Source organism: Beta vulgaris, chromosome 2 (assembly GCF_026745355.1).
Source record: "Beta vulgaris subsp. vulgaris cultivar EL10 chromosome 2, EL10.2, whole genome shotgun sequence".
Classification (NCBI taxonomy): Eukaryota; Viridiplantae; Streptophyta; class Magnoliopsida; order Caryophyllales; family Amaranthaceae; genus Beta; species Beta vulgaris.
In genome coordinates, this window is record NC_079203.1 from 29,138,580 (window position 1) to 29,190,779 (window position 52,200).

The following is a 52,200-nucleotide window of genomic DNA, read 5'->3' on the forward strand; positions in this document are numbered from 1 at the left end:
GGTGGATCGGAAAAACTGATTCAAGAAAGAGTTGATCATCCCGATTCTGCCGGGGACATGTTTGAGAGACTAGACAAGGTTATTCCATCGTTCTTTAAGGGACAAGTTGATCCTACCCTCTTAGAGAATTTAATTAGGGAGTTTAAAAAGTTCTTTGGGGCTATGAACTGTCATGAGGGTATGACACTAGTAGAATAAATGCTATTTGCTGCGGTGGTATTGTTGCGGTTTTACCCATACGCAGCAATATATCACGTAAAAAAAAAGGTTAAATATAAATAAAGATATTGCTGCGGTTTCGCCCTGTACCGCAGCAATATGGAATTAATAAGAAAATTTTATAAAAAAATTGACTATTTGACCAGATATATTGCTGCGGTTTTTAGAAAAATCGCAGCAATATATTAAAATAAAATTAAAAAAATAATATTTTAATATATTGCTGCTGTTTTTTCAAAAATCGCAGCAATATTATTTTAAAAACTATTAAAAGCACAGGTATACATGCGTGTTAGGGTTTTATTTTTGCCTTCAAATCTTCAATTCTCACAAACTCAGCGTGCTCTCCTATCTCTCCTGACCCTTAGCCGTTTCCTCACATTTCTCCTCTCTCCTCTCTCCTCTCAAGCCCTCAACCATTTCTCTCACTCTCCTATCTCCTCTCAAACCCTCACTCTGCTCTCATCCGTCACTCTCCTCTCTCCTCTATCTCTCCAGTCTACTCGTCGCCACCCTCTCATCATCAACGCCGGCCATCAACGCCATCAACAACGTTCGTTCACTCTCCTCGTCGCTCGTCAAAATCCGGAGCGAAGCTGATGAATATATGTTCGTCACAACAATGGTTGATGCGAGCGCTGCGAAAAGAAGGATGAACACCGAAGATCTGTTTTCGTTTCTGTTTTTCCTTCTTTTTTTTTTAAGAATTTGGCTTTCCGCGTTAGGAAACGGTCGTTCGAAACTTTCGTTCGAAACCGTGGCTGGTGAATGTCGACGGTGAATGTCGACGGTGGTTTTGATATATTTAGATCTATTTTGTTTTTTTCGTTTCTTTTTTTTCGTTTTTTTAATATCTAGGTAAATTATTGGTAGTTTCCCGTTTTTTAGATTTGTGTTTTAGGTTTTTTTTTAAAAAAAATTATTGGTGTAGTTTCCCTTTTTTAGATTTGTGTTTTAGGTTTTTTTAAGGTCAGTTTCTTCATTTTTTGTAATTAGTCAGTGAGTTGTAACTTTGTATTATTTATATAATTAGTTTTTTTATTTTTATATATTAATGATATTCATATGTCATTTCATATTTGTAGTTTTTTTTAGTGTTATAATTTTTTGTATTGTATTTTTTATGTTTTTGAATTTTGTGTAATAATTTTTTGTCATTAGTATCAATCAATAGTGTTTTATTTTCTTTTAACTTTTTTGTCTTTCAAATTTGATGGCAAAATGCAAAAAACAAAAAATTTTTTTTACCTGTACAGTACCTATTGCTGCGGTTTTCTCAGAAAACGCAGCAATATGTCTATTTTTTATTATTGAATATAGCATATTGCTGCGGTTTTTGAGAAAACCGCAGCAATATGCTTTCTAAATCTGATATAAAATAAATATATTGCTGCGGTTTGACCTAAAAACCGCAGCAATATTTGTCGATATTGCTGCGGTTTAAAACCGCAACAATATAATTAATACCTATTGTTGCGCCCTTTATTGCTGCGCGCCCAAAACCGCAGCAATATGGCACTTTTTAACCGCAACAAATAGCATTTATTCTACTAGTGTGAGATGAGGCTGATTTATGGAGGAGAGAAAATGGGGATAGACTGAGCAGCGTTGAAGGTTTTAATTTGGGTTCTTTTATTATTGCCTTAAGGGGAAAGTTTTATCCTGCTTTTATGAGGAAACAGAAGGCCCAAGAGTTTATCAACCTTAGGATGGGGAGTATGACCATCTCCGAGTACTATAGCAAGTTCATAGCACTGTCGAGGTTTGCACCTGAGGTAGTAGCTACTGAGGAGTTAAAGGCTCAAAGGCTTGAGCAAGGTCTAACTGAGGAAATTCAGCTGGGGTTAGGTGGTGAGACTTCTTCATCTCTAGATATTGTGTATGGAAGAGCCGCGCACATTTATGGTCTTCAGTCGAGGTGAGATAAAAATAATGATGTCGTGGGTGAGAAAAGAAAGGATTTCAATACTAGGGGAAATCAAATGAATTTCAAGAAGAACAAGAATGGAAATGGGAATTTCCAAGGGAGAAATGGTTAGGGCTACAATAATAAGGACCAATCTGAAAGAGTATACCACTGTTAGAAGTGCAGTAATAACCACCCTAGTAGAGACTATAAGGGAGACCTAGTAACCTGTAATTACTACTAGAAGAAGGACCATAGGGAGTATGAGTGCTTTTCTAAGCTAAAGAAAGAGCAGAATGGTAATGGGAGTGGTAACCAGGTGAGGTGTGGTTTTAACTAGTCAGGAAATCAAGGTTCTAAGCCTGTGGGGTCACAGAAAAACCAAGAGAGCTAAAATAAGCCTGCTAGTGAGAACCACAACCAGAATAAGGCTCCAGGTAAATTGTTCGTGATGAGTTGCAATGAAGTTGAACGATCTGCCGATGTAGTTTTTGGTAACTATGTTCTTGTTAAACCATTGTTTGATTCAGGGCGAATTATTCGTTTTCTACGTCATCTATCATTAAGAGTCTAGGGTTAGTAGATTTTGAGGTGATTGATTTGCCCATTAGTATACCTAATGGAGAGATCATAAAGTGTACCAAGTTGTTTAAGGATTTGCCTCTAAAGATAGGAGGCTGTGTATTTCCTTCTAATTAAATAGAATTCAATTTGGGAGACCTAGATGTTATTTTTTGGGATGAATTGGTTAGGTTTCTACGAGGCCAAAATAGATTGTGCAGCTCAAAAGGTAGTGTTGAGAAGCCCTTTGGGGAAAATGACCTCATATAGATGTTTTAGGAAGCCTAAGAACTTTGGGGTTATTTATGCGATGTAAGTGAGGAAGTTAATGAAGAAGGGGTGTGAGATATTTTTTTGTAGTGTGCAAGATGTGAGTGAAGAGATTGGGGTGAACATTGAAGATGTTCTAATGGTGAATGATTTTATGGATGTATTTTCGAGTGAAATTTCGGGTATGCCGCCTTCTAGAGCTGTTGAGTTCACCATAGACTTATTTCCTGGAACTGCACCTATATCTTAGGCACCTTATAGAATGGCACCTCCTAAAATGAGTGAGTTGAAGATGCAATTGCAAGAGCTATTGGATAAGGGTTATATTAGGCCTGGTGCGTCACTTTGGGGACTTATGTACTATTTGTGAAAAAGAAGGATGGGAGTATGACATTGTGCATTGAATATTGGGAACTGAACAATATAACCATCAAGAATAAGTATCCTTTGCCTAGGATAGATGACCTATTTGATCAATTAAATGGGGCAAAAGTGTTCTCGAAGATCGATTTACGTTCGCGGTATCACCAGTTAAGGGTAGTTGATAAGGATGTACCTAAGACTACGTTTAGGACGCGTTAGGGTCATTATGACTTCACTGTAATGTCGTTTGGGTTAAGTAATGCTCCTGCCATATTTATGGATTTGATGAATAGGATATTCCATGAGTTATTGGATAAGTTCGTTGTGGTATTAATTGATGATATTTTGATTTATTCGAGGAATGAAGTAGAGCATGATGAGCACTTGAGCATTATATTGGAGACTCTTAGAAAAAATTAATTGTATGCCAAGTTCTTTGAGTGTGAGTTTCGTTTGGAGAAAGTAGCATTTGGGTCATTATATGTCTAAAGAGGGAGTCTATGTAGATCCTGCTAAGATTCAATCTGTCAGTGAATGGCCTACTCCAAAGAATGTGTCAGATATTAGAAGTTTTCTAGGTCTACCTGGCTATTATAGGAGATTTGTGAGACATTTCTCGAAGATAGCGACGCCTATGACCAATTCAATGAAGAAAGAGTCGAAATTTGAGTGGAGTGAGAAGTGCGAGGAAGCTTTCCATATTTTAAAGGAACATTTAACATCTGCACCTGTTTTGACCTTGCCTGGTGGAAATGAGGGATTTGAGGTGTATAATGATGCTTCAAAGAATGGTTTTGGATGTGTGTTGCATCAGAATGGAAGGTAATCGCATATATACATCGTGTCAATTGAAACTGTATGAGGCTAATTACCCTACCCATGATATAGAGTTGGCTGCTATTGTGTTTACCTTGAAAATTTGGAGACATTACATTTATGGGGCAATCTGTAAGATATTTACCGACCATAAAAGTTTGAAGTACAATTTCACTCAATAATACCTCAATATGAGACAAAGAAGATGGTAGAGTTGATTAAAGATTATGACCTAGACATCCCATATCATGAGGAGAAAGCGAATGTAGTTGCTGACACCTTAAGTAGAAAGTCGAGTCATAGCATGAATGCCTTGGTAGTTCCTGAGGAATTGTGTCGAGATATGCAAAGGCTTATCCTAGAAATCTCAAAACCAGGGGAGATCGAGGCAAGATTGAGTGATTTATCATTGGGATTGTCAGTTTTCAACGAGATCAAAGAGGTTCAAGTTGGAGATTAGCACCTAGATAAGGAAAAGGACAAATTAAGTGCCAAATATGTAGGCCCCATATGACATTTTGAAAGAATTGGGAAGGTAACTTATAAGTTGGCTTTGCCAATGGAATTTGAGAAAGTGCACGACGTGTTTCATATTTACCAACTCAAGCGCTATATCCCTGATGAACGTGACGTCTTGGAGCCTGAACAAATCTAACTCGATAGTAGCCTCACATATGAGGAAAGGTTTGTGAGAATTCTTGATAAGAAGGTGTGTAGTACACGTAATAAGGATGTAAATATCGTGAAAGTGATTTGGTCTAATCATGAGTCTGAAGAGGCAACGTGGGAAGTCGAAGATAAAATGAATAAGAAATATCTAGATCTGTTCCTTGAGGTGAGTTTACGAGGGCATAACTCGTTTCCTTGTTCCTTGAGGTGAGTTTACGAGGGCATAACTCGTTTCCTTTAAGGGGGGGGTAGAATGCAATTGAATTTCGCGTTTTTTATTTATTTTTATGGTATTTTTATGCTTATTATGGCAATTTGCACATGCTGATACAAAATAAATGGATTCTCTGCGTGGAAACTGTGTGCATAAGTAACACAGGTGATTTTTAAATTGGTAAAAGTGTGCACATGAGTGACACAAGTATTTCTAAAAAGGAAGTTGAGTTAAAACCTTTTGAAAATTTGTGAGTTTTCGTGTCAAGTTTCGGGACAAAACTTCTTTTAAGAGAGTATACGGTAGTCCTCCACAAATTTGTGGTTTTGTGGATTTTATAAATATATTCTAATATGTAGTTATTTATATTTAAATATATTTTAGTATTTAAATGACTCATTTCTTCAAAGGTTGACTATTTGAAAGTCAAAGGAATTACTTTAATGAATTAAAGAAGTTAAAATATTTTGTTTTGTCATGCTTTGAAAAATAATTGAAAAGCTTAAAACACTTTTTATATTTGGAAAAGGATTTCTAAGTGGGTATGAGGAACGTACCTGAAAACTATTTGGATTCGGAAAAAGACTCCAAATTGGGTATCGGGAAACCCAGACACTAATTTCATTCATTAATCATTAAACTCTATTTGAGCCTAATCACCTTTTCTTAAGCCCGCAAGTGGAACCTATATAAACCCCCATAAACTCCAACTTTTCCCACACAATTATTTTCTCTCTCCTCCTTTTCCCCACATATTTCGGCCTCCCTCCTCCTTTTTCCCCCCTCTCACGTTTTTCTTCCTCTCCATCTCTCTTCCTCGCCGACCAACCATCGGTCCCTCGTTGGCGACTCGCGAGCCTTCCTTCCTCTTCTTCTTGCTTTGGTTAATTTCCTCCTCCTCAAGTTATTTTCTATGCAAAGTTTATGTTTTAATTTTAAGATTTGTTTCAATATATTTATGTTTAAAAAGTTTTAGTTTGATTATTTAATTATGAATCTAAGATTATATACTTTGTGTATTAAAGAAATAAAAATTCAGATTTACTTATTATGTTGGAATTGGATAGGAAAGATTTGAAGTATTTTATTATTATTACTGTAAATTCATAAAGGATTGATTGTGGATTGATATTGGATTTATAAAGGATTGAATGTTTAGCCTGGACGTTCGGGCCATGGGTGGAACGTCTAGGCCGGATGTTCGCCCATGGCCCTAAAAAAATTTCGCCAGCTTTGCGCGCAACCACAGAAGAGGACGAAGCTAAAGGCCCGATCTTCCAGCTTTAGTTCTCTCTTTATTTATGAGAATTTGGGTGACGCTACGAAGGCAAGGCTTTCTTTCCTGTCTGGTCAGTGAGCCCCCTTCTTTTAGAGGATCGGAGTTGAAAACAACTTTACGTTAGGAAAGAGACCCTCGAGCCCGTAAGGCCATGGATTAGTTGTTAGGAGAACCGGCGCCCTTTACTTGAATGCCGATTTGGATTTGACTAGAGAGGGGCATCTTTTCACGTACAGAAAGACAGGCCTTTTTCATGGTTAGTTCTCGCTTTTTTTCTTTCATTTCCTTCTTTATTAAAGCGCTAGGTTACATCGATCTCGATCAGAAAGGGCCCATGAAGTTCCATCTATTCAATTTCCCAGCGCAAGTTGACGCTCTTCTTCATTTAATTTAAGATATTTCGAGTGTCTTTTTTGACCCGAGAAGAACGACGATTATACGGGAGTCGAGAGCACGTAGCACCTTGATTGCACTCATTCAGCTAACTCCCTTTTCTATCAATGGTTCGACTAGGCTGTGACAATTCCAATTATTTGTCCATTAAGCGCCAAAAACTCCTCGAGTTCATGTAAGAACTTCAGGTTCATGGACGACTCTTCTTCACACTATGCAATTATGGGATGCGATTTCATGCCAGTAAGTCGACTACTTCAGTAGGAACTCATAGCAGTAAGCGCTCTATATCCGCCGAGAAGCTCCTACTTCCCCCAAATGAAAGGCCCCCCCTCTATCTATGTCAGAGATCGCCAAACCCGTGATTCATAGAATTGACTGTGAAGGAGGAATAAAGTAGGTCAGTTCCCCGGCTCTTTTTCAACCAACCAAGTGATTGGGCCTCTGGACCGCCAAAAAACGATCAATCGTCGGCTGCTTTCTGTCCAATTTTGATCCTGCAAAGTCGACAGGAAGTGAAGAAAGAAGCTGAATGAATAAGTATAGAAATGCTCGTAGTTCAGCTCAAATCTTCTGGTTGCTGGCTTACCATAGATCCATGCCGGGCAGAATTCCTCCAATTCCCGCACCAAGATCATGTATAAGGCGTCTTGTGTGTCGGTACAATGAAGGAAAGGAGCTTCGTTGACCAAATAGCGAAACTCTTGATTCATAGAATTCATTTACTTCAGATTAGCAGAAAAGAGCGCTTGTCGCCCCCTTTCCCCCACATGAGGAGAGAGAACGGTCAGAAGAAAGAACTCGCTCGCAAGCAAATTACTAAAGATCGTGCCTCACAGGTTGAGATTCGTGAAGTCATTCTTTCTTTTTTTTCAATCCCAAATCCGAGAGATCAAAGTGCGCCTTTCACAGCCCTTGATCCTTGCTATAACAGCCCGGAGAACCCGTACTTGCTCGCACTAGACCTTCTCTTCGAAGGAAGATAAAGACGTAAAAAACATTCGGGCTAATCCCGTGTACACCAAGACATCATCTGCCGTAGGTATATACATAAGATAATGATTTAAAAACAAGAATAGGGCAGTTGGATAAAGGGTTCCCTCGGGCAAAGACAGCCCCTCTAAGAGGTATCTTCTCTTATGAAACTCGAAAAAGAACCATCCCTCTATTCCTTTGCGACCGACCTAACTTCTTAGAAATTCCCTTTCAAGTGGCCTTGAAACATCTTTCTCATTCAGGAAAATATCCTAACACATGGTGTAGCAAAGTCGACTTGCCCCCTTTTATAGTCCTAATATAGTCAAAAAAATGAGACAGCCAAGGACAGCTTTCTTTAGATGCCAGCCTTATAGAAGATGCGATTTACTCGGCTCTCATTAAGTCATTGAAAGGCAGGCTTTATCACATGCTTTCAAACAGGCACGAGTGTGAACCATTCAAAGGATGCGGAGCAAGAGGAATATTAAGGATTCTTAGCTGCGGCCCCTGCTCTTAGCAAGCCCGGCGATTGGGGGCGGAACCAGGTCATGGTTCAATCTTCCTTTATGAGAGACCTTCTGAGTGACCTGACTCTTGTGCATGAATTTCTCTGACAGAGGAACGTAGTAACTCGACTACGAAGGAGAGGAACGTTTTCCGTAGTACTTTCTAGGTGCAAAGCATGCCTTAACCTTCTCTCGAGCATTTTCAATCCTCGGGTCCCCTGAAGCTGGGTTTTCCACTCTTATAGCTGAGCCGAATCCAGCAGTTCTTCTTGCTTTCGAATCTTTTTCTTCTTCTTGAAATAGTAGCCTTATATATAGAATTGAAATTGGAAGAAAGAAGATGCTTCTACTTGAACAGAAGCTAGTTCCTTTTGGATAAGCCTTGAATTCTGCCCCTACGCGGAGACTGTCTATCCTTAGTGAGTGAAGAGCTTCCCCTGTTAGGGTTTGACTTGCTGAGATAGGATATAGACACAGCGCATAGTGCTACTATAGCTAAGGCCTTTAACTGGCAGACCGGGAATAAGGGCAAGCGTAAAGTGAGGCTGCAAAGGCTCCAGTTGTTCCGCAAGAGGGAGATTTTTTATGATACGAAGGAACAAAGCAACAGGTTTGTTAGGGATGAGATTATTAGAGTGCAAACTGCTCTACAACAAGACATATAGTGAAATTATATGCAATATAATGGAGAAATAAATTAAAATGTTTTAACATACAGGAAGATCTAAATCACGTAGTATATATCATGATAGGTGTTCTAACATAGAAAATGATTTAGTTTTTGTATGATATAGTGAGTGTCTGAATGATAAAGTGAAATAGTGTGTATCTGAATGATATAGTGAGTTTCTACATGATATACTATGTGTCTAAATGATATAGTGAATTTTTGGTTGATATAGTATGTGTCTAAATGATATAGTGGTTTCTGCATATTATAACAGGTTTCTGCGTGATATAGTGGATTGTTCGAAATGATACGTACTTTTGGTCTGGTACACACTAATGTTAACGTGAAACAGGTTCAGGCAAGTCAGATTGTGAATGTGATAAGCATAATATTTTTCCCCAAATATAAATATTTATATACAAATTTTTGTATGAAATGAGTATATAGTAATCTCTATTATATAAGGGAAGGGGGGAGCAATGGTGTCCTCTTTTGAAATGCCTATTTAGCCCCCTTTTCTATTCTAAATTACAAATTCACTTACAAATCAAAGGGGGCTTCAAAAAAAATACCAAAAATATAATTATAACAATCACTCACAAGTCAACTAAAATTATAAAATTGCATAATTTACGTTATGCAAATCACTAAAATGAGGAAACTTTATAAAAACTTAAAAATTCGATTACAAACTACAACCTATGAAAAAATTGACTTGAAATCAAAGTGCCCACTTTTTTTACAATTTATGAAAACTGTAATTAATTAAAAAATCAACTAAAAAATTATAATATTAGAAATCATAAATAAATTCAATAAAATTTCTATTTTGTTCATAGAATTTAACTTTGAAAAGTAAAAAAAAAAAAACAAAAAGAATGATGAGAGACTTAAGTGACAGAAACTAAACCAATCAAATTTTGCAACTAAAAACAACTATACTTTGTATGTCTAATGTTCAAATTTTGACTCTTATGTCGAAGAAAATCGAGTTCCTGTTTCGAAAGAAATTCAAGCACGCATCGCGTGCAAAAAAATCTAGTTTATTATATAATGGAGGTAATTTTTCGCCCTAAATAAATCGCATATATAAAGTGATTTCTTCAAAGTAAAAAATTATTTATTAGATGCGCGTAACTATTTATCTTAAATAAGTCGCTTTCATTTTAAGATGAAAAATTACCCTTGTTTTAAAGTAATCTCTGTCAACTTGAAAATTGACTTAAAATAAACTGATGATATTAACTTAACCGAAAACGTATATCCTCACGTCATAAAGTCGGCCACACAAATTTGGTTGCTTCTTAGAGGCGTCTTTCTTGTGCTCTAAGCTACGACCAAATCTCTATTGAATAAATTCAAGTTTTGCAGTTTGCTTCCCTCCCATCTTCAAATATCCTCTATTTGATCATCTCTTCATCGAAATTCGAAAACCAAGCTTTGAACTTTTAATAGCTTTCGAGTTCAAACATCAATTGTTACTGCGTAAAAAGGAAGAAAAAAGAACAACAAGGCTAAGAATGGGAGGAACAGCATTTTTTCCAGATTTAGGACAACATTGCCAACACCCAGATTGCTATCAGCTTGATTTTCTTCCCTTCAACTGCAATCGTTGCCAAAAGGTACGTAGAGTTACTTTCTTGTTTCTCTTTTTTTTTTTCTTCCCGTAAAATTGCAATTCATACAAAATATATTACTTAGTCAAATATATTATTTATTAGATGCACGTAACCATTTTGTAGGAATTTAAAATTACTAAAAAATTTTAAATCATTCATTTTGCTATTTTTTTGTTAATCAAATAACTTACCAAAATTTCAATTTCTAATTTTTTTATTTCCCATGTTATCTCATACTCCCTCCGGTTCCGAAAGATTTTCCTTGTTACTGTTACTATAAATACCAAGGAGGATCGATTTGTGTGGGGTTTGAGATGGGTAAAGTACGAGAGAGAAAGGGAGTAAAATTAAATTAATAGTATAATGATGGCCCATAAGATAGTGATATGAGAGGGTAAAAAGGGTAAAAAAATTGCCAAATAAAAAGAAAAAGAGTAAAAGGGGGGATTTTTTTGAAAACGCACTTAAACAGACGGAGAGAAAATCTTTAGAAATCGGAGAGAGTTTAACCAAACAACCACAAAATTTGTTAGAAATACGTTTAAATGCTAGTTTTTGTAAGAAACTATCTAAAAAGAATTAGTTTGAAATTAGCAAGACCTTTTATGAATTTATTTTTGTAAGATAAAACTTGTCCTTGGATTCTAGCCATTTGGATTCCAGCCATTAACTTCAATTTTCAAGCGTTGACTCACACATTTACCCTATGTTACCCATTTAATGTCTCAATTTCTTTCATTTTCCCTCACATTTTTTTACCATGAGGAGGTTTAGAGATACGAAAGACAAGAAAGAGAATGATATTAGGGAGAAATATGATAGGTGAAGGAATGAAACTGGGGGATTAAGGGTGCGTTCTGTTCAACTTAAAAAATTAAGTTTCAGGTCCAATAAGTTCAAATAAGTTCAGATAAGTTCAGATAAGTTGCAATAAGGTCTAATAAGGGCAATAAGTTCCAATAAGTTCTAATCAGGTCCAATAAGTTCCAATTAGGTGCAATAAGTTCCAATCAGGTGCAATAAGTTCCAATCAGTTCTGATAAGGTCCAATAAGTTCCAATCAGGTCTAATAAGGTCCAATAAGGTTCAAATAGTCAATATTTAATAAACATTTGTATTATTATCCATTATTTTGTTATTCATAATTTCATATCTATTAGCTGATTATGTTATTATTAGAATTTTAATTAAAGTACCACAATGATTATATAGTTTATACTTGTATTAGTGTCTATTATTTATTATTTATTTGTATTATGTCTATTATTTTATTATTTATTTATATTATGTCTATTTTATTATTCATATTACTATAGCTGATTATGTTATTATTAGAATTTTTTTATAAAGTACCACAATGTATATATTATACTTGTATTATAGTCTATTATTTGATTATTCATATTGCTATTAAATAATATTATACATGGTCAAATAATTAAGGTTAACAATAATAATAATAATTATAATTACAATATTTTGCAATTCGTCTTTAAATAACTAAAGATAACATGTTTTCGTTATTAATAACAATGAAAGATATAAATTAAATTTTTGATTTTCTACTAGTGTTTTATAAAATCAAAACAAGATTATTAGATATATTAGTGGTGAAAGTTATGTATAGGCAAATATATAAATAGTAAATTTTTTTGTTAAATTATTTATAAGAGATAATTAATAATCATTATTTTTTAAAGGACGAATTATAATAATTATTACTCCATAAAAAATTTTGAGGGGTAGTATGGCTCTGTTTGGCATTACTAGCTGAAAATAAACTGAAACTGATAAGTTTACTGAAATTGATAAGATAAAGCTGAAACTGATAAGGTAATTAATTAGTTTAACTGTTTGGCAATATTAGTTGATTAAGTTGATAAATTATTTTAGCAAAATTTAGTTGTTGTCAAAATTTTGGAAATATTTTCCAAAATTTCAGTCACCTGATTGTGAAAAGGTAAATTTTTTAACTTATCATTTAAGTCATTTTAGTCACCTGAAATTTTATTTTAGGTGCTCCCCAAACATTACTAATCATTTTAGCACCTAAAATATGTTAGCACCTTATCATTTAAGGTAGCTAAAATGCTTCCCCAAACAAAGCCTATTTACGTTAGTGGTAATATTTATGTCATTCATGGTCAATGTTTTTGTCTAATAAGGTCAAATAAGTTTCAATCAGGTCCAATAAGGTCTAATAAGTTTCAATCAGGGCCAATAAGGTCTAATAAATTTCAATCAGGTCAATAAGGTCCAATAAGTTCCAATCAGGTTCAATCAGGTCCAATCGGGTTTAATAAGTTCCAATAAGTTCAGTTCAGATTCAATAAGTTCAGTTCAGATAAGGTCCAATAAGTTCAGGGCCAATAAGTTGAATAGAACGCACCCTAAGTGGGTCAAATGATGTATGTCGTATGTGTGTGAGTCAATGCCTGAAAAATGGAAGCTAAGGGTAGAGTTGGCAAACAGTTCATACGGGTCGGGTACGAGTCGGGATACCTTTGTGTTCGGGTTACGTTCGGGTCGAGGTCGTTTGTGTATGAGTTCTATTGGGTCCATCAGGTTTCGGGTCATATCGGGTCGAGTTGAATTGGGTCTGGTTAGATCAGGTCGGGTTAGATCGAGTTTATAATCTCCCAAATAAATAAAACACATATAAGACTAATGAGAGTAGATTAAATAATTAATGGACAGTGGTTAAATCATATATTAGTATGTCATGATATATTTTCCATAAATTTATTTAAAAAGTAACTAAAATGACAACTTTTTGGGTCGGCTTCGGGTTGTGGCATCATTATTGGGTCAATTTCGGGTCGGGTAGATTCAGGTCATATTCGGGTCTATTTTGGATTGGATCGGGTTGTGTTATTTTGGGTTTCGGGTCGTTATTTTCGGGTGAAAAACTAGTTTCGGATCAGGTCAACGGGTATGAGTCTATTTTGCCGGCTATAGTTAAGGGTAGGTTTCTGGCAAAAGTTTCATCTTGCAAAAAAATGTTCATAAAGGTGGTTTTGTGTCAAGTTTTTTTTGTCATAAGGTCGTTTATGACAAACATCTATACTAATATATTAAAAGGTGTTCCTAAAGGAGGAATGGTGCCATGTGGCGCTCTCCCTCATGTAATTCGCGTACAATAAAAAAAAATTAGAAAATGCATTGTAAAAGATTTGATCTCGTGACTTCTAGTTTATACACTAAAATCTTGACCACTAAACCAACTCATACTTGGTCTTATCCTTTCAACATAAAATATTTGTAAATAAAAAATATAATTACCCGGAGCGTAACCCAACCTAAAAACTATTTGATATTTAAAAGGTGGTTTCTCCCAAAAATCTATACATATATATTAAAAGGCGTGTGTGACAATGTATATACGCGACATGGCACCTCTGTTACTCCACTAGAATTGTCAATTAACAAAAGTAAAATTAGCTTAATTACAACAAGATTTGAACTCGTGACATCTTGTTATTATACATGACACAATTACCATCTCAACCAACTTTTAATCATGCTTTAAATATCCACATTATTATATTTGTACCTTTTAAATGTTGAGTTTTTCGTAATATATTTTAGTGAGAATGGAAAAAAATGCATATCAGATTCGGAAACATAATACCAACCGGGGGCAACGCCCGGGCTGAAATACTAGTTGATATTTAGAAGTTGGTTATTAAAATATTTCTCTATAATATACTCCCTCTGTTTTTTTTTTTTTTATCTTTCTCACTTAGAATCTTGACACTATTCATACTTAAAGAAAATCTTCTCAATTTTTTTCAATTTATAAGAAAAAATATAATCGTGTGGGATCTTGTTTGATTCGTCTCAATTAGTACATTATTAATATTCAATCGTTATAATTTTTACTAATATATAATGAAAGATATTTAAGTTCAAAGAAATATATTGGAAAACACGCACAAGAAAATGAAATGATAAAAAAAAAAACAGAGGAAGTAGTAGTACTTCTTAAAAAAATAAATATAATTTTTCTTTTCAGTTGGAACTTGGAATTTATGATGTTAGTATTAGTCGTTTTAATATTCCATCTTTAAGTGCGGGTCAATTAATTTCAAAGATTTGTATGAACATTATAAAATTGGTCAATTAATTTATAGTATGCAATAAAGAATTAAGTAGAGTGATCATGGGCCGGGCCGAGGCAAAAAAAATTTGCCCATCGACCGGGCTGGGCCAGGTTTTAATTCGGGCCGAATTTTTGTGCCCAAAGCCTGTTATTTCGGGCCTAAATTAGCGAGAAATTCGCGGGGCAAAACGGGTCGGCCCAAAAAATAGACTAAAAAGTCGTTTTTTGGCTTGCCCAAAGCCCGCCCAAATCCAAAAAAAAATTCAGCCCGGAAAAATCTGCCCAAAACCCGGCCCAAAAATGGGCCGAGCCAAAATGATCACCTCAAGAATTAAGCCCTTAATTCATAAGTTAAGTTTTTATATTATGAAATCACACAATCTAAATAGAATCAAATGCCAACAATGAAGACGTAGCATTCTAACTAAATAGTAACTATGATCAATAGTGTTTCTGTCTAGAAATTAAGGGTTCTGATTCCTTTGCTTAGGGAGTACCGGGTCAGATTCGAATGTCCTGAGTTCAAAGTCCGTACGCCGGAATCCTGCAAAAGTAACGGTTAGACTGCCCCGGGGTTGTTCCGGGATCGCCTCTCCGACGCTCAAGTCAGTAATCAAGCTTAGAGAGATAAAGTCTAGAGAGAGATGCTCTGGTTTGTTAGGTAAGAATTCAATACCTTCTCATTGATGAGGGGGTTGAGTATTTATAGTGCTGGGGATTTCCCAACTGTAGGCCAGCTGGGGGGCATTGACAGCTGGAATGCACCATCACAGGTGGGGCCCACTGGAAGCTCTAAGGCATTTATTGGGCTGGATTATCCTTGGTAAGCTTAACCAGGAAATAAGCCCAAACAATTAGCCCCACGCCAGGAATGGGAAATATCGAGGCCTTGCTGAAATATTTCCAGTTCGTGGCGGAACCTAGACAGTTTGGACCCAGGTTGCCCTGCTTCTTAGGCAGGAAAGGAGGGCACGTGCCGACCCATCTCCTCAAGGAGGAGGGGTGGCTAGAGTGCCGACACGATCTCCTCGAGGAGAGGGGTGGCTTGAGTGCCGACCCGGTCTCCTAAAGGAGAGGGGTGGCTTGAGTGCCGACCCGGTCTCCTAAAGGAGAGGGGTGGCTTGAGTGCCGACCCGGTCTCCTCAAGGAGAGGGGTGGCTTGAGTGCCGACCCGGTCTCCTCGAGGAGAAGGGTGGCTTGAGTGCCGACCCGGTCTCCTAAAGGAGAGGGGTGGCTTGAGTGCCGACCCGGTCTCCTCAAGGAGAGGGGTGGCTTGAGTGCCGACCCGGTCTCCTCGAGGAGAAGGGTGGCTTGAGTGCCGACCCGATCTCCTAAAGGAGAGGGGTGGCCTCAGTGCCGACCCGGTCTCCCTTAGGAGAGGGGTGGCTTGAGTGCCGACCCGGTCTCTTCAAGGAGAGGTGTGTTTAGTGAACGGCTCGGCCTAGGGACCAATGAGCCCCATGGTTGTCCGAGCCGGTATCCTCGTTCGTTTAATCAGTCAAGGAGGGCCTTCTTAGGCCGAGCCGGTTGGACGCGGCTCGGATGAGGGGCCAATGAGCCCCATGCTTGTCCGAGCCGGTGCCTGCTCTCGCTAAGTCAATCTGGGACTTAGGAGACTTACTCAACCAAGGAGGAGTGCCTCCAAGGGCTGAGCTAGGTGGACGCGGCTCGGATGAGGGGCCAATGAGCCCCATGCTTGTCCGAGCGGTGCCTGCTCTCGCTAAGTCAATCTGGGACTTAGGAGACTTACTCAACCAAGGAGGAGTGCCTCCAAGGGCTGAGCTAGGTGGACGCGGCTCGGATGAGGGGCCAATGAGCCCCATGCTTGTCCGAGGCGGTGCCAAAGGTTTTGGACCACTGGCTGAGGTGACCGAGTGGGTAACCTTGAGCTGATGAACTGGCAATGTTGAGCTGGTGAACTTAATAGTTTCTTGGGAACCCAAATGCCACGCGGCAACGGTGGATTATTGGGGTGCTTGGAAACATGGTGGCGATTCAACTTCTGGTTATTCATGACTTTTGTGACGATTGATATTCCGAGGGGTTGTGCCTTTTGAACAGTTTTGGGCAGTTGGGAGGCCCATTAAGGTGCTGAAGACACAAGGCCCGGTCCAAGATGTGACGTGGCACGCGGAGATCGAGGATTCTGCCTATAAGTAGGAGAGAGGGGAGAGATTTTTGTCACTTTTACAATTCTCTCTCTCTCTCTAAATTTGAGTTTTCTGCTCTCTCTCTCTCTACTTTAGATCATTTTCTCTCTCTAAGTCCGAGCCCCATCTTCTTCGTCCGACCAGGTACGCCTTTGTTTTGTTTTTTTTACTAAGTTTTTCTTCTCTTTCTTTTAATAAAATCGGCCGACCCCCTTCTGTTGATAAATAATGGGGAGCTCGTCCGAGTCAGTGACACCCCCTCCCTCACCTCCTTATAATTTAGCCGAGGAAGTGAGGGGTATGGGAATGGTTTGGTGTCAACTTTAATAAGTTGCCCGGATCCCTCGGCTGTGCCTGAGGCGCTTTCCCTCCCAAGTACTCCTTCGCAAGCCGAGGAGGAGGAGGCCGAGGGTACCATCCCCCTACCCTGGGAGGTGTCCCTGGCCTATCCTTCTTCGAGGAGTTACTTAGACAAATATTTGTCTGATGGTGTAGTTAGGATAGCTATGCCGGAGAGGAAGGCGAAGCTTCTACTCGGGTCGGCTCGCGTATCCGAGATCGACCCAAAGGCGGTCCGGGGCAAAATTTCCACTTCCTCTTTAATAAAGGCCTTATTGGAGGATGCCCGAGGCCAAGCAGCAAATTTCAAATAAAGGACCCCTCATATTTGGTCCGACCCGATGCTAGCCATACCATCTTGTCTCCCCGCCCGGATGCACGGCGTTTTACTATAAGGCATGGAACTAGGCTTAAGATTCCCGCTGACCCATTGAGAAAGACATCCTGAACGCCTACAACATTGTGCTTGGGTCAGCTCTCCCCAAACTCTTGGGGCGGGATCTTAGCGGTTCAGGTGATCTGACATCATCGGTGTCAAGCCGACCCTGACCCTTTGGCGGCATATGTACAAATTGTTCGAAATGCCACCGGGGATCATGGTCCGGGCGGTGGTGTTTCAGGCTCGGCGGGGCTACGTACAGTTCTTGATCTCCCCACTTCTCAGAAGGGGTTCCGCCGAGGATTCGCCTTTGTGTACTATGGTAGGGAATGGGGCATCCCCACCGTGCCCCCGTCATCCGAGCCAAACCACTGTTTGAACTTCAAGGTGCCAGAGCTATCCGACGAGGAAGCTGTGGCCGCATCTACTTTCAACTGGAGGCTAAGATAGTCGATGGTGGCGAGGTGTTCGTAGCGGGGAACTGGCTCCCGAGCTGCAAAATGTTCAAGAACGAGCACTTCCTCGCCGCATTGGCCTGAGTCCGGCCTTTCCCAAGGGTAATTCGGCAAAAGGGGGTCCGGTTGACTTATATTTATGCTTGCTTTGATATTTTGCTCTAACTCTTTTTCCTTTTGCAGAAGCTCCCTAGCCTTTCTCAAGAGACCGACTCAGAGATGGCGAACGATTGACCTCCGCTGCACTGAAGGCGGCTCGGATTAGGGCGAGATGAAGGCCAACAAGATTAACAAGCCTTCTAAGCCAAAAGTGAGAACCCTTTTTCTTCCGACCCGGTTTAGCTTTAGGTTTTTCAATTTCTCACCAACTTTTAATGTGTTTTGCAGGATCCTTCCAACCCTAAACCGAGGAAGCGCAAGGAGCGCACTGAAGAGAGGGTGGAAATGACGGAAAAGGCTTTGGCGAAGGCCCGAGCCGAGCAGGAGGCTTCCGCAAAGAAGGCTAGAAAGGAGCCTTCTGTCGAGGTGAATAGTCCTCGCCCGAATCTGGAGGTGGGAGACCCATGTCTCGGTCCACCCCTCAGACTTCGAGCCTGTTCGGAGTCCGGGGTACGAACCGGGGGCCTCTCACCCTTCTCCGACCGAGCGCTCTTTGTCCGAGGCGCCGGTCCCGTTTACCCAAATGTCCAAGACGGACAAGAAGAAGAGGATCTCCGACGCACTGGAGATCCTATGTACTCAAACTGACCGAGACCACATCAATGAGGTCAACCAGAGGAATGAGTCGAGTGAGCTCTTCCGCTCTTGGATGGACGTAAGTGAATTTTTCTCCGCCCTTTTACTTGCTTTTATTGGCCAACTTCTAACTGTTGTTTATTGTTCCTGCAGTTTTCCATCCGAATGACTAAAGTGGCGGAAGACCGGCTCGCCCTGGTACAAGAGGTCTCGGACCTGAAGCAGGCGGCTCGGTCGCACTTTGATGAAGTGTACCAGGCCAAGGAGGCCAAACGATTGGCCGAGCTGCGCAAGGAAGAGGTGGAGGAGAAGATTCGGAAGGGCGAGGAGGCCTGGCAGAAGGAGCAGACAGAGTGGAAAGAAGAGAGAGCCAATCTTTCCCTGGCTAAGGAGAATGCTGAGGCGGCCAAGGTCACGGCCGAAACCAAGCAGGCTCAAGCTGAGAAGGAACTGGCGGAGGTCAAACTTAAACTCTCCGCGGCCGAGCTCAACCTGAAAGAGGCCCAAGCGGCCGTTTCTCGCTCTCGGGAGGAGTGGTTCCAAGCTTGGCAGAAGTCGGATGACTGTACCGATTTCTGCGCCGACGTGGGCCAATCTTCCCACAAGATGGGCGAGGACGAGGCGCTTGCTAGGCTTAAGATAGCCTTTGCTGATTCCTGTCCCGGGGCCGATTGGAATTCAGTCTGGTCTCGCTACCAGGAGCTGGCCGATGCCGACGCAGCGGAGATTAAGGCCAGGATGGCTGAAGAGATGAGCTCGGACAGCGACTCTGACTCTGATGATGAAGAGGAAGATGCTGGAAGCACCGAGCCACCTCCACCAGAGCAACCTCGGCCGAGCAACCTGCCACTGGCCTTCTACTTAGCTTCCTTAGGATTTTTATTTTCTTAGCTTTGGCCTTGTCGGCCCTTTTAGCTTTTCTGCTTTCCGACCCCCTGCTTTTGTAAACTTTTGGTTGTATTTTACAACTTTTAATCAATTGGAATACAACTACTATTTTGCAACTCGTCATTTGTCGCATATTTTTCGTTATTTGCAATATTACAACATTCAATAGACAATAAACTGGTTAAGTTTTGCTTGCCTTTTTGTTCAAAATAGACTGGTTAAGTCTCTTTCATTTCTGGGGTATAAAACCGACTTGATACATGGACTGGTTAAGTCCGAGTTACAATTTGATTTGTTTGCTAACCCGACCAAGTACTGCTGGCCTTACATCATGCCCCTAGTGCAAGTAACGAAAAAAGTTATACATAGAATCTTTTGAGATTGTCTAGGTTCCAAGGCCGAGCCAGGGGGACCCCTTCGGGAGATTCGAGTCGGAATGTCCCTGGCTTGATGATTTCTGTAACCTTGTAAGGGCCGTCCCAATTTGCCCCCAACTTCCCTTTGAGATGGGAAAGTCCAGTGGCTTCGACCTTTCGGACGACCCAGTCGCCTAGACTGATTGGTCGAGGTTTTACTCGGCGGTTAAAATGCCTTGTGATTCTTTGCTTGTACCGGATGGCTTGTAGCAAAGCATTGCCTCGGGTTTCTGGCAATAGGTCTAAGTTGATGGGCTTTTCTTCTTCATTTTGGTCGAACTCATAGAATGTCATCCGAGGGGAGGGGATTCCCACCTCGACCGGAAGGACAGCCTCGCTTCCATAGACCAAGCCGAAAGGGGAGTGCCCCGTGGCTTCTTTTATCGTCGTTCGAGCCGACCAGAGTACTCCAGGTAGGTCGTCTACCCATGCCCCTTTAGCTGCATCAAGGGATTTTTGATACCTTTCAGGACAATTTTATTAGCCGACTCGGCTTGCCCGTTGGTTTGAGGACGGGAGACTGCCGAGAACCTTGTTTGAATGCCGAACCGGGCGCAATACTCTCGAGTCGGCCTGCTGTTGAATTGTCGGCCATTGTCTGATACCAAGGCTCTTGGAATTCCGAACCGGGTAATGATGTTCCTCCATATGAACAACTGAACCTGCTTGTCAGTAATTGACGCCAGGGGCTCGGCTTCGGTCCACTTGGTGAAATAATCAATTGCCACAATTAGGAACTTCCTTTGCCCAGAAGCCGGGGGGAAAGGTCCGAGCAGATCCATGCCCCACTTGTCGAAAGGCAGGACTGCTTGAATGGTGGTGAGGGGAGTGGCCGGCGCCCTCGGTATGTCCGAGCCAATAGTACCCTGCTCTTAGCGCCTTTCCGGCTATAGTCCGACCCCCTTGATGGCTTCCGCAGGCTCCTTGGTGTATTTCCCGGAGGACGTAATTTCCCTCCTCGGGAGTTATACACTTGAGGAGGGGATGAGTGAAAGACTTTTTATAGAGCTGCCTTTCATGCCAAAGGAACCAACCAGACTTATGCTTAATCCGGTCGGCTTCTTTAGGATCACTGGGTAAGGTCCCGTCTCGCAAGTACTCCACAATTTCATCCATCCAGTTTGAGGATCGATTGAGTACGAGCTGCTCTTTTGCATTTATGCTAGGTTCCTTCAACACTTCCCAAGAAATGGTTCTGGGGGCCGACCCCTCAGCAGAACTAGCCATCCGAGCCAATGCATTTGCCTGCTGATTTTCCGAGCGAGGGATGGAGTAATCCGGAATCCGGACAACCTCGCAATGACAGCTCGGGCTTTGGCCAATACATCCTCATGTTGTCCTCTTTGGCCTCATAGTCACCAGAAATCTGACCCACTATAAGTTGTGAGTCGGACTTGGCTAGGATTGAGGTTGCCCCAGCTAGGATGCATAGCTGGATTCCGAGGATGAGAGCCTCATACTCGGCTTCATTGTTAGATCCGAGAAACTCGAACTTAACAGCATACTCAATTTTTTCTCCGACCGGAGGTTTGATGACCAATCCGGCTCCACATCCACTCTTTGTGGATGACCCATCAACAAGCAATTCCCACTCCTCTTGCGATCCGACCGGGGGTCGAGTTGCGCATTCAGTGATGAAGTCAGCGAGTGCTTGGGCCTTGATGGCTCTTCGGGGCTCGAACTCGAGCCCAAAATCTGCTAACTGGTCTGCCCAATCACTCATCCGACTCGAGTGATTTCTATTCTCAATCAGCTTCCGAAGCGGTTGTCCGGTTAGGACTTTGATGGGGTGTGCTTGAAAATAGGGCTTGAGCTTCCGACTCGCCATCACTAAGGCAAAGACCATTTTCTCAACATCGCTGTATTTCGCCTCGGCCCCCCTATAGGCGTGGCTGATGAAGTACACCGGATGTTGTTTTCTTCTCGCTCGGCTATCAGGACGGCGCTAGAGCGTAGTCCGAGACAGCCAAGTAGATAAACAGGGGTTCCCCGGCAAGGGGGAGATCATTGGGCAAAGATGCCAAGTGATTCTTGAGGTCGCGAAGGCTTGCTCGGCTTCGTCGTCCCATGCGAACTCTTTTCGCTTCAGGGCTTGAAGAACAACAAGCTTTTATCGGCCGACCGGGAGAGGAACCGACCGGGGCCGCTAAGCAGCCGGTTAGGCGCTGTACTTCCCGAACATTCCGAGGCGATTTCATTTCTAAGACCGCTTTGATTTTGTCCGGGTTGGCCTCTATACCTCTCTCATCTACTAGAAATCCGAGGCATTTCCCCTTTACCCGAAGACGCATTTTTTAGGGTTGAGCATCATCGTATTCCTTAGGGTGCTCAGCGTTTCTTTCAGATCTCAGGTGATCCGACTGGGCCTTGCTTTTGACTATCATATCGTCAACGTATACCTCAATGTTCCGACCCAATTGGTCGCTGAAGATTTTGTTGACGGTACGCTGATATGTCGCCCCGGCATTTTTGAGGCCGAATGGCATCATTTTGTAGCAGTAGACACCCTGAGGAGTGATGAACGCGTATGAACCCTATCCTTCTCGGCCATGGGAATTTGATGATAGCCGGCATTTGCATCCATGAAGCTGAGAAGGGCGTGCCCGGCCGTTGAATCGACCAGCCTATCGATCTTTGGCAAAGGGTGATTGTCTTTTGGGCAGGCTTTGTTTAAGTCGGTGAAGTCGACACACATTCGCCATGCCCCACTCGGCTTTTTGACCAAAACCACATTGGCTAGCCATTCCGAGTATTGACATTCTTCTATGAAACCCGCCTCGAGCAGCTTCTTGACTTCTGCTGCTGCCGCGGCATTTCTTTCGGGACCTTGGTGCCTGAGCTTCTGCTTGATGGTCTGAACCCCTCTTTGATGTTAAGCTCATGGCACATGATTTTCGGGTCGAGCCCCGGCATTTCTGTGGCCTCATAGGCAAAGACATCTTGGTACTCCGTGAGCACTTGGATGATATCTTGCCTTGTTTGCGAGTCCATGGCCTTGCCTACCCTGACAGTCCGACCGGGGTCCTGGCCGATCGCGACTTCTTCGTCCTCCTCGGCTGGTTGAGGACGTTCATATTGCTTGGGGTTTTCAGTTATGTACACCCCGAGGCTCGTTGAGGGCTGACCCCCTTCATACTTTCTTTTTTTCGAGTCCTTTTGGACGTCGTTGTCCGAGTCCTTTTGGACGTCGTATTTTTGAGGCTATTCACATAGCACTCTCTTGCGGCCTGTTGGTCGCCTTGAATTTTTCCTACCTTCCCTCATCAGTCTCAAACTGCAAGAGGAGCTGGTAGGTGGAGATGGCGGCCTTGGCCTTGTTTAGCATGGGCTTCCCCATTATTATGTTGTAAGGCAAAGGGATGTCTACCACCAAAAAGTCGATCGGTAGGCTTCTCCCCTTACCCTTTTCACCCATCCGAGTGGGTAACTTTATCGATCCGACCGGGTGGACAGAGTTGCCCCGAAGCCTATGAGCGGCTGAGCCATGGGGGTAACATCCCGTTCGGTGTACTTCAGCTTTTTGAGGCAGTCAAGGGTGATTATATCAGCGGATGAGCCGCTATCTACCAATACCCTCTTCACCTTTGTATTGCTACCTTGAGCTCGATGACAAGGGGGTCGTCGTGCGGAACACGCAACGTCCGACTGGGTTCCCCAAATGTCATGGCGGGGCAGCTAGCTCGAGGGAGCTGAACATCAAGCACCTGATGTTTAAGGTTCTGGAGGTGAGCCTTGCGCGCTCGGCCGGTTAGGCCTCCCGACGCAAATCCTCCTGCGATGACACCAATGAAGCCTTTGGTGTCCCCACTGTTCGACTGACCCACCTTTTGCTTTCCCTTTTCCTCGCTCGAACGTTTGAGGTAGTGGTTGAGCTTGCCCTGGTCGGCTAGACCGTTCAAGGATTTCTTGAGCTCCCGACAGTCATTGGTGGTGTGACCACATTCCTTGTGGTAGTCACACCACAAATTTTTGTCCCTCCGAGACGATGACGTCCGGATGGGCGTTGGCCTGGGGAGCCAATTTTTGTCCCGGATGCCAAAGTAGATTTCCTTCCGGTTTTTGTTGAATCGGGGGTCGTTGCCATTATCAGTGAGCCGATCCCCTCGGCCCCCTGTTCTTTGATGCTTAGGCTGACCCACATGATTCCCTTCATCCTTCCTTTTCTTGCCAACCTCGTCCGAGTAACGGCAGATATCCGTTGCTTGGATGAATCTTTGAGCCCGAGCCATGGCTTCCGAGTAAGTTTTGACTTCATTCTCGGCTAACGACCATCTGAGCCGACCCGGCTGGAGGCCGGACATGAGGGCAGCGAAGGCTACAGCGTCCTGTAGGTCGGTTATTTTGAGAGACTCTTCGTTGAACCTCTTGATGTAGTCCGACAAGGATTCATTCTTGTCTTGCTTCACCCCCATGAGGTGAAGTCAGTGATGACCCCTGCCGGCAGTTCTTGGAACCAGTTCAGAGCCAACCCTCTAAGGGTGGTAGGGAAGAAGCGGCACCAAGTGGCCTCGCAGCTTGTCTGTACGCTCATTTGAGCCTTGTAACTAGCCATATGATCGTCTGGGTCGGTTAGGCCCGCAAATGGCTCGATCAGGGGGGTTTTAATTTTACCCGGAGGCTGAGTTCCTAGGATTTCCTGACTGAAGGGGATCAGGAACTTGAGCCCTCCTCCAGCTAGCTTAGGGGGCTGAGAATGAGCCGAGTCCCCTTGGCCCTCTCGGTCATTTGCCTTCTTCCTGAGGAACTCCGAGCGTCATAGCCTTGGCTGAGGCGCTTCTTGTTGTTAAGGAACTCTCGGGCATCTTGGGGTTTCCGACCCGCACCCCCCTTGGGGATTTAGATACATGGGTCTCTGCATGCTGACGGGCCGACCCCTGTCGCGCTGACTTTTCTCTTTCCCGGTGGCTAGGGTCTCTCGCATCGGACCGTGGCCGGCTAGGCTGCGGGTCTCGATTAGAACGAGAGTTGTTCCTCTGAGAGCGGACGACCGTGCGCTCCCTGGGCTCATGCTGATTGAGCGGGACGACTTGTTGTGGCTGCCTCTGCTGAAGCATGGCCATCATGTCCATCATGCCCTTTTGGAATGTCTCCTGGAGCTGAGCCGTGATAAGGGCCAGGTCCGACGCGAAGAGCGGTTGAGGCTCCACATGCTGGATATGCTGGGATACTGACCGGGGGTCCAAAGTTTGGACGGTAGGTGACCTCCGAGCCGGTGAGGGAGTCCGCTCGGCCTCTCGGTTATGCGCAGGCGAATGGCCTCGCTCCGGTCAGGGATTGGGGGATCCCGATTATGTGCGGGCGAGTGGCCTCTCTCCGGCCGAGAGACCTGCTCGGAGGCTGGCTTGCCGCGAGTGTTTTTGGTTGGTGCCATGGTCAATTGGCGTTCTGAGCTGAGTAGCTGAATGAACAAATCTGAGTGAGTGGTGGCGAAGTAACTTTTTGTACTATCCCCACAGACGGCGCCAAACTGTTTCTGTCTAGAAATTAAGGGTTCTGATTCCTTTGCTTAGGGAGTACCGGGTCAGATTCGAATGTCCTGAGTTCAAAGTCCGTACGCCGGAATCCTGCAAAAGTAACGGTTAGACTGCCCGGGGGTTGTTCCGGGATCGCCTCTCCGACGCTCAAGTCAGTAATCAAGCTTAGAGAGTAAAAGTCTAGAGAGAGATGCTCTGGTTTGTTAGGTAAGAATTCAATACCTTCTCATTGATAGGGGGTTGAGTATTTATAGTGCTGGGGATTTCCCAACTGTAGGCCAGCTGGGGGGCATTGACAGCTGGAATGCACCATCACAGGTGGGGCCCACTGGAAGCTCTAAGGCATTTATTGGGCTGGATTATCCTTGGTAAGCTTTAACCAGGAAATAAGCCCAAACAAATAGTAATTTGAGGTCTCAAATATTTAGGCTCTCATGATAAACTAGTAATTTTAACTACGGGTCATTGTCTTTTATAAATCTCAACTACTGATTATTCTCTATAGGACCTAAGTATAAATTCCTCTAATTTTAATAAGGAAAATAGGGCAAATTAAAATCACAAGCATCCATATTTAGCTTCTATGCAAACGATTATTATTAGAAGGCCTTATTAAAACTACAATAATTCATACTTAGATCTTACAAAGAATTATCAATAGTTGGGTGCTACAAAAGACAATGACCCTATACTTAGGAACCCAGTGTCAATTTTTCTTTTTAAAATCACAACCGTCCATATTTAGCTTCTATGCAAAAGATTATTGTTAAAAGACCTTATTAAAACTACAACAAATCATACTTAAATCTTATAGAGAATTATCAATAGTTGAGTGCTACAAAAGACAATGACCCTATAATTAGGAGCCCCAATGTCAATTTTTTTCTTTTATTTTTGGTAATAAGTCTATCTCATATACAACCTAGCCATGCTTCTTATTCTTAAGTCTAAACCCCCTTTTATCCTTGTTAGTTTCAATTTCCCTTGGAAAAATATCATTATTATTTTTTCAATGAATTTAATTTTCTTTATCATGTTTAGTTATTTCTTAGTAAATAATAAGAAATCCTCTAGGATGCTCTCGCACAAGTCTGCACCCATAGGCTCATTGTAAAATACAATCTAACAAAATCAAATCAAAGTCTTCTTCGATGTAACTATGATGACGATAAACCAAATCTTGCAATACAATGTAGCTCCTTTTTATTCGTTGAATCAAACAATGTTCTATTGAAAGATTATATCGTTGTGATAGTTTTGAGATTTTTTTTTATTTGATCATATTGATTACATCCGAGATTCCGATAGTAATCGCAAAAGTATGAAACAATCCACTAACAAAATAAAACTTTCAAATAAACTACTATTATCAAACTTCAATCTTCCACATGGTAAGAGAACAAACTCAAACTCCAAGTTCCTATAAAAGGAGAGGGAAGACCCGAAAAGTGGGTAAGACTCTCAAAAAGAAGAGAGAATGGGGGATTAATAACAAAATAATCAAAAAGTAGAAGATAAATAAAGGATTGGGGGATCAACAATATCAAATGATGATGGCAGTCCCAATCTAAAAAAAATTCGGGTTTTCATATGAAATTTTTTAGGGTGCTAGGGTCATTCAATTTATGAAGTTTCACTTAGCAAGTCTTAATGATAAGTTGCATGACTACCTGCAGGTTTTCTGCCTAGAACACAGAACATACAGATCACATGAATGTCCAATACCAGACGACAAGAGCAGGAAGGTGATAGTGTGTGAAATATGCTCAAAATCAATGGAAACAACAGGTTTATCTTGTGAAGACGAGATGGCGATGAAACAGAAACATGCAAGCTCAAAAGAATGTGACCCATCAAAGAAGAAGAAACCACAATGCCCCATAAAAGGATGCAGGCAGTACTTGACGTTCTCCAATGCCACGGTTTGCAAAAGCTGCAATACCAAGGTTTGCCTCAAGCACAGGCTCCCAGCAGATCATGTATGCAAGACAGGGTTACCATCTGTTGCAACAAAGTCCAATAATAGTGGTTCAGCAAACAAGTTTTTGGTTTCATTGGCTGCACGAAATGGAAAAGATTGTGCGAAGAATAGACATGAACAGGTTTCTCCCACAAATTCAGGCTCTGTTGAAGCATGTTGATGATCAACAAATTTAATTTTTCAGTCCGGTATATGATAAGGGCTACTGCTCTTATATTTGGCGCCAACAGAAATACAAATTATGTTATTTCTGTTATAACAATCTGTTACTATTACAATAATTCTGTTATTCAGTTTTTGTAAGCTTTGTCTATAAATAATTAAAAGGATTTGTAATGATTCGTTAATCATTAAATGAATTCGTACCTCATCTCTCATTATCTCTGAATTCTCTCTCTTCTCTCTTAATTCTGTCTTCTCCACCTCTTCTATTATCTCTGAAATATTTTTCTCTCTCTTACATTCTATTTCTTAACAGTGAGCTTAGCTCCTGCATCAGTATATTGAGCAATTATATTCGCTTTGATTTGTACAAAGAAAATGACCATAAACCTCTTTTTAAAAAGACCAATTTCTTGTCATCCATTTTGCAATGTGATCTTTTGATGTAAACCTACTATGACGATTTCCAAAGCGTTTCGTCCACACGTCTGTATACAAATAAGCTCACGAACATACTGGGCAAAGACTATAAGATATTATTACTTAAGGACGAAATGATTCAAATTTGCTAAAGCAATAGTTCTAAGTAAACACTTACATTCTCAGAAACTTCTTTATCTGAAAATGGGACACCGCAATCTTTAAATGTAGCATAATTACCACCACACTCTAAAAATGCAGTGGCTCTGTAGACCAAAGAGAATAGTCTATAGGTCAGAATTTCAGCTTCATATGTTTCGAAGCAGAAAAAAGGAGGTAGGCATTCTTATGGATTCGCACAATCGCTCACTAACTTGTGCAACAAAATTTTACTTTTCAAAACCCCGTTTCTCCAGTACTTCAGCAAAACAATGTCATCCACATAACTAAACACCCCTGACATGGGTTTGCGGATCCTCCGAGTTCGGCTCTTATGCACAGAGATGTCTGGAATAGAAGAAGGGGAAGGGGTGACTGGAGAACTGTCATTGAGGGCAGTGACAGGAGTGACTGGAGAACCGTCATTGAGGGCAGTGACAGAAACTTTTTCGATCAGTGGCTCCAGCCCTAGAGAACTTTTTACACTGCTACATTCTGACATATTTTTTGAGCAAAAGAAAAGAAAAGTGGTGGGCAGGAAAACAGATTTAATGGGGGAAAAAAACTAGTTTACACATACCTGAAATATCACTAGGCCAAGCTGGACGTGACTCTGGTTGAGCTGAATTTTCAGGCACTGCTTGAGTTGAACTTTCAGACTTTGATGAAGCTGAAAGTGACTCTGATTGAGCTGAATTTTCAGACAATGATTGAGGTGAACTTGATGAAGACGCTAATGAAGATGAGGAACGTTTATCTGCATTATGTTGTCTTCTCAGTTTGGCCATTTGCAGATAGTCATTTGGACATAAATTGGATTTTTTTGGCCTTGCTTGTCTAGCCAAAGACTTGAAACACGAGTACAGGGTAAGTTATTGTTTACATCCTATCTTAGAATAATTTGAAATCATTTTAATTTAGTCATCTCAATATTCAAAATTATGTTAAGCAAAGGAGGTCCTACCTTGTGTAATTCATAAACTTTAGTTGGAACTCCCTCTTCGGGAGGCAAGAGGTCGTGTGTCTGTTTTGGATGTGGAAGTCCATACCAAATCTCACCTCCAAACTGCAAGAAAATTATCGAGTCAAAAAGCCTGAAAACTAGAAAAGAAAAAAACTATTATAAAGACGGATATTATTATAAAAAACTATTAAACTTACCCCAATCTTGCCGTAATCCTTAGATTTGATTTTATCTGCTTTTCTTGCTTCTCGGATTAATTCATCCGTCCAAGCACCAATCCTTGGATAAGAAAGCCACTGGACAGGTTGTCGGGCCAAGTTGTCCAAGTATATGATCTGCATGCAGGTATATGGTCAATCATTTTATTCATTTTTGAAAATAAAAACAAAAGGCAACTGGGTACAGCTGGTTGAGGGGAGAAGGTCTTAAGGTGGGTTGGACAAGATGGGTTTGGAATAGACTAAGCCAACCAAAAGTTAGGTTTGTGGTGTGGCTCATTATGTGGAGAAGAATGCAAACCAAGGATAGGCTGATGCACTTTGGGGTTGTTGAAGATGACAGATGTGGTTTCTGCCATCAGGAATCAGAATCAGTAGACCACGTTTTTTTCAGATGTGAATACACACACCTGTTATGCCACCTGCGTTTGCTTTTGGTATAGAACCTTTGGGAGTTTGGGTGAGCTGGACCATTGGCTGCGAAAACCTGTTATTGGAAGGTTTAGATCTGGGGTCATCAAGAGCTGCTTCACCTCGTTGCTTTACAATATCTGGTTGCAAAGGAATCGGGTGCTATGGGACAGCGTGGTTACTTTGCCATATGCGTTGGTCAGGCAGGTTAAAATGCAGTGTCTTTGTAGGATTTCAAGCATCATGCCTAGGAATACAAGTATAAGGGATAGAGATTGGTTGGTTAGGACTCTAAGGTGATGGCTCGTGTTTGTGTTAGGTGCTGCAGGTGATTTGGCTTGCTCCCTGAACCCTTCCTAGAAGGTGGCAGGAAGTTAAGCTATGATGCTTTTGCACCTACGATGGCTGTGGGATGAGCTTCTATGTGTGTACTTTGTTTGTTTTGATGTAGCGCTACTGCTGTTGTGTTTTGTTTGTAATTATGCTTTGGTTAATATAATTCTTATTACTTTCTCAAAAAAAAAAACAAAAAAACAAAAGGTAACAAGAAGAGAACTCACCAACAAGACGAATACACAACCTCCACAGCTTTTGGTATAGCCTTGTTTATTGAATGTGCTAATAAACTTTTTCAAATTTCTTTTGAGATCGTTTAAGACAATGGTGCTCCAGTCATACCTCTTGGAGTCTTGAGCATATGAAACCAAGCCTAAGTATTTGCTTTGTACCTTGTCAATGGTTGACGGGCAGAGCACAGAGCAAATAGCATACATCAGAAATGTTTCTCTAACTTCAGCTTCAGAATCAGTTTCCAGTAAAGCCTCCTTCAAAGTATTCTTATTGATACCTCTAGTATCTTTACCCCTTGTTGTTTCATACTTTTTACAAAAGTCCTCAACCACTCTGCCTCTTTTTAGTTTCTTCAGGTCTATAATTTCAAAACCCCAACAACGTATACTATTAGAATGAAATAAATTGCATGAAAAAATCAACAATGTATACTTGATAATGGCTCAAATAACAATCAACTGGGCAGAATACACCAACGAAATACGCAGCTTTGACCAACAGCAAAATTTCACAAAAGTAGAACCATCTAGGTAAGCTATAGAGCAAAAAGAAATCTAGATTGATTGCATAGGTTCCCAATCAACCAATTAACACTTAAATGACACTAAACTAACCTACATTTTAATGGATCATGATCAAGCCTATTTCCATTCATACACCCTGTTCAACCAATGAACCGCAACCCACAAGATGACACCCAATCGCGGTCAGTGTGCCGTTTAGAAGCATATCAATGGCGATTTTGAAATCAAATCACAAGTCTTCAAATTTCTGTTATTTAAATACTCTACTAGTCAGTTCCCAATCAGCTTAGGCAGCGAAAGGGGCCACCCTCTTTACACAGGACATACAAAACAACACCCAGTCATGTAATAATTCAGCTCCTTCCAACCAACACCCAGTCATGCAAATAATTCAGCTCCTTCCAAATTACAGTAACTCATTTCACAATTAAGCACATTTTAAATTGATAAAAGATTAAAGAACAGCAAAAACAATTCCCCATGCTGTATATACCACAGAAAGAAGGGCAAAATTTTTTAAAAAAAAAAAAACATGAAATTCAAAAGATAACTGATTAACATATGAACTCAAACATGCAAAACTGATGATAATAATAAAATAAAATAAAAGTACTGACCTGTTATAGGGAGGTGGTGAAGAAAGGCGTAAAAGGGTGGAAGTGGTGGAGTACTTGAAGCACAATTTGTGACCCAGAATTTGTGTGAAAGAAATTGGGCAAAATAATAAGATGATTGAATAAGAACAGAGCAAAATGAGAAGAGTACAGTTCGAATGGTTTGAGAAGTTCAGAAATTCAAATGAAAATAGTGGAATTTCAGATTATTTTTTTTTTTTGATAATTAATTTAAAGTTTTTGAAAATAGTGGAGTATTATTTACGAGTCACAATACATGACAGCGCTCCAAATCCCCAGTCGAGCCTTCTCATTAACTCTACAATTCACTAAAGCACTCCCTTCATTCCCTCCATTTTTTTAAAGTTCAAAATTTAAAGTTAAAACTAGATATTTATGACAATATATATAGAAAATTTAATACTACTAACATTATTTGCAAATCCCATATTACTTGCCAAATAAGATTAAACTTTTTATGTATCCTATATATGTTAATTACAAACAAATATTAGTATCAATGTAATGCTCCAAAAAATAAATAAATAAAATAACAAGTTCTTCATTTATTGCCTTTTTATATTTTCGATATATTAAAAGTTATTTCGATAAAGAAGATTTTTTTTGTGGGTACGTGCAATTTATATACGCTTTTACTTTAGTGATATATTGCACCAAAATGAATCTGTTTGATTTGTGGATATGATTTGACTTGGAAGTGTTTTTGGACGGACAATGCTACATCTACCCGGTGGGCCGGTGGGTAGTTAACCCACTAGAAATAGAACATTAAAAAACTATTAGAACTGATGAGTTAGATTCCACTATTTATTTATTTCTATTAATAGTGGGTTGTTGACCCATTAGGTAGATAAAGTTTTTTCCTTTTTGAACTTGGGAGCACATTAATAAATGACTCAAAGCTGAGTAGACAAGTAGACTACGAGGTGGTGTGGCTTGGACGCTTGGTAAATACACTTGGCCTGGGGAATCATCCACAATTATTATACCTTGTAGAAGTATACAGTTCTGAACAAAGAGCAGCGCAAGAAATGAAGATGAAGATTAGTAACAAAATTTTCAATTTAAATTTAGGGTTATGCTACATGCAGCCTTTAGGACTGCATATAAGACATAAATACATTGCTTAAAATGGAATTTAGTTGTAAATTTTATGACAAAAGTTTGCATTACTCTATGTAATAATGCTTATTTTTTCCATTTTTAGCTTCATTTAACTTTTTCCTTAAATTTAAAGTGTTCAAAACCTTAAAAATTTAAGCATAGCTAATATTTTGGATTTTCAAAAGTTAATAAACAATCCATATGAACACGTAATTTAAAATGTCGATGCCATACTTTCTATATTTTCAAATACTTGCAAAACAAGTTTTTTTTATCTTACAAAAATTCCCCTTTGTAAAACTAAGGAAGAAGTTTTAAAACAACAATACACATGTATTAAAGCAAGACAACAGGGTAAGGAGAGCTTTGAAGTTTCATTCATTCATTCATCACCCCATACATAATTTAACCCATGCATAATTTAAACTAAGGCACCAACCAAGCCAGCCACAGCAAGTTGGAGACACCCTACACCCTAAACCTAGAAAAATACCATCAAAAGATAATAAAACATTGTTCTGCAATTAAAATCAGTACAACCTAAAGATAATCAAACATTGTTCTGCAATCTAACAACAAAAAACTATTCCGCAATATCAGATCCCTAAAAACGTATACACAACTACTAATAAAATCATTAAGCAGCAATAGATTTAGTTTTTTCCATATCGCTTTTACCACGACCGACGGCCTTACGTTCAAGCAATACCAGCCTGTCTTTGTCGAGCTTCAACTTGGTCAGAACCACTTTGGAAGGATGAATTCCTACTGGGACTGTTGACCCGTTGATCTTGTTCCGAGTGACCCGGTCGATGTAAATAACCCACTTCTTGCGATAACACTGAACGATTTTTCCTTCCCGACCCGCATAGGTTCCACGAACCACGAGTACTTCATCGTCTTTTTTCACGGGGAGAGAACGAACATTGTGCTTGTCTCTCAAGTTGACGGAAAGTGGAGCACTCATAATTTTACGGCGAATACTTGAAGGAGATGTGAAGTGTAATTTTCGGCATTTTCTTCTAGAGCTCGTAAGATTTGGATTGTGCTTCATTTTTGATAGAAATTTTTGACAGGCGCATGCGGAAGGTTAATGGACCAATTTTGTAATTTATGAATTTTTATTGATTGGAATAATTTGTTACAAACTTGGGGGAGATACATATGTTATGTGATATGCAAGGTTCCATAAGAGAACTCTTGCTTATGAATGTGGGAGGAAGTACATAATATGACTCCACATCCTACATACAATGCTAACACATATTTATAGGAGTGGTACATCTTAATCTAGAATATTCTACACTCAACTTTTATGATATAATAATATCTCATGCTAGATTATTCTAGATTTTTCATTCCTAGATTTTTCTATAATATGCCTTAATTCCAATAGATAGTTGTTTAGATAACTCTAGAATTCATCTTGATTTTTACACTAGATTTTTCTAGATTATTATTTCTAACACTCCCCCTTAATCTTGAAAAATCTGACTTTCATACTTGTAAATAATTTTGCTCAACTCCCCTATAATTGTATCCTTGTTGGGTCCTCCTTGAATTTGCAAAGATCAAAAGTTGCGCACTTATTTGGTGTTCTTGATGTCCTTGTGACCTTGTTAATGCTCCCCGGCCTTTATCTTCTTGTTTACTCCTCCACTTTTGCTTCCCTGGTATTCTTTGTGTGTGTTTTTTTTTTATTTGCTTGATTCATTGTTGGTAAACTCCATGCTCCTTGTTTCCTTCCATTTTCAGCATTTTGATTGTTGATCCGACTTATGATGTCTTCTTGCTTCAATATGTATTTTGGGTCTTTGCCAATCACATGCACTGTTGTTGGGTCTATTGCCCATCTTGTGCTTGGGTCTTGCCAGCTTGTTGTATTAGGGTCTAATGCCCTTTTATGCTCGAGCCTCTTTGCCCGACACATATTTGGGGTTTTTTTCTTTGCCCTTTGATAAATAGGGTTGACATTTTTTCAGTCACCCTTGAATGCATAGGGCTAGCTTGTATTTGCCACCCATATGCTTGTATTGTTGTGGCTTTGTTTAGCCAACAGCTTAATTTGGTTGGCATTTTAGCCACCATATGTATGTGCATGTGAAATGTATAATTACATATTGAATAATGAAACATGCATGGAGTAATGTTGAAAGAAACATGCATGATTAGGGAAGCATGCATATAATGACTTACCTTATTTTTGGTGAAAACTTGGAGGAGACAGAATCTTCTGGCTCTGATACCATGATAGAAATTTTTGACAGGCGCATGCGGAAGGTTAATGGACCAATTTTGTAATTTATGAATTTTTATTGATTGGAATAATTTGTTACAAACTTGGGGGAGATACATATGTTATGTGATATGCAAGGTTCCATAAGAGAACTCTTGCTTATGAATGTGGGAGGAAGTACATAATATGACTCCACACTCCTACATACAATGCTAACACATATTTATAGGAGTGGTACATCTTAATCTAGAATATTCTACACTCAACTTTTATGATATAATAATATCTCATGCTAGATTATTCTAGATTTTTCATTCCTAGATTTTTCTATAATATGCCTTAATTCCAATAGATAGTTGTTTAGATAACTCTAGAATTCATCTTGATTTTTACACTAGATTTTTCTAGATTATTATTTCTAACAATTTTCAGGGTAGTAGAGCTCAAGGTTCACAGTAATGGAGAATTGGAGAGTGGTTGTCACTTGTGACTTGTGTTGGTCTAGCTGTATTTATATGCCCATTTTAGGTTAGTATTTACTCATTTAGCGTGTTCATCACGGCGAATACTTGAGTCTTGAGGGAGCTTTTTAATACCCAAGAGTTCTAGGCCTCTTCATTGGGCCCGATTCCCATTGGCAACCCAATTATTTCATAATATGGATGGGCTCTAAAAGGGATGTTAATAAGTGGGCTGGGTATGGGTATTAAAAGTTTAAAAAGGGGTGGATATGGGCTTTAAATGACAAATATTTTGAGTTAGAAAAATAATTAATTATTTATATTTTATTTTTCATTTTTTTACATTTTTTCACATGCTTTTCTCTCTCCTCAATTCATCAACAAGACGACAATCAATATTTTCCCCTCAGATTATAACCCTAACCCAAATTCAAAACCCCCAATTCAACATTCATGCGATTTTCTTCAATGCTCCTACAATTTCGATCATTATTGAAGTTTCTTGAAGTTTTGTTCTTGAAATTAATTGTTTAAGCTTTTTATTGATGCTGGTTTGCAATTGAATTGAAAATTGTGACATTAAGTTATATTATGATTCGATTAACAATTTGATTGTTGTATGAATGTTGAGAATTGATGATTGGTTTTGGGGTTTTTTTGTATAAATTTGAAATTAGGTTTCTAATGTTGGGACCTCAACTGGAATTTTTCGTGGAATTTCTAGTCACCTTCTCTGGTACTCCATAATAGAAGTTTGGTGAAATTAAGGTGTAAAATGCCTTTTGGCTGGCAAGTTTCAGTATAATGTAAGAACACATGAATTAATTTGTTGTCTGTCAATGTCATACAAAAGTTTACTGATGCTAATGTTTGTTTTCACAATAGACCAAGATAAAATTAATGGACATTGACAGTGAGCACTGGGATCCAGAATAGTATAAACTGGATCATAGTAATTTATATGGACTTTCAAACTACTGTACTTTTGATGAATTATTATATTATTAAGAAAATAAATGGGCTAGGCCAGGGCGGGTCTCGTTGTCCCGGCCCGACCCGCTATTATTTTATACTAAGCCCTGCCCGGCCCGCTCCATTTTATTTCGGCCCGGCCCGACCCATTGAACAGGCCTACCCAAGACCAAGCCCAAGAATCCCTAAGAAAATATTTAAGGCCTGTTTGGTAAGGGGTGTTAAGGAAATGGAAAGGTAATTCAATTTTCCAATTTCTTACTATTCATATACTACGAATCTACGAGTATATTACACTAGAATATTGTGCACGCGATGCGTGCGATTTTTAGAAAGTCGTTTATTATTATATGCAATTTAAAAGCAAAACATGTTGATGGATGGATGCGGGTGATGCTCCACCCGCCCCGTACCCGATTTAACACAAACAAGAAGTTCCATATATGTGTGCAAAAACCCAGTATTTAGGGCATGTTTGGTTGGACTTTTTTTAATGGATTGGAATGAAGTTACAATCCATTCCCCATCCAATCTATTGTTTGGTTGCAACATTTTATCATGGAATCTCATACCCAAGGGATTCTAAATCCATTCCATACCCTTGGAATCTCATACCTACCTCACCCTTAAAGTTTCTCAACCCATTCGATCCATGCTAAAAACCCTAATTCTAAAAAAAAAGAGAAACAACCCCTATCATTACCACCTTGCCACCACCCAATTCAACCTCGTAACCACCAAATTTGACATCACTGCAACCCTATTCAACCTTGCTACCATTGTCACCTGCCACATCGAGCCGCGCTGCCCTTGCCCCACTGCTGACCTATCGCGTCGATGTCGACGCAGTGAGTCAAGGTGGTTGGAGCGGGTATGGCGCTTGGCTGAACTTGCTGTTGTGGTGGTTGGGCTTACCTTGATTGCCATGGTAGTTGATTGTTGCTAACAGCTTGTTACTAAACATCGCCTACTGCTCTGACTTCAAAAACATTAGAAAAAAAAATCAAAAAATTAAAAAAAAGAAATTGAAAAAAAAGAAAAATACCAAAACCCTCCCAGCCACCCCCACCACCTCGTAACCCCAGCCACCCCTCTCCTTCCTCCGTCGGTGGCCACCCACCTAAACTTCCTTAAATGGTCGGCTGGCACCCCCTACCCCGAAATAACCCCCTATCTTCCCCGTAACCCTAGCCTAAAACCCTCCTCTCTTCCCCCACCGGCGGCCACCACCCTTAACCCCCCAATATAGCCAAACGACATCCCTAGCCCCAAAACTACCCCGAAACCACCCCCCTTCCCCGACCCCGGAAAGAAACCCCCTTCCTTGAAGATGTATTAATTGTATCTAAAGTCTTGAAGATATCAGTGATCAACTTTTGCCCTGCTTGAGATTTCAGGATTATAATTGGGAATAAATGTACTCCAACCGGTTCAAATAGAGAGAAAGAAATCTTAAACGACTCCCCATAAATCAACTTGGTCAAATCCGTTTTGTACCTGACCTAAATTTATTTGAACCGAATATTAATCAATCTAAAATTTATTTATTTACAATAATAATCCAATATTCTATTTTAAAACACAATTAATTATTCCTCATAATTAATTGTATTTCAAGCCCAATCATTTTTAAAAACACCCAATTAATTATTCATAATAATTAATTATTTTTATTTATTATTTTACTAAATATTTTCAAAGATAATTTAAGATTGGAATAAGATTCAAACTTGTTAGAAATCCTACCACTACACCAAGCTCCCCTTGGTGAGTCAGTACCATTATTTCATATCCATCAACCATATACAAAGCAGAGATAAAATACAAGTAACAGGTGAATAAAAACAGGTTTCATTTTAGGAATTCAATATAAAGAATCTATCCTAAACCACTGCAGCTCTTCATTTTATCAAGAGCTGCCTCTTCCACCTTGACTAATTGACTACAAAATAATTCAACATCTGCCACCACACCAAGCTCCCCTCGGTAAGTCAGTAACATTATTTCATATCCATGAATCCATCAACCATATACAAAGCAGAGATACAATACAAGTAACAGGTAAATCAAACAGGTTTCACTGTTAGGAACTCAATATAAGAATCTATCCTAAACCACTGCAGCTCTTCACTTTATCTAGAGCTGCCTCTTCCATCTTGACTAATTGACTGCAAAATAATTCAACATTCTGTGCCTCATCTTCAAACGTGAACCTGGTTTCCTTCCATTGGTATTCACCCTCGCTAGTAAGAAGCTTGGCCAGCACATCGAAGCCTTTGCGATCTACTGACAGAATGTAGGCATCCTTCACAGCATATGGAAAACAAAAATGTTGTTTAGGAATCTGCACATAAGGAATTTCACCTACAAGAGATCTCGAGCAAAAGTAGCTAGAGCATTAAAACAAGATATGCCATTAAGTAATTTACATTCCCAGTTTCAAGACGACCTTAACTGTTTGATAAATAGTCCAACTCCGTTTGCGATGAGTCAGAATGAACTTGATACAAGCCTGAAATTCTATCTGTCCGAAAATCTAATCCAGAACTATTAATTCGTTCCAACGTCCGGGTCCTTGAATGATTCAAAGGCTCTTTAGTGAAAGAATAAATGAGGAAATTCCTTCGTCTAAGAAACAAGACAACTTGGCAAGAAACATAAAAGAGAGGAAATATGATACTTCGGCTCTATTATTTTGGACTGAGTAAATGGATATTCATTTCAATTCAGTTCAGATCACTTCAATTCAGACTTATTCTTTCAGTTCATACTACAACTTATTATTATTATTGTTATTGTTGTTGTTGTTGTTGTTGTTGTTGTTGTTGTTAATAATATTATTATTATTATTATTATTATTATTATTATTATTATTATTATTATTACTACTATTATTATTATTAATTATTATTATTATATTCTTCTTATTATTATATTCTTATTATATTATTGTTATTGTCATCATTATTATTATTATTTCTTTTATATTATTATTATTATTGTTGTTGAGATTTTTGGCAATGTCACTTTTAAGCTTTTTGGAGGGTATTTTTTTGACCCGTTGAATACTACCTCCGTTTCTTTTTAATTGTTACACTTTGACATTTTACACTATTCACAAATTGCACTTTGACCCTCGTTTGTGATTTATACGTGAACAAAAACAGTCATGTGGGATCTTGTTAGATTCGTATTAGTATGTATTTTATTAATATGTAGTTTTTATATTTTTACAAATACAAAATTAGAGATATAAAGGCTCAAAGTAGTGCATCGGCATGCGTGAAAAGTGTAAATGTAACAATTAAAAAGAAACGGAGGTAGTATAAAATAAGGGAGACAAGTGATAAAAAAAAAAAAGTAACTTTTGGTGAAGGAAGCGAAAGATAGAAAAGTAATACTCCCTCTGATTTATTTTGTTGTTCCTATTTTGAATAGTTTGGTGAGAGGAAATTGGTTAAAGTAGGAAGAACTCTCGAAAACAGAGTATTACTTAATGGTGGGTGAAGAACTCCAAAAAAATAAGTTTAAACAATTTAGCAATTAAAAAAAAGAAAAATATAAATGTAGCAATTAAAAGAAACAAAAGGAGTATTCTAAATTTTCTAATAATCTTGTTCCATACGATCTCCAACCCAAAAATATTATTAGTTCATATCATTATTATTCTACTTATAATTTTTAATATTACTCAATTCATAAGAATATTATTATATTTATGCATATTATTAGTATTATGAATATAAAAGAGAAATTCCTTTTTTCTTTTACGCGCAATTCTCTATTACTTGCAATGTTTCTAGTTTTGGCAATATATTCTCTCTTTCTCTCTCCTAGTACATGGGTTCTTTTTCATTCTTCCTATCTCTCTCCTCTCCTAGGTCCTTGTGCAAAGGGAAACGTTGCTAGTCATTAAAAACGGAGGAAGTGTATAGCAAATAATAATGTAGAACAGTAACTGTTGTTGTACAATGTGAAAATATTGTGGTGGTATCAAAAAGTAGGGGAGAGAGAACAAAGCTATCGGAAGGAATTCCCCAAAATATTATCTCATTTTACTCGGTTAAAGTTGGAAGATGAAGAGGAATAGCAAATCAAAACTGGGAGAAGATACATTCAGGGTCCGTTTGGTAGAGTGTAAAACGTTTTCCTTGAAAACTATTTTCCTATTTTACATTGTTTGGTTTGGTGTAAAATATTAAAATGTAAAACTTGGGATGGAAAACCATTTTCCACCCCATTGAAAACATTTTCCCCCAAAATTGGGAGGAAAACATTTTCCACCACTCCTCTTTGTACATTCCTTTTACTACCTCTTTCATTTTCCTTGTTTTCCATCATTTTTTTACATGCAACCAAACAATGGAAAACTAATTTTATAATTTTGTTTTCCATTGTAAATTGTTTTCCATGAAAATCATTTTACATTGAAAATGTTTTACATCCAACCAAACGGAGCCTCAGTAAGAAAGAACAATGCATTAAACATGCCATAGATATTATCAAACACAACCGACAACTAAATGAAGAACAAAATTGGCTATGGTAACGCTAGCTCAAATAAATTTAAAATTTTTGTTAAAAAGAAGAAAAGGCATGCATCCTATTCTAAACTAATATCAAACATAAGTGGATCCAGATGTAGTCCACAGGAAACAAATCTAAAATTCAGTGCATCAAGATACATTTAAAAAGGTAAGCTTCAACATAGTGCATATGTTCAAGATTCACTTCTTTGATAATATTATACAGTTATACTCCTCCTGCCAGCCTTTGTTAGTAAGATAAGGAACAAGAATTAAGAGAACCTTTATGCCCTAAGATAAATTAGACAACCATTTATTCCGAAAGGAGAGTGTCATGCTAGAAATCCTATCACAGTTTATGAGAAATTCATTTCTTACCTTGGCATTCACATTTAAGAGGGAAATACATAAAACAACTAGTGTTCTACGCCTTATCTCACTCTGATTGATGCCATCAATTAGCTTTGCAGCGTAAGGGGCTACAGAGAAGAAAATAATGTTAATTAGGATGTGAATTAAATGTAGATTATATAATCTAACAAAGTAATATCTTTTAAAAAAAAAGGATCAGGAAATTCTTTTCAATAAGAATCTTACATAATTTATCAGCCTTTGATGTTCGAAAATCATCAGGATCCACTTCATGATTGCCACCATTCCCATCAATGAACATGCAAGAGCTGGAACAAAGATATAACAGGGAAAATGACAAACTTATGTTGGAATTTCCCCAATACAGCAGAATATAACCACACTCTGCAAAGTAACATAAAGTGTTACTTCAAGCACCATCACCCCTAGCAACATGATCCATATATATTTGAAACAGATCTAATAACAGCCAAAAGTCACATGGTGGAATGCCTATTACGATAGCACCCCAGAACCCCTTTGTGAGAACTCTCAGCCAACTTAAAGCAAACATAAGCACTCTATCTTTCCAATGTAAACTGAATAGTTTTGGTCGATAATTTCCAGAATATATACAGTATTACCATTCATTCCAACATAAATGAGAAGGCAATAGCATTTATCAAACAAAGTCTGACAGACAAGGCTGGACGGATATATATAGAAATTACTTGTACCTAACATTTTAAGAATCAAATCAACTGTCACACTATACAGCTATCCAGGTGCCCTCATACGCGGCTAGCGTCCACAGTGGAGTAAGGAAAGATGGAGATACCCAGGTTATCCCTCTGTCATAGACTACTGGACCCGCTACTGAATGAGGAATAGACGAAATGATAATTCAGAGTATAGCAAGTACATCATAAGCGGAATGGTAAAATATTGCTAAAATGTAAATTATGACTCTTAGTATTTCAAAGCAACCATTGACCTTATCCTACTTCCAACTCATAAAAATGACCACGGTAGGCAGTAAAAGTCCAGCAACCCAGAGACCATTAGTACCTTGCAGAATTGATACCGGGAACGTGGTACGTGGCCACGTTCCAGGGGACGCGTCCCGGAACGTGGTACGTGGTCTAGGAGTCCATCTGGTTTACTCTAGAGGTTGCGTTCCGCGTTCCCGTTTCCGTACCACGTTCCGAAACGTTCTGCATTCCATGTAACAATGCCTTGCAGGAGTAAGGATATATTCTCTTCACCTAGAATAAGGTTATTTTGTCTGAATCTATTATAATCTAGTCTGTTTGGTCTGAATTTTCTAGTCTGGTCTGGTCTCCTGTTGTGATTTAACTTTGACCATTGACACTAATCTATATGGGGAAAAACATATCCATATGGGATCTTGTTGAATCTACCAACTAAAGCTAAAATGTAAAGAAGCATAAAATTTTGCTTTTCTGACCAACCTCCCAGCAGTAATTTCCAGCCTCAAGTTTAATGTAGACTTCTATATTGATATGCTAATAGTTCTCAGTTTCTATAAGCTATGTGTTAAATTATACACACACCTTCATCATGGATATAAGTCCAACATGCCACTCATTGATCTCCTCTTCTATTACACATAGCCATGTTGTGCTTAAAGATGAGAAATTAAGAAGCTTCAAGATCTCAATTTCACCACTTCCATTTACCCTTTCTACTTTTATAGCTTGTCTTGCATTACCCATCACTTAGCCAATGAGCTACAAAACATTTATTTTCTGATTAATTAAGCTTTCAGAGACCTATCATGCAATGACAATTAGATCTAGGCTGTGTCACGGCATCACAACCGCATTGAAAAGGTTTTGGAGCTGAATGAGATATTAGGCTGTAACAGCCACAAACCATCCACATTGCCCTCGGAAGTGGTTCTGTGACCGTCATGATCGCGAACATATCCGAGATTAAACACCATGATGCAACTAGCAACTAAAACCAACAGGAAATGAGAAAGTACTTAAGCAGTTATGAGGCAAATACATGATCAGCTTATCTATAAAGTTCATCTTCTTTGAGCTTTACGAAATTGGGTGCAAATGATCCCTCTAGAAGTAGACTCAATGCACTTTCTAATGAATCTCACGTCACATTAAACTAAGGTCGACTGGCACATATACTAACATATGCCTTCATATAATGTGGAATATTATAATTTTTTAACGAGCGTGAGTGGATGTTTAAGACATAGGGAAATAATTAACGGGTCAAAAGCTTAATATGAGTCCCATGTAGTGGGACAAGAGAGGAAGAAAGCAGGAAAGAAACTTACCTTAGAAAAAGGATAAAACAAAAGTGACTATAACTTCAAAGAAAGGATAAAAATGGAAAGTTGGTACACAACAGGAGTACATGGCAGAGGGAGTATGAGCCACCACCCTCTTAATCCAACTACTATTGTCATAGTTAAAAAAACTTGCAATTACTATGTCTAATCTTTTTAAGAATGAGCTTCATACCCAAGCCACTCTTAGTCTACAAAGTAGGGTGCTGGAAAATTATGCCTAGCCAGCTTTGCCGCGCTCATAATCAGCGTGAAGCTTACACTAACCCCCTTGAAAGATTTGATTGTTGCTCTTCTTCCTTTTCTTTCTTTTTTCAGGGAGGCAGGGAAGGTGGATCTAAAAAGGGGATAATTAAATTTTTTTACAACTGTTTCAAACCTGAACTTATCTAAAAAAAAATTACACGATAGAACTCTACTTCTGCACTTTCAATTTGGTGGAAGAAATTTTTTATTTCAATATAACAAGTCTTATTATATGAACCTTTATATGAATAAATAACTCGATTCTTATCAAATAAATCTTATTATCTCGATCAATTATTATTAGATAAGTTATTAATTTATATCTAGAAAGGAAATTCAATTATTTATCTTAGCCAGATATTTGAAAGTGAAAAACAGCAGAAGTGGAGTGTTACCACAGCATTTCCGGTTTTAATCAAACTGAAGTTGAAGGGTACACAGTAGACAACCAAAACAAATAAAGTGTGCCATCACATTTCTCATGCAGTGAGCTTTCAGCTAGTAGCTCGCAGGTCGAACATAATCATATGACCGTCTAGGTCGGATCTACATGCAGAATAAAATCCCAAGGCAATTTCCTTGAAAAACATCATCACTTGCCCTTTATTTAAACAAACTTCTTTAGGCTGGCATTTAAGCACCGTCATGAGTAAGAGATTTCAGATTAAGTTGACTCATGATAAGACCCTCGGCTGCCAAGTCATAGAACCAAAGCACTTAGAATATTCACATGCAGTTATTAGCTGTTGATTGGTATAAACATCCATCAGTATGCTACATTAAAGCAACTGCATGTAAGAGTGTTTCAAGGACAGATTTAAATAGATTATATGACAATTGAATTGAAAAAAGGGTTCGTTGACAAAATCACTAACTGTTACTTCAATTCAAAATGAAAGAAAAGCAGAAACATTGTTTACCTGACATTGAATTTGTAAACAGCATGATCTTCTTCATTATCCAGAAGCTCCACGAGGTTCTCACTTCGAGAAGTGTGACCAAAAGTTGAAGAGCTCAAAATACCAGAAACTGCATAACTTGACTCAATTATTTCCTTCTGTTCAGACATTATCATTTCCCTGAGACTTTCAGTGGCAGACCTAACCTGAAAGGATGGAACAAATAAAGCCTTTAGAGACTGATGCATGGTGGGCTAATGAAGGATTTCATAATTTTTGAAGCAAGAACAAGAGGATTCTTTTTTAGGGTTTTTGGGTACACAACTAAATTGATTGATATGAATTTAAATCAAATCCAATGCACAGAGCTATATGATTCCTAACCATTAATTAAAATGCAATCACGAGAATAATAGAGGATTTTTGTCGAAGACAATTTTACAAAGGAGAGTAACAAAGACCAAAGCGAAGATTTCTCATTCAATATTATCATCAAAGGCAGATTACAACTGTAAGGTAGTCCCTGTTTATCTGGCGGAACTTCATAACATAAATAAAGCTTAATGAACTTCTCGTATAACATTGAAAGGCTAAGATTAATTGCAAAGTCATATGGGTCACTGCCCACTGGAACTCACAATGTGGAAGAACCAATACAGGACATTGAAAGTAAAATCACAAAAGAGCAGCAGCAGGAGTTGCACAGCCAAATCATTTGACAGACGTGCATGCCAATCCTGGAAGCTTGAGAACAATTTCTAGACAAGTTGGCATAGTTACTCATGCTGGGGAGGTATGACAACTCGCACCTCCTAGAGGCCTAGACAAGCTTCTCTGCAAAAGCTAGGTGCGTTTTATTTGGCACGACCCATTGTGCCGCACCTGTTTTCCATATATTTCTTTCCAAGACTCCAAAGGTCCTTTCAGCCTCCAATTGCTTGTTAACTCAATCTTAAATTTCTAACCGATGTATGGCCTACACAAACTAAAGAAAGCATGTAAACTGAGATAGTGCTACTAAGACTGAAAAGTCATCCAACTAACCATATGGGAGCACAAACTATCACTGGATTGGAAATAAGATGTCTACTACCACTTCAAACTCAACTCAAGAGATCATGGCCTTACATCAAAGACAAATTTACTTAAAGAAATATAAAGGAATAATATAAATGAGGATAGAAGCGAAGAAAAATTTATCAACCCAAAGCACCTCGTATAGAGATCCATTTATCGTTTTGAAGATTACCAAGAACCTCAATTGTTCGAAGTAGAAAGTCTACCTAACTACAAAACTTCCCAGATTTACTCCTATTTATGTCCCCACAAGAGAAGAAAACGACAACACTTAAGAGACAGTAAAGCAATAGCATAGTAAGGTATGCAAGTACAGGATCTTGCATTCTATACAATTACAAATCATAACATCTTCCAGAACTCGAGAATAAAATTAAATAATAGGAATTCAGCCTGGTAAACTCAACGCCCATATGCATTATCTGCCATGTGATATGTTTCCACTAGCCGTCATTATTGCAAAAGTTTTAGAAATTGATAAGCATGTATGAACAAACCAAAATCAGAACACAAGGCCATCACAAACAGATTGAAGGTCAAGCCTCTAATTTTATTCATGATATTCACCTAAAGATATTCTCTTTTTCACTGAGCATGCAAAAACAAGGGCATCTGGCCACAGGTCACAAGTTCATTACAAGAGGATCCACAACATAAGACCTATCCAGTCTCCCCCCTCCACAAACACTACTTTATCCCTCCTCTTTTACCACCAGTCCACCACGCACTACTAACATACACCAAAGTGACTAGATCCCCCGCCCCCTGTGGGATGTTCATGCTTGGTCACCACAATAGACCGGGTTACAGAGACACCTACAAATAAGAGTAAGAAGGTGTCCTTTCCTCCATTTTTTGCTTGGGTAATCACATGCCTTCACGTCAGTTGGTTTTCCAAAGAGGACCTGGTGCACTCCAAACATAGCAGGTCAAGAAGCAACTCTTCTATTAGGCCTTAAGGAAAGAGCACTAAAACAACATTTATTAAAATTTAACTGGGAGTAGTACCAACAGCCACATAAAACAAGAACACGAGTGATATTTTTTCCTTTTCATTCAAAAGTGATATATCTGTACCAATAAAAGTAAAGCCAATTTACCTTCTCTTCTCTTAAAGGATAAACTTCACCAGTCAAAGCAATTCGAGCTGGAAGCTGTAAGTGCAACACAAACAAAACAAAGAAGAAGATCATCAAGTACCAAAATATAATTTCTACTTGACAAGACACTCTGATAAAAGATTGCATTTCACGACCGACCTTTTTCATTGACCTAAGTAAATTTGAAAGTGGTCCGGGGTAAGGCCTGGCAACAGCAAAGGAAGCACGCTCATCAATCATAGTATTCTGCATCCAAGAAAAACCACAAGTTCAAAGGTTAACTCCAAAAATTGCAACTTCCTCTAGACTGACAAGACAAAACTTGAAGAAGCGGCAGTATAAGAACACAAAACACAAGTAAAGGTGGACTCTAAATATGACAGAAAGTGCTTAGACACGATCAGACATAGTTTGATATATATCAAATTAAGTGACACATAGCCATGCAAATCAAAATGAAAAGATGGAAACCTCAAATTTTTAAAACAGAAGAAAGATGGAGAGATTTTCAAAACATTTTATCATTACTTCTCAAAGGACGCACTGACGTAGCTCTTATAAGTAAGGATATTAATCTGATAAACCAGTAACCGCTTCCAGAGCAAAGAATTGTCAGTTAACTTCAGAAGAACCTCCGGAAGTTCTGGTACAAAGCAAAGGACCTAAGTTTCCAATTGGATGCTCTCTTTAATTATGTGTGACGCTCTATAATAAGAAACCTTATATTTCGAATACTTAGAAGAGTAAAACCTAATCTAGGTTAAATCAATTGTGTTAGTGAGTGAACCTAATATAATCTGAAACCCTCCTAATTCAGATCCAAGGTGAGTGAACCCTTGGAAAACCTTCAATTTCTTTCAATTAAGTGAAGATTGCATGGAACTAAGCTAGTATCCATCCCGACACATATCATTGCATCCGCATCCTCTATATGCACAACCTACGTAATATAACTTCGACAATTACATCAAGATCATAAAATATAAAAATAAAAAGTGAGTTCATTCATCATAAACCCAGGTCTACCATGTACATGGTGCACCCAAGACAAATTTTTGCACATGTGCTCATTTGAAACTCTCATTTGGATGATTTCAAATAAGCAATGAGCAAAAATATAGTCTTAGGTGTACAATGCTCCCAGTACAATGGGGTGTATGATGAATTTCTCGAAAATTTGTCCAATGTGTGAATAATTAAAGGAATGAACATAAATTACATACCACATTATGTGAATCTTTTACAGGAACCCAAATATACGGTTTCCCCTTTCGGAGCAAATATTTCACTCTTGATGAATATATTTCCTGCTTGCTAAGAAAAAGTTAAGTGTCACCAACAGAAATCATCACACAACTCCAAAAAATTAATACAGTAACTTTGTATTACAACAAAAATAAAAATAAAAACATGATTTTGAAGTTACCACTTTGAAGTTACCTTCCTTTCGAATCAGCTTTAATGGTGTTGAGATTGCCATGCCAATTTGACGCCAAAATATTCTGCAAAATTAGGGTAATTTGAAGTGTAAGATTTGAGTTTCGCGAAATGGAAATTCAGTTAAATTTTTGGAGAAGAGAGAGAAAGAAGAACCTTGCATTTCTCAGCTAGGGTTGAAACCGTGGATTTGCTTCCTTTCATTAGAAGTATCAAGTATGGTATTGCTCTTCAGTGTTTGATGAAATGACTGAGAGGGAAAACGTTGAGTAAAAAACAAAAAGAAGAGAGAAACTACTAGGTTCGTTATTTCTGACCCTATTGAAAATTCAACAATGAAAATTCAACAATGAAAATGTAAAAGGTCCGGTCGAGATCACACATCCTCTATAACTACTAACTAGCATTTTTTGCAAGTCATACATGCGTGTTATAATTTATATTAACTATTGTATTATAGAGAGATTTTAAGCAAGGTTGGAGAGTAAGCTCTTGTTGTTGTATTGTTTATTTTCTCCCGCGAAGTGCGGTATATATAGTGCCGGGTGAATAATTCACCCGGTGATACATCAAATCACTGCATAACTACAGTGTAATGTCTAATCATGGGCGGCGCCGTTTTATCCGTTCACTGTTTACATAGAATATTACAACACTCCCCCTTGAACGGATCTTAAAACATATATTACGGGGTGACAACTGCCTCATTAAAAACTTTACATTTGAAAAACCCTAATGGGATAAAAACAAAGAAAAAGAGTACAGTTGGGCTCTGATATGCCTATATGCTTTTCTGCCTCGTTAAAACCTTGCCAAGAAAAACCCTATGGGATAAAAACTTGGACGAAGGAAAAAGAGTACAGAGCATATGGCGCTCCCCCTCAATTTAACGTATATCACGAAGGCGACGCAGACCAGTTAGGTGTACAAGCTCTTGGAATTGCTTTGCTGGTAATGCCTTTGTGAGTAGGTCGGCTAAATTGTCGCATGATTGAACTTGTGTGACATTAATTATTCCTTCCTTCTCCAAATCATGAGTGGAAAAGAATTTGGATCGATATGCTTTGTTCTGTCACCTTTGATATAGCCTTCTTTAATTTGTGCAATGCAAGCGGTATTATCTTCATGGATTATAGTTGGACTTCTTGTGTCTCTTTGATACCACTTTCCCTGAGTATATGATGAGTCAAAGATCTCAACCATACACATTCTCTACCAGCTTCATAGAGTGCGATTAATTCAGCTTGTTTGATGAAGTAGCTGTTAGAGTCTGTTTTGTTGACTTCCAAGAGATTGTGTATTTCCATAGCTAAAAATATAACCTGTTTGCGATTTTGCCTTGACTGGAGCTGATAGGTAACCTGCGTCGGCATATCCTACAAGGGTAGGATTTCCGTCTCGTGGATAGAATAATCCCATATCCGTTGTCCCGCGTATATAGCGGAGTAAGTGTTTCACTCCACTCCAGTGCCTGTTTGTAGGTTCGGAGCTATATCTAGCTAATAAATTGACCGAGAATGCAATGTCTGGTCTAGTATTAATGGCTAAGTACATTAGGGCTCCAATGGCACTTAGGTACGGTACTTCGGGACCGAGTATATCCTCACCTTCTTCCCTAGGGCGGAAAGGATCTTCATCAATTTTTAAGCGACGAACAACCATAGGTGAACTCAACGGATGTGATTTGTCCATATAGAACCTTTTTAGCACTTTCTCGGCATAATTGGATTGGTGAACAAGTATTCCATCCTTTAGGTGTTCGATTTGTAATCCAAGACAAAATTTGGTTTTTCCAAGGTCTTTCATCTCGAATTCCTTCATCATGCATTTAGCGATTTCTTCAATTTCATCGGGTGTCCCGATGATATTTAAGTCATCAACATATACTGCAATTATAACGAACCCTTTTTCGGTTTGTTTGATGAAGACACATGGACATATTTGGTCGTTCTTGTAGCCTCGATTTATGAGGTATTCACTAAGACGGTTGTACCACATCCTTCCAGATTGTTTTAAACCGTAAAGTGATTTTTTCAATTTTATGGAATGTAACTTCCGAGGTTTTGACCTCAAGGATTCAGGTAGTTCAAGTCCTTCTGGGACTCTCATATGGATATCACTGTCAAGCGACCCATAGAGATATGCTGTCACGACATCCATAAGGCGCATTATAGTCCTTTGCATGCAGATAGACTTATAAGGAATCTTAGTGTCGTGGCATCTACCACTGGAGAGTATGTTTCCTCATAGTCAATTCCAGGTCTCTGGGAGAAACCTTGGGCTACAAGTCTGGCCTTGTATCGTATGATTTCATTTTTCTCATTTCGCTTTCGCACGAAGACCCATTTATATCCAACGGGTTTTATTCCCTTTGGGGTTTGGGCTATAGGGCCAAACACTTCTCGTTTTTTGAGAGATTTCAATTCTACCTGAATGGCCTCTTTCCATTTAGGCCAATCACTCCTTCGTCGACATTCATCCACTGATCTTGGTTCGGTGTCCTCGATATCAGTGGTGATTCTGTGGCTATTGAATATGCAAATATTTCATCAATCGGGTTTTTACCCTATTCCATTGCTTTTAGAATGGACAAAATTTATTGAAATTTCGTGATTGTCGATGCTAGCATTTTCATGCTCCCCCTCAGATGCAGCATCTGATTCTTTGAGTTCATTTTCGGGATTCATGGCGTTTTTATCGTTTGAAAATTGTTCCACTTTAGAAGAATCATCAGTTTTCTCATTATTGGTGTCTATTCTTCTAGACTTCCTCGGTTTCAAGTCTTTGGCTCCGAGTGGTCTTCCGCGCCTTTTGCGTGTTATAGATTCATTTGCAAGTTGATTTTCCGCTTTTTCTCTTGGAATTTCAACCCGTGCAGGAGCATTTACAGCAGGTATATGTGATTTTATCACTCCTTTTGAATCAGTGAATGCATCTGGCAATTGATTGGCAATGTTTTGCAAGTGTATAATTTTCTGAACTTCCTGCTCACACATATTTGATCTTTGATCAATATATGATAAATTTTTGGCATTCCATGATATTTCATTCCAACATGGGCCTGCTTTATCTCCCCCTAAGGTTGGGAAAATTGTCTCATCAAAGTGACAATCCGCGAACCGAGCGGTGAAAAGATCACCAGTTAACGGTTCTAGATATCTTATGATGGACGGTGATTCAAATCCAACATAGATTCCCAACCTTCTTTGTGGGCCCATCTTAGTACGTTGTGGTGGTGCTATGGGAACGTAGACTGCACACCACAAATTCGTAGGTGAGCAAGGCTTGGTTCCTTTCCAACCACTAACTGTAGTGGGGATAGATCATGCTTGGCGCTCGGCCTTAGTCTCAGTAAAGCCGCAGCATGTAGTATGGCATGTCCCATGTAGAAGATGGGAGTTTGATTTCATGAGTAATGGCCTCGCAACTAATTGTAGTCGCTTTATGAATGCTTCCGCTAGGCCGTTTTGTGTGTGAACATGGGCTACAAGATGTTCCACGTCTATCCCAATTGACATACAATAGTCATTAAAAGTGCGGGATGTGAATTCTCCGGCATTATCAAGCCGGATTTTCTTTATGGGATAGTCTGGGAATTGAGCCCTTAGACGCGTAATTTGTGCTAGCAGTTTTGCAAAAGCAACATTCCTTGTTGATAGGAGACTAACGTGAGACCAACGTGTTGATGCGTCTATCAACACCAGAAAGTATCTGAATGGTCCACATGATGGGTGTATGGCCCGCAAATATCTCCTTGGATTCTTTCTAGGAATGCAAGATTTTCACCTTCAAGTTTATTTTTAGATGGTCTTATGATTAATTTGCCAAGGGAACAAGCCTTACAATTATGCTCATTTGAGTGTGGGGCCCGTATGTTTTTCAACGGATGCCCATTTGAGCTTCGGACGATTTTCGTCATCATGCTTGTTCCTGGGTGACCCAAGCGATCATGCCACAAGTAAATATTGCTTGGTTGTCTTCCTTATGGTGGGACACCAAATTTGTTTCGACTGG

At 39.4% G+C, this 52,200-nt stretch overlaps 6 protein-coding genes across 6 annotated transcripts; 2 read left to right on the forward strand and 4 right to left on the reverse strand.

Moving 5' to 3' along the window:
• The first annotated feature begins 10,116 nt into the window (after positions 1–10,116).
• On the forward strand, positions 10,117–27,762 carry LOC130590361 (zinc finger AN1 domain-containing stress-associated protein 12). The gene is made up of 2 exons (XM_057392570.1): positions 10,117–10,466; positions 27,078–27,762. The coding sequence occupies exons 1-2, from the start codon at positions 10,365–10,367 to the stop codon at positions 27,540–27,542; spliced, it is 567 nt and encodes a 188-aa protein (XP_057248553.1). The 5' UTR covers positions 10,117–10,364; the 3' UTR covers positions 27,543–27,762.
• Positions 18,449–21,906, forward strand: LOC104887008 (uncharacterized). The gene is made up of 2 exons (XM_057392569.1): positions 18,449–18,702; positions 18,777–21,906. The coding sequence occupies exons 1-2, from the start codon at positions 18,571–18,573 to the stop codon at positions 19,512–19,514; spliced, it is 870 nt and encodes a 289-aa protein (XP_057248552.1). The 5' UTR covers positions 18,449–18,570; the 3' UTR covers positions 19,515–21,906.
• Positions 26,737–31,792, reverse strand: LOC104887007 (uncharacterized). The gene is made up of 6 exons (XM_010671584.4): positions 31,428–31,792; positions 30,277–30,644; positions 29,285–29,422; positions 29,088–29,189; positions 28,704–28,971; positions 26,737–27,402 (listed from the first exon to the last, which is right to left on the reverse strand). The coding sequence occupies exons 2-6, from the start codon at positions 30,487–30,489 to the stop codon at positions 27,377–27,379; spliced, it is 747 nt and encodes a 248-aa protein (XP_010669886.2). The 5' UTR covers positions 30,490–30,644; positions 31,428–31,792; the 3' UTR covers positions 26,737–27,376.
• A 1,394-nt stretch (positions 31,793–33,186) lies between these two features.
• Positions 33,187–33,603, reverse strand: LOC104887037 (60S ribosomal protein L26-1). The gene has a single exon (XM_010671619.1). It carries the CDS (start codon positions 33,601–33,603, stop codon positions 33,187–33,189), a length of 417 nt encoding a protein of 138 aa, XP_010669921.1.
• A 4,450-nt stretch (positions 33,604–38,053) lies between these two features.
• Positions 38,054–48,546, reverse strand: LOC104887009 (uncharacterized). The gene is made up of 9 exons (XM_010671586.2): positions 48,343–48,546; positions 48,190–48,251; positions 47,973–48,063; positions 46,909–46,995; positions 46,750–46,803; positions 44,594–44,778; positions 41,342–41,424; positions 41,123–41,223; positions 38,054–38,523 (listed from the first exon to the last, which is right to left on the reverse strand). Exons 1-9 carry the CDS (start codon positions 48,388–48,390, stop codon positions 38,323–38,325), a joined length of 912 nt encoding a protein of 303 aa, XP_010669888.1. The 5' UTR covers positions 48,391–48,546; the 3' UTR covers positions 38,054–38,322.
• A 2,201-nt stretch (positions 48,547–50,747) lies between these two features.
• LOC130590486 (uncharacterized) lies at positions 50,748–51,404 on the reverse strand. The gene has a single exon (XM_057392939.1). It carries the CDS (start codon positions 51,402–51,404, stop codon positions 50,748–50,750), a length of 657 nt encoding a protein of 218 aa, XP_057248922.1.
• Between the last annotated feature and the right edge of the window lie 796 nt (positions 51,405–52,200).

Excerpts from the sequence above, each read along its gene's own strand:
- LOC130590361 (XM_057392570.1), top strand. The coding sequence starts at position 10,365 with ATGGGAGGAACAGCATTTTTTCCAGATTTAGGACAACATTGCCAACAC. Across the intron at positions 10,467-27,077 it reads ACTGCAATCGTTGCCAAAAG|GTTTTCTGCCTAGAACACAG; the intron begins GTACGTAGAGTT and ends GACTACCTGCAG.
- LOC104887008 (XM_057392569.1), top strand. The coding sequence starts at position 18,571 with ATGTCCAAGACGGACAAGAAGAAGAGGATCTCCGACGCACTGGAGATC. Across the intron at positions 18,703-18,776 it reads TCTTCCGCTCTTGGATGGAC|TTTTCCATCCGAATGACTAA; the intron begins GTAAGTGAATTT and ends TTGTTCCTGCAG.
- LOC104887007 (XM_010671584.4), bottom strand. The coding sequence starts at position 30,489 with ATGTATGCTATTTGCTCTGTGCTCTGCCCGTCAACCATTGACAAGGTA. Across the intron at positions 29,190-29,284 it reads AGGATTACGGCAAGATTGGG|TTTGGAGGTGAGATTTGGTA; the intron begins GTAAGTTTAATA and ends ATTTTCTTGCAG. Across the intron at positions 27,403-28,703 it reads TTGGCCTAGTGATATTTCAG|ATGGTAACCCTGTCTTGCAT; the intron begins GTATGTGTAAAC and ends TTGTTGCAACAG.
- LOC104887037 (XM_010671619.1), bottom strand. The coding sequence starts at position 33,603 with ATGAAGCACAATCCAAATCTTACGAGCTCTAGAAGAAAATGCCGAAAA.
- LOC104887009 (XM_010671586.2), bottom strand. The coding sequence starts at position 48,390 with ATGAAAGGAAGCAAATCCACGGTTTCAACCCTAGCTGAGAAATGCAAG. Across the intron at positions 44,779-46,749 it reads ATCCTTTAAGAGAAGAGAAG|GTTAGGTCTGCCACTGAAAG; the intron begins GTAAATTGGCTT and ends CCATCCTTTCAG. Across the intron at positions 41,425-44,593 it reads GTTTACAAATTCAATGTCAG|CTCTTGCATGTTCATTGATG; the intron begins GTAAACAATGTT and ends TCTTTGTTCCAG.
- LOC130590486 (XM_057392939.1), bottom strand. The coding sequence starts at position 51,404 with ATGGGCCCACAAAGAAGGTTGGGAATCTATGTTGGATTTGAATCACCG.